The sequence below is a fragment of the Urocitellus parryii genome, chromosome 2 (assembly GCF_045843805.1).
Source record: "Urocitellus parryii isolate mUroPar1 chromosome 2, mUroPar1.hap1, whole genome shotgun sequence".
Classification (NCBI taxonomy): domain Eukaryota; kingdom Metazoa; phylum Chordata; class Mammalia; order Rodentia; family Sciuridae; genus Urocitellus; species Urocitellus parryii.
Genome location: NC_135532.1, coordinates 153,609,868 through 153,681,956, shown reverse-complemented (window position 1 = coordinate 153,681,956; position 72,089 = coordinate 153,609,868).

Here is a 72,089-nt window from a genome sequence, read left to right as displayed (position 1 = left end):
GATTTGTGCAGAATCTCCAGACAAAATAAAAGAGTATGTACTACCTGGAACAATGGGTTTCAGACTTTTTGGCCTTATGACCCATTTACTTAAAAATTATTAAAGATAGCAAAGAGTTTTTTTTTTGTATGGGATATAGTCCTTGACATGTTAGAAATTAACACTGAAAAATTAAATATTAACTTATTTGAAACAGCAACAGTTAATCCTTTTAATACATAAATATTTTTATTTAAAAACCTATATTTCTCAAAGCAAAAAACCAAAATGAGCCAATTGACATTATTTTACACATTTTGAAATTTCTATAATGTCTAGTGTATTAGAAGAAAGGTGAATTCACACCTCTACTTCTGCAGTCTGTTTTAATGTGTTGTTTTGATCAAAGTAAATAAATAAATGTCAATGTTATTAAGTATATGTAGATGGAGAAAGAAGTATTTTAATAGCTTTTTGAAGCAGTTTTAGGTATTCTTTTTCATACTACACCAAAAATCTACAAGTGTCCATTTCTTAAAGGGTTAGTTGCAATGAGAAAGGTGAAACCATAATCAATGAACTTTTCAACTCCATTAAAACTTCATTAAAATCATTAGACTATACTTGCATATTATACCATGCTTGATTTTATAACATCATACATTTGTCATTTGGAAAATGTTGGTTTACTGAATTATGCAGCTTTTTCAAATGTTAAAATATTTTATGATACATTATTAAGTAGTAACATTTGTTAATCTCATTAGAAAAGTCTGTCTTGAGGAGCTGTCAAACTTGTGACAGATAAAAGTTTCCCAAACTCCTGGCTTCCAGTTGACAGCTCAAATTTTATCCTTGCCAACAAATACTGTCACTTGTTTCCTTAAAGTGTCAGGTTCACTATATTCATTTTTGAGAAAATGTCTACCAAATGCTCAAGTCCAAATAACAATCATTTATGTGTCCATAGTTCTTTCAAGTAAACTTAATGCTCCATGAACAAAGCAGCTAGTTCAGCTTGCAACTCAAATAATTGCACAAGAAGTTTTTCTTATAATAACCTTCATATGTGCTGTGTTTTGCTAACTATAGCAACAATGATTTGTATTAAACAGTCCCACAGTGAAGATTGGGATCAAATTAAATTAATAATCTTTACTGAAGCATTAAGGACATTCTAAAGTGAAACTGTAATTTTTATTGCAAATGTGTAGCAGTGAGGGATATAATGTCTGTTAACTTAAATCAGAGTAAACTTTTTTACACCCACATTTATAATTTCTTTTGGTGAAAACATTGAAAATTCTTTCTTCTAGTTCTTTGAAATATATGGTACATTATTATTATCTATCTTCACAATAGGTAGATAGCAATAGAAAAACCAGAAATTCTTCCTCTATCTAACTCTAACTTAGTACCCATTGACCAACTTTTGTATATCCCTCCCTTCCCCTTACCCCCTCCTCCAGAATCTGGGAACCACCGTTCCACTAACTTCAATGAGATAACATAGAATGCACATATCAGTGAGATCATGCAGTACTAGTCTTTCTGTTCCTGGCTTATTTCAATTAACAGAATAATCTCTAGTTCCATCCACATTGTTGCAAGTGGCAGAATTTCATTCTTTTTATGATTAAAAGTACTTAATTATATATATATATATATATATATATATATATATATATATATATATGCCATATTTTGTTTATCTCTTCATTAGTTGATGGACAGTCTAGTTGTTTTCATTTCTTAATAGTATTGGGATAAACCTAGGAGTGAAGTTCTCTTTGAGATAATGATTTCCTTTCCTTCAAATATTTACCCAGTAGTGGGCTCATATGGCAGGTATTTTACTTACTTTGAGGGGACTCCATTACTGTTTTCCATAATAGATGTACTAATTTGCTTTCTCACCAATGGTAAATAAGGTTTTCCTTTCTCCATATTCTTGTCAGCCCTAGTTACCATTATTCTTTTTGAGAATAGCCATTCTTTTTGGGGTGAGATGATATCTCATTATGTTTTTGATTTGCATTCCTTTGGTGATGAGTGATATTGAACATTTCTTCATATATCAACTGGCGTACACTTTTTGAGAAATGCCCATTTAGATTTATTGATCAATATTTAATTGGGTTATTTGGTCTTGATTTTTTCTTTCCTTCTCTTTCTTTCCTTTTTCTTTTTTGGTTATTGAGTTTTTTGAGTCCTTATATATTCTGAGAATTAATACCCATATGTATAGTTAGAAAATAATTTCTCCCATTGTGAAGGTTGTTCCTTCTCTCTTGATGTTTTCCTTTGCTGTACAGAGACATTTTTAATTTTAGTAAATAAAAACCTCACCAACACTAAAAAGAATACAACTGCTCCAACAGATCATAGACCTGACAGTTTTCAGCTGACAGTGTATAATATTCTAAAGCCTTGTTATTCAAACTGTGTTCACAGACCAGCAGTATCAACATCACCCAAGAATTTGTTAGAAATGAAAGCTTGGGGTCCACCCTACACCTAATGAATTAGCATCCAAATTAAAAAAAAATTTCCATGTGATCCATATGTACAGTAAAGTTTGAGAAGCCGTCCTTTAAAAATATACTTAGGGATTTATTTTCTTTTATTGAATTCAAATGATCTATGAAAATAGGCAAGGCTTGGAATTTCTTGAAATAATGTGCAATGTGTGGGAATTTTCCAGACCACATGCAGCACACTTGTTTTTGAAATCATTTTTACAATATTTCAGTCACCAGGGTGACAGTATATTTTGCTTGACATATGACTTCTCTTTTCTAGGAACAGCCAGGACATGTGGTGGTCCTGCAGGAAGCAATGACATTTCTCTTTTTGTGTCAATACTTGATGGGGAAAAAGCATTTATTACTGAAGTAGCCAAAAAGAATGAGAACCTCTTATGTGCATTTTCAACAATGGAGAAGGTTTCCTTGCACCTGCTGTCTTTATTTTATCTTTTAAAGTATTTGGTGAGTATTTTCCTGATTCTGCTACACATATAAGTTTTGAGAACATATTTCTTGTCTAATCATTATGAGGTTGTATGCCTGTATTGAGCTGGCTCACAAATTAGTTTGTTGAACATAGGCTGCTGTCCAGCTATGCACCACAAAGTGGTAAACAGCTGAGTATCTTAGAGTTTTTTTTCTATTCCCTTTGTAGATCAGAATTAAATGTATTTCCCCAAGAATTGTACTGTGAGACTATGGAGTCTGTTGGAAATCTCCTCTGTTAGCATAGTGTTCAATCTTGACATGTATATTTACTTAGTGAAAGCTCTTGTCTGATGGTAACACCAACAACCTGTCAAATGGATAAAAAGTGTTTTTATCTTCATAAATTGCTGTGATCAAAAACATCCTGAAGAAGTTTTCAGCAGTATCACTTCATTTCTAGATTCTAAAGTAAAATAGACTGGAATAATCACTATGACTGGTATTTAGGCCTGACATTTATTATTTTATATTTTAATGACAATCCCAGTTTGGTGCAGTAATTTCCACATGGGGGATTTACATGATTTATCTGCAGTATTGTGTCGTTTGTATACTATGAGAATGAATTTAAATTTCATCATACAGTGGTATTCTTTTTTAATGTATGTATGTATGTACATGTGTGTATATGTATGTATGTGAATATTGCAGTGATGTTCAATGATAGAGATATTCCCTACTAATTCCACATAGCCTGACATCCATAATTCAAAAATAACAATCATTCCTATACCCATATGCTGATATTTGGCAAGCCAGCTGGTCTAGCTTGTTTTTGGAAACCTATATCATCTTTTGTGTCCTTCCAGATGTCCCTGGCTGCTTTTTGCCAAATCTAGCCCAAATAAAAATGGAAGAATAAGAGAGGCTTTTGAGATATTTCCTAGAATTTTAGTATAAGCCTTCTTTTATACTTTCAATATAATCCTTTCTGCAACGACATAGCCATTAAACCTTTGAACAATTTCAACATGATATCAGTTAAAGACCTTGGCATCTTTCAAATTAAACAATGATCATTCAGATGAACGGGTGGGCTTCAGGATATATAATGTAGTTGTAGAGGAGTACAATGGTTTTACAATGGATACATATATGTAGTAGCTTAAAGATAATACAAACATGTGGCAGCAGGTTAAAATTTATTTCCCATTTTCTTTTAACAAAACACCATGAACTTGGCAAATGTCATTAATTTTACAAAAGTTACCAAACTCCTCCTCAATAATATTTTCTATGGAAAAATTCTAAATGATGATAGTATATTTTATGATTTCATTAGAAATTTGCATCAATATGAATTTAAAAATTTTATATTATTACAAAAGTAAAAGAAGTATAATAAATATCAATTTTTATTTTTAAAATAAAAATAATAAAAATAATAACTCAGTAATATGGATTACTGAGTTATTAGTTATTTGTATTATATTTGTATACAATAAAACTACCCTTGTAGGAGTAAAATTTGATGAGTTGTGACAAATATATATAGTTATGTAACTACCACTACAGTGGTTACATGGTAAATTGTGTCCTTCCAAAATTCATGTTGGGAGTTCTAATCTCAGTTCTTTGGTTCCTTGGAACATGACTGTGATTGGAGATAAAGTTTTCAAAGAGGTGAAGTTGAATGAGGTTTTGTGGATTGATCCTGAGAAAACCTGATTTGGATCCTTTTAAGAGTACAAAGACTGAATACCAGGGATGAGCCTTCACAGAAGACCACAGGAAGAGGCAGCAAAGTGGAGCCATCTGCAGTACTAGGAGAGCTGCCTCAGAGAAAACCAACTCTGCCAGCACCTTGATCTTGGTCTGGATTTTACATTCTTGATATTGATCTTTATCTGTTCTGAACTTGTGGGGAAATAAGTTTCAGTTGTTTAAACTACCTGGTCTGTGGCATTTTATTATGGAAATCCTAGTAGATGAACATAATAGTTGTGGTCTAGGATATTTTTGTTATCCTTCCCCCAAATCTCTTCTGCGTATTTGTCCTTAGTCCCTAGTTACCACTGATCTGATACGTCTCTATAGTTTTGTCTTCTCCAGGCATTAATGGAATGCCTTCTGAGTTTGTCTTATTTCACTTAGAATGAAGGTTTTTATTCACTCATGTTTTTGCATCTGTTAGTAGTTTACTCCTTTTTGTTGTTGGGTATCATGTCACTTTTCATATATATCACAATTTGTTTATATAGTCAGTAGTTGGGTTGTTTCTACATGTCCAATATTATGAATAGACAATACAAATATCCTAATATAGATCTTTCGGTGGGCATATGTTTGTATTTCTTTTCATGAAAACCTGGGAATGAAATGCTGGTTTGTGTGGTAAGTCTACTTGTTATTTCTTAAGAAACTGATGAAATCTTATCCAAAGACACTAGACTGTTTTGCATTTTCTAGCAATATCTGAGAGTCCAGTTGCTTTCCATCTTCACTAGGGTTTATTCTTTTAGTTTTTTAAGATTTGCTCAATCTTAAAATACATGGGTAGTACAGCATCACTTAGTTTTAATTTTCATTTCTGTAAAACTAAGGATTTTGAACATTTTTATATGCATTTATTTGCCATCTCTGTATGTATTCTTTGAAAAAATTTGTTCAAACATTCTATCCATTTTTAACTATAATTTTTCTTCTAGTGAAAGATTTTCATAAATTCTGAACAAAAGTTATTTTATTGTATTATTAAAGGTGTACAACATGATGTTTTGATATACAAATACTTAGTGAAATGATTACAAGTCAAGAAGATCACCCTATTCTTCATACTTACTGTGTGTGTGTGGGAGGAAGGACAAAAACCATATTCTCTTGGAAAACTTTGGAGTACAAAAATACTTTAACTATAGTCCAGATGCTGTATATTAGCTCTGTAGATTTATCCAGCCTACTTGACTGCAAGTTTGCACTCTTTGATTTCTTTCTGTCTATTTATCCCTTTCCTTAACCCTGATAACCACCATTCTACTCTCCACATTTTACTTTTAAAAGATTTTACCTATAAGTGATATTAATAGTATTGTTTTCTCTCTGTATCTGGCTTATTTCACATAATATCTTCCAGATTCTGCCAGGTTGACAAAAATAACAGTCTCTTCTTTTACACATTGAATGATATTCTAATGTGTGTGTGTGTGTGTGTGTGTGTGTGTGTGTGTTGATGGTTTGCTTTTCTGTGCCAAACCTATATGGTTTTTCTGTTTTTGTTTTTTTTTTAAGAAAATATACCATTTTATTTGTGTCAGTTAAAATCTGGACACAAATTATTAAGTGTATTTAAGAATAAAACTTTCTTCAATTTGTTTAACAAGGATGTTATTCAAAAGCTTACTATTACTAAATGTCATATGTGTGTCGTGTGTGTGTGTGTGTGTGTGTGTGTGTGTGTGAATTTGTTTATCTGTTGATGGACACTTACTTTGTTTTTGCATCTTGACTATCATGAATGATACTGCAAAGAATATGAGAGTGCCAATACTAGATTATATTTCAATTCTTGTGGATAATTGCCCCAAAGTGGGATCGATGGATCATTTGGTAGTTCTCTCTCTCTATTTTTTTAATAAGTTCTCTGAAGAATCTCCATACCATTTTTATTAATGATTGTATCAAGTTACATTCCCACTAACAATTTATAAATGTTGCCTTTATTTATATCCTTAACACTTGCTGTCTCTGCTCTCTTTGATGTAGTTATTTTGACCAGTGTGAGGTGATATCTCATTGTGTTTTGGATGTGCATTTCCTTGATTCTTAGTGATGTTGAACTTCTTTCCATACACATGTTGGCAATTTTTATGGTTTCTTTGGAAAAAAATCTATTCAGGTCCTTTGTCCAATTTTTATTTAGATTATCTGTTTTCTGTTTTGCTTTGGAGTTATAAGATTTCTTTATATATTTGGGATAGTAACCATTTATCAGATATATTAATATAATCTATCTGTAGTCTGCCTTACCATTTAGTTGATGGCTTAGTTTGCTGTGCCAAACCAATATGATTTTTTATGTTTTTTCTTTGTCTTTCTTTTTCTTTTTTTTTTAGAAAATATATCACTTTATTTATGACAGTTAAAATCTGGACACAAATTATTAAGTGTATTTAAGAATAAAATTTTCTTTACTTCAATTTGTTTAAAACTAGGATGTTATTCAAAAGCTTCCTGTTACTAAATGTCATATTGTGCCAAAGTCCTAATCTAAATAAAAGAAACATGATAAACTTATTAGATGTGTGAAGGATAAAAGCTGTGCAATTATTCAAATTTGAGATGTAAGTAATTAAAAAATTTGCTTTACAATTTGCTGAGATAAATTTCCATTGGTTTGTGGCTGAATTTGTAGCTCAGTGGTAGAGCGCTTGCTTCTTATGTGTGAAGCACTGGGTTTGATTTTTAGCACTGTATATAAATAAGTAAATAAAATAAAGGTCCATCAACAACTAAAACCTATTAACATTTTTTCCATTGGTTTTCCTAAAGAAAAAGAAGTTAAAAAAAATAAGAGGCATAAAAGGAATGCAAGGAAGAAAAATTGTCTAGTGATTTAAGTTTCTTTTCAAGCTAAAATACTTTGTCATAGCGACCTATAGATCAAAACGCCAAGTTAAACTTTATCTTTTATTTTTAAAAATTAAAAAAATAATAGTGTTTTTTTTCCACTCCTTGGTATTTATCCAAAAGAACTGAAACTAGCATACTGTAGTGATATATCAATTCCTACAACATTTATAGCAATGTATCAATGTTTATAGCAGCGTAATTCACAATAACAAAACTATGGAACCAGCCCACATGCCTATAAACAGATGAATGAATAAAAAAAATAGTATATATACACTCTGGAATTTTTTTTCAGCCATAAAGAAGAATCAAATGATGACATATTCTGGTAAATGAACGAAACTGGGGAACATCATGGTAAATTAAATAAGTCAGACTCAGAAAGTCAAGGGTTCAATGTTTCCTTCATATGCTGAAGGTAGACTAAAATAATAAGAAAATTAAAGTATGTGTGTAAGTTTTCCACGAAAATAGAAGAAAGATCAGTTGGGCAGAGGAAAAGGATAGAGGGGGCAGGAGGAAGGATGGGTAAAAGGAGGAACTTCAGAATGAAATTGACCCAATTATGCTATGTACATATATGAATATACCAGTAAATTTCACCTTTATGTGATATTTATAAAGCACTAATGTAAAACTATAAATAGAAGGAAGACCAGTAGAATAGAGGATGGAACACAGCAAAGGAGGAGGAAAGGGGAGGGGGAAGTGCTGGAGATTGAAGTGGAGCAAATTGCATTTCATGTGTCTATGATGATGTCAAAGTGAACACCACTATTATGGATTGCTACAATGCACCAAGGAGCTGTACAGTTTGATGTAGTCTCACTTAATTTTTGTTTTTCATGCCTGACATTTTGTAATGATAGACAAAATATCACTGACAAAGCCAGATACCAAGAAAGATACCAAGAATCTTTCTCCTTAAATTTCCTTCATGAATTTTATAATTTCAGACCCTAAATTTGTGTTTTTGAAAGAATCCAGTTTCATCTCTGTCATATGAGTATCTGAAATTAATGAAATTAATGGATAGATACAATAATGGTCTGGGTAGGTCTTAAGACCAAACAGGTCATATGGAAATTAAAATTAAGGCAATTTCCTGTCACATAGGTGAAAATGCCAGAGATGGAAAAAAAAATGAGAGTGGGATGAGATGGTATTGAGGATGACTCCATAGGGCCAATAACTTTATTGTAAGAAATCCAAAGTCAGAGAGCAGAGATGATGTAGGGCAGAACACATTTTTTTTTGTAAGCAGAAGAATATTCCTCATTGATAATCAAATTTTTGTCTATAAAATTATTGCTTAAAGAATATTCTAGAAAAATGAAAAATAAATGCAAGATTAAATCTGACATCAGAATCAGGCAACTCACAGCTGGTTAGGACTTGGAAAAAAACAAAGAAAACTGAAACCACAGAATTAACCTATCAACAATGGAAAGTAATTGGAAATGGCAGAGGTTTATAAAATGACAGATACGCAAGACAAAAGAGCGGGAGAAGATAAAGCAGATAGAAAGGTTAAATCACTGGAAAAATGGCAAATTAAGAGGAGGGGCTAGGATTATACTATAGGACTATGGGCATCATTTTTCATTACTTCTTTCATAGTCTTCTCAAAGTTTTTCTAATTGGCCAATTCTTTGTTCTTATTCAAAAATGTCACAGTAAATCTTGAAAAGAAAATATATATTATTTTGTAAAAATGTGGTGCACCTTTCTTAAAGTTACTTATATAGTAAATTATAATCCCTGCCATAAATAGATAGCCACTGATAACTGTTTATGGTGATTTTCTTTCTTTATAAATTGCCTTTATTGATGCCACATGTCCTACTCCCCACCCCCCACAACTACATTTTCTCATATTATTAAAAAGCTTTTGCTGACATAATGTATAATGTCTGCACAATATTTCATTTTATATTCATCTTATAATTGGGAATTTGATTCCTGTTTAACTCCTGGCTGGGTAAGAAAGTGATGAACAACCTATAGAAATGGACAAAATCTTTGACAAACAAGGGATTAATATCATGGATATACAAAAAACTTAACACCAAAGAAACAAATAAAACAATCAATAAATGTGCAAAAAACTCAACCATCTATCAAAAACGGAATACAAATGGCAAACAAACATATGTAAAAAATATTCAATATTCCCAGCAATCATGGAAATGCAAATCAAAACTGTAGTAAAGTTTCATTTCAATCCTGTTAGAAAAACAATAATCAAGATTACAAATAATAATAAATGCTTATGAGTATAGGCAGAAAAAAAAAACCATTCCTATACTATTGGGACTGAAAATTAGAAGAAACACTTTCGAAAGCAACATAGAGATTCCTCAAAAGAATAGGAATAAAAACACCATATGACCCAGTTATTCCACTCTTTGGTGCATATCCAGAACTAAAATCATTATACGATCATGATACAGGCACCTTAATGTTTATAGCAGCACAATTCACAATAACTAAGTTATGGAACCAGCCCAAGTGCCCATTAACAGATGAATAGATGAAGAAAATGTGGTCTGTATACACAATGGAGTTTTACTCAGCCATAAAGAATGAAATTATAGCATTTGCTGATAAATGGATGGAAAAGTGAAATAAGACAGACTCGGAAAGTCAAGGGTCAAATATTTGCTCTCATGTGTGGAAACTAGACAAAAACAGGGGGAAAAAAATGAAAGGATATCCCATGAAATAGAAGAGTGATCAAGGAAGATAAATGGAGTAAAAAAAAAAAAAAGAGGATTGAAGGGTAGGAGGAGCGATAGGAAAAGGGAGGAACCACAGAATGAAGTTGACCAAATTATGTTAATGTACATATATGAAGATAGCACATGAACTTCATCTTAATACTAAATACTATACTATAAAGCACAATTAAAACACAATAATAAATAAACAGAATGAAGACCAGTAGAATAGAGGAAGGGGAACAGTAGGAGGGAGGAGGGGAGGGAAAGAGGAAGTACTGGAGAGTGAAATGGGGCAAATCATATTTCATTCATATGTGATTGCATCAAAAGGAATCCAATATTGTGTATAACTATAATGCACTAATAAAAACATTTTAAAAATTGATGAAAAGTCCTTATTGGCAAAAAATGCTGTTGATAAATTAGTAATTCATTATTGAGACAATACAAATCAGAATGTGAGAGTTTTGAGAAAAAGTTGATATTCTCTAGTTGTCCTTTACAGATGAGAGCAATGATATCTGAACGCAGCAAAGCATATGTAAAAAGATCTTCATATATGTCAAAATATTTAACTGTTTCAGAGTAGTTTGAACCATGGATTTTTCTTTCCAGTTTTTATATCCTCTGCTTTTGGCAACAAAGAAATTTGAAAATGATTGAGTTAATTCTTTCCTCACCAAACTCAAATCCCAACTCTTTAATTACCTGAAAATACACAGCAATTTATTTAATATTTATTTGGTTGTTTCCAGTTGTTTGATAATATATATAAAATTACTGCAAATAACTGTGTGTATAAATCCTTTTAAAGCCACTATTTCATAAAAAGAGATTGATAAAGAGAATTTTATCAAAACTTATTATATATTTCCTGATCACATATGTATACATATATATATCAACAGTTTTGTAGCGTTTATTTGATTTTAAATCCACTAGAATTGGTTATTCATATTTAAATAGATTTTGCTGATGTGGTAGTATTAATGATTCTATGTCTAATTTTTATTTTGCAAATATTCTAGTAATTTTTCATATATTATTTACTAATTGGATTTTCTTTTTTAAAAAACTGCCCATTCTTATTCATTTTCTATTAATTAATTTGTATAATGATTTTTTTCTCAGAAACTTGTATAAGCTTTATTTTAATTACTGATATTGAACAGTTGATGTATTTTCTGCCAAGTTTTATATTTCTTCTTCACTTAACTATTATTTTTAAAATATTTACTTTTCACTGTTGTCAAATCTAACAATAATTTCAAATAATTTTCAATGATTTTTAATATTATCAAGTTTTATAGATTACATAAATTTGTACAAATATTCTTCTTCCAAATATTTGAAATTATTTAGTTGTCTTCCCATTAATTAATCAGTCCATTTGACACTCATTTTGATTAGGTATGAATTAAGGCTCTAAAAGATATTTTTGCAAATAGCTAAATTGCTGTAGGACCATAGCTAAATAACTTCTCATGTATTTTTTTTATATTATTAGTAGTAATGATAATAATATTTACAAACAGGTAATATTGACACAGATCTTAAAATTAAAAGAATTAATTGAATATATTTTGAAAAGTCACTTAACTTTTCATTTTCTTCAATTTTCAAGTTTTCTTTGAACAAGCAAGCATTATTACCATTTTCATTTGCATCTTCTCATGGAATTAAATAGAATTTATGCATTGCATATATTCTTTTACAAATTTTTTTTTCTGCAATGCTAGGGATCAAATACAGGAACTTATGCATGCTAGACAAGAGCTCTACCACTGAGCTAAGTGGTAATATACTATAAAAGCTGTTATGGATGTGAAATTTTTCACTTAAAAATCTATATCTTTGCAATCATTCTATATCAGAATGAGCTGATCTGCATGTTTTATTATTCCTGCTTCATACTGGCCCATCTTTTATTGATGAGCGTGTATTTTATTTATATTTTTATCATTACAAATAATTCTTTCATGAGTAACTTTCTAAATGTATTACTTAACTCTTGTCAGTGATAGCTGTAGAAATAATTCCCAGATGTTGAAATGCTGAGTGAAAAGATATATGGATAGGTATATGAAATAATATATGGAAAAGGTAATTTTGATAGATACTTTCAAGTACCCTACTGTAAGCCTATACCATTTACTTTTCTACTTTATCTTATATTCATTGCTTTATCTGACAGAACAAAATTAATATCTTCTTTTCTTTTCCCTTAATTTGAGATTCTTAGGGAAAGAGGAAACAGGCCTGTGAACACTTGTATGTCAGCCATCCCTGGAGATTTTCTTGATCATTGAATACAGGAACACATTCAACAATCAGTATTTTTCCTTTATGTGCTTCATAAAAGTAAGGAGTGGTTTTTAAAAATTTATGAATGAGATTTTATCAACTTTAGATATATTTAAGAACAATTCCCCCCCCATGGGAATTTTATTTTCTATATAGTTTTTTTTCTTTTAACATTATTTATGCTGTATGTCAAGCAGAATTTTTGTTCAATAATGTAGTTTATTTCATTTTTTTCTTTAATGACTTCTGATTTTATTGTCATATATTATTTTATTTTTTCCAATCAAATAATAAAACATTTCTTTCAGATTTTCCTAATACATATAGCTTTTTATTATTAATTAACTTTGATCATCTGAGTGTGTTATATGTAATGCATGATGGAGTATAGCTAATATATTTTTTTTCACCAATTTATCCAGTTGTACAAACATTGCTTGGACATGACCAATGCATGGTTTTCTACATATGTGGTGTGCCACCTTTACTTAATAAATACTAGTCTTGTTTTGAACTATATTTTCTGTTGTTCTCTCTGCCTATCAGGATCAATCTTTACATTGACTTGTTTAGCTTCATAACTTTTTACTATGTGATGGGACTTACTGATTTATGATTTATCCTTTATCATTTAATTCTCACGGATTTAATTTTAGTAGTTTTGAATTTTTGTAAAACTGTTACTTTTGTTTAGAAAAGTTTTTCTTTATTCTTTAATCCTGCTTGTATTACTAAATACACTCAAATATTAGCTTTTCCAATGAAAATAAGTTATAGAATATTAGTAGAAAATTTGCTAATACAAGGGAATTATTTGAGAAAAGTTTGTATCTTTTCATACTAGCACTATCTTATAAGAAGAGCATGTCTATTCCTTGAGGCTTAACTTTCATAAATCAATCTGAATGTATCAGAGAGATCTTACAGGCCCTTGGTACTGTAAAGACCCAAGGAAACAGAGGCCTGTGAATACTTGTATGTCAGCCATCCCTGGAGCTTTTTCTTGATCATTGACTCCAGGAATACATTTAAAAATCAATATTTTTCCTTTATGAGCTTCATAAAAATAAGGAGTGTTTTTTTAAAATTTTTTTATTGTTGTTGTTGCTGTTCTTTCTTTTATGTGATGGAATATTTACAATTTTGTCTTTAATCTGTTGTCAATAATTACTTCTGGCTTAGTGAGGAGAAAAAAAAAAGAGCCAAGCAGTTAAAAATAGAAGATATCTGAGACTGTTCTATCATAATATTCTTATTATTAGTCTTCATTGGTGTTATGGTTTGAATATGAGGGGTGTCCCAAAAAACCATAGAATCCAATGTGGTAATGATCAGAGGTGAAATGTTTAGATTATGAGAGTTGTAACCTAACCAGTAGACTAATCCACTTGATGGATGAATAGTTTGAAAATACTACTACATTGGATGATAACTATATGCAGGTAAGGTGTGGCTGGAGGCTGTAAATCACTGTGAATGTTCCTTTGGGGTTTATATTTAGTCCCCCTTGCCTCACTTGTCCTTTCTGCTTCATGGCTGATTTGAGGTGAGCAACTCTCCTCCTCCAGTTCCTTCCACCATGATGTTTTTTGTCTCATACCCAAAACATTGAAGCGGTCTGACTCTGGACTGCACCTCTGGAACTGTGAGTCCATGTTAACTTTTCTTCCTCAAAGTTATTCTTACAAGTTATTTTGGTAATAGTAACACAAAGCTGGCTAAGACAATAGATTTCAAAGAAAATTATCCACAAGAAGCACATATGAGTACTTATCCAGGTAGGATGGCATGTCCTTGAAATCCCAGACACTCAGAAGTCTGAGGAAGAAGGATCTTAAGTTTGGGCTAAACCTGGGAAACATTAGCAAAATCCTATCTCACAAAAGAAAAAAAAATCAGTACTTATTTCCATGTGCAAACCACCTTAAATCTTAAAACCCACAGCCATTTATTTATTTATTTATGAGCCCATAATTTTATGGTTTCACTATTATAGTTAGAATTTAGCCAGGCAGTTTTGATGTTCTTACCTCCATTTACTCAGTTGTCAGTTAACTAAGTACTCTGTTTCTGATAGTTGTCTGGTTATTGACCAGGGCAACAGTGGGCCACATGTCACTTGTCATTCCTGCAGCCTCATCTGAACTTCAAATGGTGCTAGAATTTCATAGAGCATCAAGAAAAGTTGTTGCTAGGCTTCTTGAGGCTTTGATTTGTAATTATCCCAATGCTAATGCCAGTGCAACCTATGATTCAAAATGTATCACCTGCCTAGCTCAGAGTCTAGAAGTGAGGAAATAGATCACACCCCTCATAGTATGTACTACAAGAATAGTGGCTAATTTCGCAAACTATTACAAGCACCCAAGAACTAGCTGTACTTGATGACAAAGGCCTAACACAAAGGCTATTAAACTAAGCATAGATCATGGAGGCTTCGTGGGTCTGTGTTATGTGCCCTCTAATAATGACAGATTATACTCCATGGGTGTGTAATTTCACTTTGTGATGTTGCTTGATGAAGGACTCTGTAAATTTAGGTGGGACCCAAGATTTTGCATTTATAACAAAGTGTGAACTGATGGTTTTGTTGCAGTCTGCAGAGCACACTTTTGGAGCAAGCTACTTGAGGAGTGGTTGATGCATTGAAAGTGTCAGTATCACCAGTGGTGAATGCACATTCTTGATCCTCATCTTTCACCTAGTAACTGTTGGGATAAACCCAACAGTTTTTTTTTTAATTTTGTTTTGTTTTTAAAAAGTTTTCTAAGGATTATGATGTACACTTAGGCTTCATAAGTACTGTGCTAGAGGCTTTTACACAGAAAATGAACGAATGTAGTACAGGAGAAAGGGAAACAGGAAATCTAAACCACTGGACCTATGCAGTACCTGTGAGATTTGTTTCACTAAACATGAATCCTGGTCTTTTGAAAAACATATATAAGCTACAAAGAATATTACCAAATACCAAGAAGAGGACATAAATGTAATTCTTGCCCTGGAAAAAAAAGATGACTAATGGTTGTTGGCAAAACCTGTAGAAGAATTACCTATGTTTTCTTTATAGTTTGGCAGCAGCCTAGAGCTGACCATTCCTGTGTTATGTTTTTTATTAATGCCTTCATAGTGAACATTGAAGGAAAGCCTCTCCAGTGTATGACTGTGAGTCCAATCAATCAAAGCTCAGGCATGGTTTACTACTGTCAGCTGTGATTTGTTTTTTTCATTTTCTTGCCACAGAATTCTGATAAATTCATTTAAAGTAGTTCAAAGCAGATCAAATATACAGCAGCACCATCATAGCTTAAATATTGTCCAATACGCCAGTAACTAGCAGAAAACCTGGTACATAGAAGGTATCTTTTGTATACTTAAGGAATTACATAGAATCTGTGGAATTTCTATGATATTCATTCATGCAATTTAATCCCAAATCAAACTATTTATTGAGTTTAAAGTATTCAGTTAAAACACTTACCCCATTGTGATGCAGGTGTGAAGTAACATGGGGAAAAAATGAGGAAATATTTCAATTACACGCCAGTTTTCTTTTCCCTCATATCTTGATACTTTGTGTCCACATCCCTTCAACTCATTAAGATAAAACTTGTCTTCAAATTACTTAAAAGTTTCTCTTTTTAAAATTAAACCACTGGGCCATACAAAACAAACAGGCTGTATTTGCTGTTATCTATCTTGTAGATAGATATCTACATTGGAACTATCTATCTGTAGTTATCTTCAGAGATTATAAAAGTAGTGATCTTCAATTAATCTTGTGTAATTTTTATCCTATTCACTGACAACTATGTGATATTTGAATCTTGATAAATTATTAAGAAACTGTCTATACTTAAACAGCAGCAATAAAGACTGTATGGTAAAAATTTTAACTGGCTGTGTGCCTTTATGCAAATTACTTATCCTCTTAAATTTCTAGGTATGGATAAGAATGCCTAGAAGATACTACTGTCTGTCCTGAATACCTTCAAAATATGCTTTTCTGAGTAATCATTGTTGTATCCCATGGACATGGTGGAGACAGCAATTAACTAAGGAGGTTGGCTGGGTAGAGCCAAATCTCGCTGTTACCAATCTTATAGCACTGCTGTCATGCTATTTCTTTTTGAAGGTGTTCAGTGTTGTGTTAATATAAGGCTCTTTCCAATACAACAGTGAAATATGATGTTGTTTTCAAACTTTATAATTTAGTGAAATTAAGGAAATTTTTGGAATTTTTGTTTCCATCTTTATACTGGTCATTTTTTTTTTTTTTTTTTTTTGCTATTTCAAAGCATCTAAGGACCAACATTTTTTAAAAAAAGATTATATTGTATTTGACATTATGCAGACATTTCCTCAATTACTTTCCATTTAACGCCATCTCCTTGGAAACTGCAAGAGCATAGTGTGTATCACATCATTGATGATTGTTTTGGGGAGTCTCAGCCAATGTCATTGCTTATTTAAAATCAGTAATTGGACTTATTCTCAACTCTTTCATATGCTTCTTATTTTCTGTACTGAACTAGTTGAGAAACTAAAGAGAGTATGCCATGAAGTCAAGATATCTTAAACTTCTCAAATAGTTTCAGTATTTTTTTGCTCTTTATATTCATTTCTTGGAATTTTTTCTGTTTATTTAAAAAGAGTTAAGAAGGAACACTAACACATTTTCTCCCCAAATACATATATATCATCCATTCTCACTAGAGAATTTCTCATCTCAGGAACCTTAGTCATTAATTTTCAGTATTTACAACAAAAAAATCTAATACATTAAAATTATATCTCATCATATTAGTACATGGTTGGATATTAAAAAGTACCTAGAAAAATAGTGGAAAAAATCTATTCCATAAAAATTACCAAAGTGAATCAATAATTACATCTTAATTCTAGAAAATTTATTTCCATGCAACAAATCTATCAGAAATTGCTAGAATATTTGTTTAAAATATACATGTTGCTAGTAGGCATGCAGTCACAGAAATTTCTCTTACGCATCTCATGAGTTTTTCCTTTCTTTTATTAAAAAGTCAGAATAGAGAACAAAGTTATGATAAAATTAGCATATAATAGCAAGAGATAACTCGACATGATCTTGAAACTCATGTATGCTTTCCACAATTACAGCATGTATCAGTAAAGCCCATTTTCATTTCTACCTCAGGTGAGTTGGGTAGGACTATTAAATTCTCATTCTGAAATTCCAACCTTTGAATTTTTGTGTGAAGCTTCTTCTTCTTCTTCTTCTTCTTCTTCTTCTTCTTCTTCTTCTTCTTCTTCTTCTTCTTCTTCTTTTTATACTTTACTAGAAATAAAATGAAAGCAAAGCAAGCCCGTCGGAGGAGAGAGGAGAGGGAAAAGGAATGAAGGAGAGGAGGGAAAGGGAAAAATTGGAGGATGAGATTGATCAATTATGTGATATGCATGTATGAATATGGTAGAATGAATCCCACTAGTGTAAATAATTATAATGTGCCAATAAAAAATGGAGGACAGAATAGATAGATAGACAGATAGACAGATAGATAGGGAGGAGAGTGGCTGAGACCAGAAGTTTTGGTACACATTATGCTCCATGTCATGCATACATGTCTGCTGTAAACAAGAACAGTGGAAATTAGTAAGGTGGAACTCTTACACTTTTACTCTGGTAACCTGTCTCTTATAACAATTAAGAATTCAATATGGCATAAACTAGAGAAAGTAAAATGTATTTTTCTCCTGGATATTTTTTTCTTGAAATAGAATTCCATACTGATAACATGGTTGTTTTAAAAATAATCAATTTAAATTGAAATTTATTCCATCCTTTGTGCACATAGTTTGTTCCATGCCTCATCTACTCTTGACACTTTAAAAAAGACCTCATATACGGGGATTTCCATATTTCCACATCTTAAGAGATATAAGTTATCTGTAAGTTTTGGTTTCTGCTAGACTCTGTTTGAGCCTTGGAAAATAAGATTAAATTAATCATACATTCTGTTTTCCATCTGATTATCTAAGATATGAATATTTATTCTTGCTGTTTATTCCTTGATTTGTGTCAGAAATGCCTTGACACGGCAATACTTAGTGCATGCTTCTGTAGGTTTGAATGCACAAAAATCTCTGATTTCGAGCAGATAATGAAAATCCTCAGGTTTTTCCTGCTGTTTTAGTTTTGGAAGGTAGGAAGGGCCAGTTGGGCACTCACTAAGATCAAGACAGTCCTGTATTTAGAAAGAAGATGTATTATTTAAAATATTTAGCACATTTCTAGAGAGACCACCTTATTTGGTTTCCTGGTGTCCTCTGTGCTGACAGCTGTCTGCCAGCCATTGCAGGGCAAGCGGTGGCACAGGAGGTCCCACTTGGTGCACTGCACCACAGCGTGGATAGTCCACCTGGCAGTTTTTTTAGAATAGACTGCCATTCTGGAATTAATTTTCTCTGCAAGGATTTTTAAATTAGCCTGAAATTCTTAGCAGTTTAAAAACTTTCTCTGGTCATATGCTATCAACTTAAGTTGCTACTTATTTTATAACTTTTTTTTGTTTTATTTTAGATTATAATATGTGCATTTTGAATATGTGGCTGCTTCTAAATTACATATTCAAACTTTTCATCTTTTTAATTTATTACTATCAATCTAGGATCCCCTTTCACTTGAACATCTTTCATTTTTAATTGCCATACTTTTGGCTTTGCTTTCTGGTCTTTAAATCATAGCTAATTTGAGAGGGGTAGAGAGCCGTTTAAGCCCCGATGTGGTAATAATACTACCTGTGTTCACTTTCCATCTTGCAAAACTAGTCAGACTTCAAAATATTAAGTCAGGAATTAACTATATTCATGTAACTACAGCAACTGCAAATGTGGGCATAGGGAATAACAGGTGGTAGTTTAAGAAGCTAAGCCTTCTTAGAATGCAGTAGGTCACCTCTTGGAATGAGATACCTCCTCAGAAACAGATGGCATCCTCAAAATTGTGACTGAAGAGAGTTTAATGAAAGCATTATTTACATTCCTGGGCAGGGTTAAGGAAAATAAGAAGGATAGTGAAGAATTCTAGGCTAGCAACAGCAGGAAGAAATTATCACTCTTGAGCCCAAGGATGAAGGAGGGAGTGGTTATCAGAACTGAGGGGGGACTCTGTGACACCATCTGTGACTTGTGATACAGAAACTCTGTGGATGCCTTTCTTCCACCTTCTGATCTCCCTGCAAATCCTCTTATCAACCGAACTCCAACAGAAGCCAGGGACAAAGAGATCCTCAGAGCAAAGAGAAGTGAAAAATAATACAGTGGATCCAATAGACAGATGACCATCAAAAACTGACCCCCTTTTTTTCCCACAGCACCCATTCTTGCTATTTCTTCTGAATGGAAAGCTGTGTCCATTCTGTAGGGAATACAGAGAAATTTTGATCAGCTACTATCTCATTATGGAATGATTATCAGTTCAGTCACACTCATCCCAGAAGAATAAAAAGAATAAACTATTAACCATTGCTAGTGCTTCACAGAAAGTAACATGATCCCTCTACTATCTAGCAATACCTTGCCTGAGGTTTCTACCACAATGTGTGACATAAGCTCTACAATGTATGTGTGTGTATGGGGGGTTGCTAGAGATTGAACCAGTATCTCAAACATGCTAGACAAGTGCTTTACTACTTAGTGATAAACCCAACCAATAATATGATTTTTTTAGTGGTTCTATCTTCATTAGATTGTTTTCTATTCACCAGAACTCTGGCAAAGGAACATTAAGAGGTACTCTGGTGATTTCCCAGTTTTCAAACATAGTTCTACTGAATGAATGATTGATCTCACTTACCAAATGCAAATTTATTTGTTGCCCCACGATGAGAGCAAGAAGACAACAGACTAATTTCCACTTGGTAATTAAGATTGATCACTCCTCAGGTATGCTGATCTCTTTCTCTTCCTATTGGTTCAAGGATGAGTACAAAATGGCTATTTTTTTAGTCTCAGCATCTATTTAATTCAATTACTAGTGGAACCATGTCTCTCTTTAGTACAGAATCATCAAATTGATCAAGATCTGTGTTTCTGGGACAAGAAGCATACATTCCTTAAGGGAATTACTTGATATAATTATGATAAATGATCACTAAATCTCCATCTTTTAGTTTAGGTTCTACTAATTTGGATTATGATTATGAGAACTCCCTAAACAGGCTACAGATTAAACATTCATGCCATGTCTTAAAGAAGTATAAACCTCAGAGGCCTCACAGGATGGTGTTCCAAACAAACAGCCAGTGAGACTATGACAATCGTTCACTGTTCTTAAAAGCCACCACTGTTCTTAAAAGTCACATGTTTCTAGCAAGGCACATGGAAACATAGATGTGAGCCCATTGTCACATTTTGTAATTAGCTTTGTTTGTCAGCAGCAATATTGTGTGGAATCTGATGGTGAAGAAGAAGATACTTTGTACATCCACAGATGCTTTCAAAGAAAAATAATCATTCAATAATCATTTATACATTTCAGAATATCAGTGAAAAAGCTGAAGAATAAGTACTCCAGCCACATTTTCTCTTACCTTTGCATCTTCTTCTGGCCATTTTCAACCAGAAACAAGAGGACAAGGGAGCCTCTTTGCTGTAGTTTATAAAGCAGTTTCCCGAATGTAGGATATAGTTGGGTAGAGAAGGGTGGAGAGTGGATCTGAAAATACAAATTGAAAATGTTCCCTTATTGCCAAGTATTCCACAGAATAAGAAACATCAAAGTCAAAAGTCGCCACAATTGCTGAAAGCAGTCTTAAAACTTTCAAGGTCAATAAACTACACTGAGATCCTTTGGAACAATCTTCATGTCAGAGAACTTGACTTAAACTCTTTTTTTCTCCCTCATATTAATTGAGTAACCCTGGGCAAAGTTCTTAAACATCATTTTTCTAATTCTTAAAATGCGTACTATCTGTACTCAGTAATAAGTATTCACATTTTTCCTCCCAGGGATTCACTGGTCCAGGAATCAAGGGTAGAACTGTGGCACCACCCAGCTGTAGTGGCCCATTGGCGATATATTTGCTTTCTCTTCTTGCCACCTTGGCTCTGTATGTCTAGAGGTCTTAGTTTTAAAGAGAATACTGCTTCCACTGGGATGCACAAAATGATCCCTTAAAGTGGCAGATAAGCTGCCATCTGGCAAGTTTGGACTCCTCATGCCTCTGAATCAAAGGGTGAAGAAGAATTGCTCTCCTGGCTGGGGTAATTGGTCCTCATTACCAAGGGAAAGTTGGACTGTTGCTATTCCATGTGATTAAGTATGAGTACATGTGGAACACAGGAAATCCCTCAGGGTTTCTCTTAGTAGTACCATGCTTTGTGATTAAAGTTAATGGGAAACTACATGACCCAATTTAGAAATGGCTACTAAAGTCCCAGACTCTCCAGGAATAAAGATTTGGGATATACCAATAGGTAAAGCACTATGATCAGCTGATGTGCTTGCTTGGGGATTAAGGAAAAATGAAACAAGAATTAGAAGAAGGTAGTTGTAAATAATGCTTAAGACCACGTGACTGACTGTAAAAATGGAAACTAATTTTTATGAGCATCTTATTTTGTTATGGAAATGTTTGTATGCTTGAAGTAACTGTATTTGTTTCCTTCCTTCACTTATCCCCTTATCACATAGTATGTATCAACTTTGTATCATAGTATTTAAATATTTTTAAACATTTTATTATAGTATTTAAATTATAAGGTGTCAAGGAGAAGAATAAATAACAGCTAAAGAGTTTGCATTCACTTTTTAGAATGGGTGTTTTTAGTTGTATGCAGAATAGTTCCTTCATGTTAGCTGGAAGTATGATTTTGTTGTTGTCTTTATTTTAAGATAAAGTGTGGTTTTGGTCATGTGCATGGGTGCCAAGCAGATACTAGGTTTACTTTTGTTGGCTTGGTTAGTCTGTGGTGCCCAGCTGTTTGGTAAAATACTAGTCTATATTATAGCATGAAGACAGTTTTAGATATGACTAATATTTACAATAAAACAGATTACTGTTGATATTATAAATGAATCTCATCCTTAAAAAAAAAACTAAAGTTTCCAAGAAAGGAAGGAATTCTGCCTTATTGCTGTAACATAGAAATTCTTTCTGAGTATCCAGCTTACTGAAATATCACTCTTGTCTGAGTTTCCAGTCTGTTGTCCTAATCTATGGATTTTGTACTTGCCAACTGTCACAATTGTATGAGCCAATTTCTTAAAAATCTATCTATCTATCTATTATCTTATTATTTAATTAATTTGATTTCTTGGGGGAACCCTGACACATGTACTAAAAGTATATATTCTTTTAGTGTGCATATTAAATGAAATTATATATATATCTGATGTAAGTGCATTTTAATTGCAAGCAACAAATAATCTAATGTGAATTTGCTTAGATAATAAATATATATCAATGCTTTCTGTTGTAGATTTGTTCCATCAAAGATCACTAATATAATATTCCATATTAAATACTATTCTATGATGTGATAGTGATATTCTTCATACAGAGGTGAAAGTTTATGTTACCTTTCCTTAAAGAAGTCAAAGTAGGCAAACCTCTTTAAGAATCTCAACCAATCAAAAGAAGCAGAGGCAATCTGTGTGAATTTGGTTAGATCATAAAAGACACACTATTTACCTATCTATCTATCATCTATTTCTATTGCTCTTTCTCTCTGCATGACATGTTTTGAAATCTAGTTATCATGTTGGGAGAAAGCTTATCTTACATGGAGAGGCCATTTGTAGGTGTCTTAGCCAAGAGCCTTAATTTATTCCCCACTGACAACCAGCATTAGTCTCCAAATGCATGTGTGAATGAACTTCAAGTGACTCCATCTCATAGAAAGTATTTTAGTTTCAAGTATGAAGCAGAGGTAAGCCATTCCACACAGTATGCTCTCTGAATTTTTGACCTATTAGATAACCTAGGAGATGTAGTCTGGGTTTGTGGCATAATGGTGGAGCACTTGACTAGCATGTGCAACACACTGGGTTTGATTCTCACATCTCATATAAACAAACAAATAAAATAAAGGTCCATCAACAACCAAAAAATAAATATTTAAAAAACAAAAACTAAGAGATAATAAATGCTTATCACCATTTTAAGTGAATAAATTTTAGGACAGTTGGGTAGGTAATAATATCTAATGAATACAACTTAGTTCACTAAAGAAAAAAGAGAAGATGGTGTAAGTTTAAGAATGATTTGATCAAGGATTGGTTGTCATTCTCTGTGATTTTGAAAACCAACTTCAGCTTTCTTTGCATATTGGATTTATACAGTCATAAAAGAAAAATAGTTACATTTGTTCCATGGTTTCACATACATATTTTATATAGTTAAAAGCAAAGAGGGGGGCTGGGATTGTAGAGCGCTCGCCTAGCATGTGCAAGGCTCTGGGTTAGATCCTTAGCACCACATAAAAATAAAATAAAGATATTTAAAAAAAGCAAAGAGGTCAGTTTTGTTCAACTATTCCCACAAGGAATCTTGACATTCATTATGATTGATCTATCTTAAACTCCATGGCCACCTCTAAAATAATATTGGTGTACAGTGATAGAGAATGTAATCATTGGATTGCCTTGATATATTTATCCAATCCTTGGAATTATAGAAATTCCAAAGCCTATATCAGGAATCCTCAGGCAAAGGAGAATGGATAGTAAAGGAGAAACCACAGAGTTTTACTTATAAGCACTTTGCATAATATGCCATATACAGAGCTCCTTACTACCTACTTGTCCTTGGTTTTAAATTCCTTTTTCATGTATTACAATGGTAATCACAAGTCACCTAATGTTTTCATTACAATATTATTCAAGAACCCAAAAACAATGAAATTGTGCTCCAATCTTTGCCCTTTTAATTTCAAAACTATTTTTTGTAAAGCATATTCTATCTAAATTAGCATATTTCTAAAGCATATTTCTATCTAAATTAGCTACAGAATTCATAGATTATCTTTAATTAAGCCATTCTATACATTTGTTTCAGAAATTTTCTTCAGAATACTTTGGAACATTAGGTGACAGCATATGTTTAATGTTGTTAAAAGCAGTTATTTTAGTAAAGGTCTGGAATAGCTCTTTAAAGCTACAAAGAGTACACCCTACAGAGGTCCCAGAATTGAATCTAATAAGATAGAAGAAAGAAAAGTTGGGGTGAATAACATGAATAATAAAATATATGAAATGTTAATGATAATAATTATAATAATTTGTTAGTTGTATCTTGAATGATTTTAGTTTTGTGGGGAAAAATTTAGAAATAAACAATATTTAGGAAATTCAATGTACTGTATTGACCTGGAAATTAAAAATGAAGATTAACATGTTAAAGTTCCTGAGAAATTCTATAGAAAAGAAATTGTTTTATTTTGCTAGTTTTCCCTAAAATGGTTTGTGAAATTGATGGATTGCTTCTTTTTAAGAGATATTCATCATTAAAGATAGAAATAATAGTGTGATGTATGTGAGGGAGTCAGGTGATAAAATACGATTCAATAGTAATTAAATGAGCCACAAAGCAAGTAACTGATAATTTTAAAACTTAGTGAAATGTAAGAAGAGGAAAAAATGCAGGCCATGTGAATGTCCTCTTAAAATAACAATTTTTAGATTGAACTTAAAAAAAATAAACCCACTTTGCCATATTTATCCTGCTCATAACAGCTGAAATTCTTGGATAGGATACACAGAGCAACTATTTGATACCTCTGAAAAGCAATTAATAATCAGCAGATCTAAGAAATTGGAATAGAAAAAGTGACCAAAGCAGTGGTCAATTTTCTTGTTTTTGTTTTCCTTTTTATTCCATTTCTCCTTGTTAGATTCCAGGCAGCCTATGAAATTTCACAATGTACGTTCACAGAAAAAGCTATAGGAAAAAATTCTTCTTTTGGGCTGGAGAACCAGGAAGTGGGGATCTGTGGAATGGAAATTGGTGTGTGAGGGGAAATTCCAATATGGTTTCCTTTTCAAACTTGCTGGACCCACCCCAGGCAAGCCCCATTCCTGAGGCTACACTCCTGGGGTGACAGTGATTGTGGCAGCAGAGTAGCAGCTGTGCAAGAGCATAAAACCCTGAGACGAAAACCTTCTCGCTCACCAGAAGAACGTGGAGAACAGATGTATGTGACCTACAGAACATGAAGACACGAAAGGCATCCCCATTTACTTTTATTCTTTTCATCCATATTTTGTTCATGTGTGTGTGTGTGTGTGTAGGTAAGAATATGTGTATGTATGTGTGTGTGTATTTCTTTACATGTGTGCCTATAAATGTTGATATATAAATGTTGATGCCCTCATTCTTTGAACCAGAGCCACTTTCTTTCACCTTCAAAGCTAAAAATAGTGAGTCATATCCATTTTATATTTCTAATCTCTCCATTTCTTCTTCCATCATATTCTAATAGCAGCGAGGAAAAGTTCTCCACTTTTAATGATTCATGTAATTAGACTTGAGAACATCCAGATAATCCAGGGAAAGATTAAGGTCTTTGTCTTAGTTCTTTTGGGCTGCAATAACTAAATACCCTTGAATGGGTAGTTTATAAATAGTGAAAAATTATTTCTTTCAGTTTATTTCTTGGAAGCTCAAAGTCCAAGATTATATTGCTGGTATATTGACATCTAGTAAGGGTTTGCTCTTTGCTTCCAATATGGCCCTTACTTCTGCATCCTCCAGAGTGGACAATGCTGTGTTTTTATGTGGTTGAAAAAATGCACATCCCAGCCAGGCAGCTCTCAGTAGCCACTTTCATTATGGCATTGATTCCATTCATGAGAGTGGTGCACCATGGTCTATTCACTTTCCAATAACCCCATATTTTAGTATCATTACATTTGGATTTAAGTTCTTACATGTGATTTTTTTAATACAGCTTTGCTTATTTATTTATTTATTAGTTGTAGATGGGCAATACCTTATTTTATTGTACACATACATACATACAAAAAATGTACTAAATCCTGATAGATGAATTAAAATGAAATATGTATCAGCTGTCAATTGCTTTATAACAAATGACCTTTGAATTCAGTGACTTAGGACAACACACATGTAATATCTCACAGTCAAGGTGTTTACCAAGTTGGGGGGTCTCATGAAAATGTTCAATTGGGGAAGCTCACACAGTTATTGCCAGCATTTAGTTACTCTTACTCATGGGCTATTAGTCTGAAGGCCTTAATTATTCACTGACTGGTAACCAGAAGCTGCCCTCAGATCCTCAATCCATGGACCTCAATATCATGACAGCTTGCTTCTTTAATACATGCAACACTGAGACAATGCCTGTCATTGGAAGTTAGAGATTTTCCTTTTAAACATGCTGAACCTACCCCAGGCAAGCCCCATTCAAGCCCCAGAAGGTGGAAGTCAGAGATTTTTGCAACCTAATCATGGATATCTTTTAATTTTTACTGTTTTCTATTTGTTGGAAGCAAATCAGTATGTCCAACTTACACACTAGAACTCTGGGTTACAGATTTTCCATCATAACTTAGCAAAAGCAACACACATGTTACCTGAAAGCAACACAGACTTATTCACTCACCAAATTATTGGTCAGAATTCTGACATTCTGTTACTCTGCTTAGATTCTTAGAAGACCAAAAGCAAGGCGTAGTCTGGGTTAATCTTTACCTGGAAGAAGAATCTAGTTTCAAGCTCATTCATGATGTCAGTAAACTATATTTCCTATAAATTTTAGTCTGAGGTTACCATTTCCCTGCTGGTTTTCAGCTGTGGACTGAAAACCAGGTCTTTCATACCAATTCACATTCCTTATCATATGCCATCAAATAAATAAATAGAAACACAATGATTGTAGTTTGAAAGACTCAATTTCCAAATTAGATTTAATTTTATCCACATTGACCTATGAGTTGAAAGCAATCCAATCAAAATTCCAGTGGGTATTTTATAGATCTTGAAAATCTGATATAACATTTAGTTGTAGGAAAAGAGATCAGAAGGACCAAAACTATTTTGAAAAATAACAAAGTTGGTGGTCTAGATTATCTGATTTTAAGACTTAATGTATATCTACAGCACCCAAAACAATACGGTATTGATAAAAGAATGGACACATATCAATAGGATAGAACAGAAAAAAATAGACTTATACAAACAAGATTCACTACTTTTTCTGACAAATCTACAAAGGTAATTCAGAAAAGAAAACTTGATATTTTGAAAGATGGTGCCAATACATTTGAAAATCCATAAACAAAAAATAAATTTCAATAATATCTAGTAACTTATGCAAAATTAACAAAAATGAATGCTATGCCTAAATGTAAAATGTAGAACTGTAAAGCTTTAACAATAAAATATAGAAAACATTTTTGACATTTGGTTAGCCAATGTGTCTTTGGACGTTCTCTCTTGTGTATCTACGAGAGAGAAAGGGATAAATTCATCTTTATCAAAACTGATACCTTTTTCTTTGTTAAGAGATTGAGAAGGTTGAGAAGCCTGGAGAACATATTTACAAATAACTGATCTGAAAATTACTTTTATCTAAAATGTTTAAAGAGAACCTAAAAACCTCGCAATAGGAAAAATACTACTAAATGGACAAAAGATATGAAGAGATACTTCATCAAAGGCTAGACAAATTAGTTCATAAAAGAGAGTCAAGAACATTAATCATTAGAGATAGGTAAATTCAAAGCACAATGAGAATACTACATAATCATCAAACTAGTTAAATACAAAACCTGAGCATACTAAGTCCTGAGGAGGAGGTTGAGAAAAATGGGACATTACATCATTACCTGTGTGATTGAAAAGCAGTTGGTATGAAAAATGATTTGTCAGTTTCTTGAAAAAAATAAGACCTCCATTTACCCTATGACCTAACAATCTCATTCCTGGATATTTACCCAAAGAAGTGCCATGTATGCAAACAAAATCCAGCATATGAATGTTTATAGAAGTAATGTAATGCCCATTATTTCTCAAGCCTGGAAAATTGAAATGGCCTTCACAGGGTGAATGGGTAAACAAACTGAGTACCTTCACACAATGGAATACTACATGCTACTAAAAAGGAATAAAACTATTGAATCTCAAATACATTATGCTAAGTAAAAAAGATATCAGAAGTTACATGCTAGGCTTATTCCATTTTTTTTGATAGTGTGAAAAATGACAGGCTAGGGACATAGATAAATTTTAATGAAGAATTAGGCATGGGAGAAGTGTGATTACAAAGGGATGACATAAGAGCATTTTCGTGTAGGGGGTTTCTGTTTTATAATACGATTGTTGCTATACAATGTTATACATTTTCAGATCTCACTGTACACTAAAAAAGTAAATTTTGCTGTATGTCTATTAGGAAATAAATGCAAATAAAACAAAATCAGTTTTAAAATAGCATTACATATGATTAAGTTAAAAACAAAGTCTGATACAGATGTTATGTGTGTGTGTGTGTGTGTGTGTGTGTGTGTGTGTGTATGAAAATATGGTAGTAAGATTTACATATGGAAAATGTCTATGGATCCTTTGTCCAGACTGCATCTGACATTTTTGGATATACTTATATACAAACATACTGGAAGTTCCACCTTTGGGATGTTCTCTGATGGCCTAAGATTGATTTTTATACAACTGGATGGTCCATGGGCCATAGATTAGAATTTTTGCTCAATAAGAACAATCAGGATTCTGTCTGGGCTCATGATCCTGTAGTATTCATATCTCATAGTGGTCTATAGATTTTTGTTCTCTAATAACATTTCTCATTAGCTTATTGACAACTGCTATTCCTTTAACAATTGAAAAAATTTCATTACTTTTATTTAAAATTCACAAGTCATTAAAAATATGATAGCCAAGGAGGTTGGTGGTTGGCTTTTTTCTTCTTTAACCTAGGAAAAGCAAAATACAAGAAGCTTTAAGAGGGATTTTCATTAAAAATTTCTTGGGATAAATTAAAGCAAATGAGAAGAAAAATGGTGAAGTTTCCATCAATCGTATTAGAACGAGTCCTATTTAAAATTTCCTAGATTAGTTTAACAATGCTTTGAATACACACCCACGGTGTATACATATATCTTCAAACGTATTCTAATGAAGGACAAATTCGTTTTCATGTGTTATGTGAAGAGTTTAAACAAACCCTTGGTGATATAGCTGACATTATTTTCATACAAAAAAAAGATATACTACAGGGATTTGCACATCAGGTATCAGTGAAGATATTTTTATACCCTGAGAATCATAAGAAGATTTCAAGTTTTATTTTGGGAACTCAAAATCTTACATTTTTCTCTCTCATTATAACTGAAGGATTTCTTTGATAACCATAGAGAGTTTACAAATGAAGGTAAAGAAATAATCCCCAAATATGTCACTTAATTGCATCTCAAGTTCCTATAATTGTTTAATCACTAAGAATCATTGTTTTATTTTATAATTCTTTTGACTCTCAGAATTCTAAAATGAAACTGATGTGTGTTCTAGCTACACACTCATAATTTATGCACATGCATGCATTTATTTTTTTCATGCATGCATTTTTTTAATGAAAGTTTAGTAACTATAGAAACACACTAGCTTGACATTTGATTTGCAGGTAGATATATTGTGTGATCTTTTAACATTTTTGAAACTGCTGCAGTCCTGAGGGGGTGAACATGTTTCATAATATTGGGCATCTATTGTACATTCAGTTGACAAGAAAGACAAAAAATTATCCTAGGTTTCTAGAGGAAAGGTAAGATGGATGGAGTTGAATGATCAGGGCACATTTTGGTGGTTTGCAATGTACAAGACAACATAAGCTCTGAGATCATGTTTGGTGAACAAGAAATAAAGTAAAATGTCTTGTCATAAATCTAAGAGCTAAAAAAATTAAAAGCACCAAAGCAAAATTGTACCTTAATGATTAAATTTCTTGCTGGTCTTGTTTCTTTTTAACATTATTTTTTTCTTTTAAAACATTACATATTTTTTGTTTTTTGCAAATGAGAGGTTTCATTTACATACATACTATGCTTTTAAACGGGGATAAATTTTGCATATTTTCATTACAATACATGTATTTTTTTCAAATTTGTATTATATCTAGGAGTTTTCCTTTGAAAAATGTGATTCCTTTATTTCATAATTTTAAATAATATTTATTGAAGTCTGTCCAGTATGTGCAAATAAAACATAGTCATTATATTTAAGGGTTTAATAATTTAAAAGGGAAAATAATTGTCATTCCTTTGAAACAACTCTTTCTCCCTCCCCCAAATATGATTTTTTTCCCTAAAGTTACCAAAAAATCCAATGTCTTTAGATAAAGGTATTTTTTCCCTCAAATATTTAGAGGGCAGTAATTTCAATATTTTTTTCCAGTGCCTGGTGTGAAATAGAGATTGTATGCATGTTATTATCATTTCAAGAGTACAACACTAAAACACACTGTCTGATCACAATCAAGGTAGGTAGAAGAATCATTTAAAGATATGCTGTCTTTTGACCTAAAATGATGCTGTGGAATTGTGGACAACCAGGAGCAATAAGGAAAAATCTAAATAGAGTAGTGTGCTGACACTTATCTTTAGGAGCAAAGGAGCTGGAAAGAGAATGGCTCTGAGCAAAGATTAAATATTTCTGTTTTGATTGATTGGTTTACTTGTTCATTCGATCAAAACTTTTGAGTACCTCTTATTGTGTGTCTGTCTAATCCTGTCTACTCATTAAAATTATTTGGTGCCTTTAAAACTTTACAAATGCTTTGGACCTACATCTGTCATAGGAGAATCTCAGGACGAGTGCAGTGGTGGTAAAGTTTGGGAATTTAATCTCATAAAGTTCTCTAGGTGATTCTAATATACAGCTGGGTTGAGAATTACTGAGTAAGGTATTGGGAAGCCAAGACTGATGATACTTTTTGAATACTAGTAGAACAGAATAAGTATCTGCTCCATTTAAATTTCTTTATATAAATTATTTTGTTTTAGAAGCCATGTTTTTCTGAGTAACATTCTGTAAAGAAGGTTATGTATTGAAACTATTGCTGTGTTCACTGAATTCTGAGGAAGAAATAATCTTACTTTTAGTTACATACACTCTTTTTGCCCAATCTTTACCTCTTTCAGAACACTAGAGGAATTTGGGTCGACACAGACAGCACTGTAAGACTTATTCTCCCTTTGGGTGAAATGGTGTTCACACTTGTGCAGAAGTTTCCTCACGTATATAGATTGAATGAGATTTTAAATACTATGCTTTCTGAACTTTTTGAAGACGTTGAATTTGACAATTTTACCCTCTTCTGCTTTGTCAATTAACCATTTATCTTGTGTGATTAAAATGGAGGAATTCCAAAATCTAGTTCTACATTTGGTTTTAGAGACTCAATGTTTCTTTTTTTTCTTCTTTTAAATCTGAAAATCTCTACTACATGTTTAAAAATGCCATTAGGTCACAGAGGAAGATTTTGTGATCAGAACGAATTTTTAATCAAGTTGACTTCTGCTCACTGATTTCTCTAGCATCAATTCTGAGAAGGTGGCAGCTTTCCATAATTCCTTCCTGAGGAAGCTCATCCATTCAGATGCCTGAGTTGGCAGCATTTGACTACTTCTTCCAAAATGAAAAATGCTTTAGAATCTGTCAATAAAGAATGAGCTGCATTTTGGATAGAAATTCAAGCCAATGTATAGTCCTTGTTATTAATTGCCTGAAAATTGAAAAATCCTTTACTTTTGGAATTCTTGACCACAAATGTTCATGAATTTCTTTACATATATTGACTTGTTGAATTTAGAGAAGTATATTTTGTTTGTTTCTATTGTTTTGTTATTAATGATAGGTATTTCCAGTCACAATTTTAGCTTATTCTAATTTTGATATTTTGGAGTTTCATTTTTTTTAATGAAGCAAACAAATGATCAGTGTTATGGTTTTCATAGGGCTTGTAGCAAAGATAGAAAGTTATGATGATTCACTTTCTCAGTTTAAAACACCAATGTTGCAGCCATCCATCACTACTCATGTGTGTCTCATTTTCTCAGACATGTAAGTAAAGCTTTTCTACTCCTTTTATTTGTCTGCGATGACTCAGTGCTGAATCTAACAGAATAAACCAACAAATTTATAAACATAGACTGTGCTCTAATCCCTCATGATCTATCTTATAAATATGTGCCACCTCTTGGAAGATAAAAGGGACTACACTAGGTTTTATATATAATCTCTTCTTCTCAATTCAGCCTACACAATGCAAAGAATTCATTTTATGTAAAGGGCATACTGCACTGAAGTATTAATCAAGACTTTGAATTAAAGGTAATAGAAACTAAACTCAAAATAGCTTAAGCAAAAGAGCATCTCCATCAATAGGTTTGGTTCAGCAATCCTGAGGTGATTAGCTGAGTGCATATACCAATCCTTGAAATAAATGGTCAAGGGAGATGAAATGTTCCAAATAAACTCATGACACCATCATATTTCAGAGATGGGTAGGTGGACAAAGATAACTGTTATGGTTTAGATATGAGGTGTCCCCCTAAAGCTCATGTGTGAGACAATGCAAGGAAGTTTAGAGATGAAATGTTTGGTTCTGAGACTTAAACCAATCAGTGAATTAATCTTCTGACATGGATTAGCTCAGTGGTAACTGCAAACTGGTAGGGTGTGGCTTGAGGAGGTATTTATTGGGAGTGTGCCTTTGGGGTATATATTTGGTTAGCTGAGATTAGGCTCTCTCTTTGCTTCTTGGTGACCATGTCCTGACCTACTTTCCTCCACCACAGTCTTCCACCGTGATGTTCTGCCTCACCTCAAGCCCTGAGGAATGGAGACAGCTGTCTCTGGATTGAGACCTCTGAAACCATGAGTCCTAAATAAACTTTTACTCCTAAAATTGTTCGTAGCATGTCTTTTAATCACATCAGAAAAAAAAAACAGATTGAAACATCAATTTTCTTTAAAAATATATGAACTGCATTTCCCTAAGAAAGAAGTTGGGAGACATTTATTATTTAAGTTATAGTAAGCAATTTTTATGAAAAGAAAGCAACCACTCTCCATCTCAATAGAGCTGTGAAAAATAATGAAGGCAACAACAAAATCCATAAGCCTTTTAGCACTAGAATACGAACTTTACAAATTAAATTTAACATTTAATTTTTACCCTAAACTATCATAAATTTTCTGAGAAATTACTAACATTTTAATTATAGGTTATGGAAAGATTTTAAAAATTTCTGAATAATATAATATAGACGTTCCTAAGTTTCAAAGGGATCACATCAAAATACTAATGTTACTTTTAAAAAAACTCATGAATAGAGAGGTATAACATTAGTGTACTTGATAAAATGTAATGATATAGTGATGCTTTATGTTTTTCCAACTATTTTATATTCCTCAATTTATCTCCCATTTCTGTTATTTATCACTCTTTTTTTCTTCCTATAAATATTATTTGTTCTGTTATATTTGGAAAGAATCATTGGGTAGAAAATGTAAGCTGTACTTTTAAAAATAGAGGGTAACAATACGTGAGTTGTAAATTACCCTTTTATGTTCCCTATGATTTTTCTAGATAATTATTATAAGGATAGTCTATGTTAGTGCTATGAACCTATGACAGCATGGATTTAATTTTAAATGATTTGAGAATAATGGTGTGCATGTAAAGAATTATCTAAATAAACTGACTTTAATTAAATTATTTAGGTCAATGGAATATTAGCTAGATGTAGGGGGACATATCTAACTATAGAAAATCTGAAGGAATTTTTAACTTATTTAAATGATGATGACAAAAATATTTACTGAAATTAGTGAAACTATTCTTTAATGGGAACAATATAAAGTGTGCGATGTGCATATAACAAATAGCATGACATATCATATCTAATGTGTTCTGAAGGATATCAGTGTTTTATTCAGAGAGGATTATTTTTTGAAAAGCGTGGTTATCAGACAGTAACTGTGTTGGTCTTCTCTATATTTTCTTCAGGCTGATTCTTTTCTCATGATATCTTGCCTATTATAAAATTTTCTACCATCTGTAGAAACATTATTGCTGAAACCAATATTTTAGTCTTTAATTGTTATCTTCAGTAACATTAATTGACATTAGAACTCCGTCACTTAAATCTGAATGTTCTTTATCTAAATGCTTTGGGGGGACTTCATTTACTTTCCAGAATTGGAAAGTTTCTGCTAAATACTGATTTGTGTATATATGTGTATATTGTAAAGAGAAAGGGTTATGATTCACTTTGTAGTAACAAGTATAAGAGGAAAGCATTTTTCCATTTGCCTAGTACCTGGGCATTGTGTCACACCATTAAACCTCCCCCAGGCAACAGTATCTTGTAATGTTACTATTTAATTATTTAATATTTTAAATTCTCATGTGCTGGTAACTTTTTATGTTTTATTAATCTTTATGCCTTTACATTGCCTTCCTCATCCAGGCCTTTTTTTGAGATATTCTTCACTAATTATGTGTTAAGAGAAAGGTTGGAGAAAAGAACTGAAAAACTCAAGCATTCACATGAAGATCTGGATTTCTAGGGGGTCTTCCAACAGACTCCACTAGGTATCACGAACACCTCAAAACAATACATACAAGTTAATAATTATATACATTAGCATTCCATCTATATATCCTTAATTTGGTCTGTGACTCATAAAAGATTAGACACTCCTTAAAAAAGTCTTTATTCCTAAAATTTAATGCTTTTGAATTTATTATACATTGTTAACTGGAAAGTGCCTTGAACTAAGGAATCAATTCCCTGAGCTCATTCTTTGGCTTAATGTTTTATGTATTGATGATAATTATGATTTTTTTTCCTTTCTAGCCAAGAACTTCCTGGTATATATTTTGAAAGTCACCATTTCTCCCTTTTGTGTTTTAATAAAAAGAATTTCATTACTTTGGAGACATATCTTGCCACATTTCAATCCTGATATTGTTATAATTTTCCTTTTTTTAACCTTATTAATTTGAATATATATATATATATATATATATATATACTAGTAATGATATACTAGCTTTGTGATTTTAATTATTTTGTGATTTAATTATTTTTGACTAACATACACTACAGTTAACACTGTAGCATGAGTCTGTCTTGACCTGAATCAAAAACTATCCCATTAAAAAACAGTCAGACTGTTCTTTTCACTCACACAGAACCACCACATGGTGTTAAAAGAAATCATATTCAATTCCCTTAAGAATGTTTTTCTTCCTCTTAAAAATATTACTTACATAGCACTCAGTTAAGTGCCTTACTTCTCATTTATTATTCATAATGCTCCCATTTGTTAAGTGGATATGAGATGCTTGTTTTTCACCTTGGGGGAAATGGTCCCATGGTAAAATGAAACCCAGAGTTCCAAACAAATGAACTTAATAACCAGTTGGCATGACCATATAGACTTATCCTTGGGTCTTGGATAACTCCAAATTTTCTATCTTTTCTATCCATGCAAGTATAGTGTGTAGCTTAAAGTTTATTTGCGATTTGAATTTTCTGCAGTTTTAACAAAACTAATTTAACCAAATAAAAAGAAAAAAACAACTTCTTTTGTTTAAGTTCAACATGACAATTCCATTACATTTACTGGAAATCTAGGAGTGGTGATTCAGGCTGTCCCCATAAATATAGAGAAATTTCCAATTTGGGACAAAATTTAAAACTCAGTTCAAATAATGAACTTGATGACCTTTTCTAAATAACTGTGCTGTCTCTTGTATAAAATGATTGATGTATTCTTATATTCATAAATATTTCTTATAAAAACTAAATTTTAAAACAAGATATAATTTTCTCATGCTGTTAGCTGAATTCTACTTTTTTCTATAAAAATATTTCATTGATAAAATTTTATATTCACAGTGCACAACCTGATGATTTGGTACATACAGACATTATGCATGTAATGATTACCAAAATCAAATTAATTAAAACATCCATCACCACCCAAAGTTACCATTGCATATTTTGTGTGTGTCTGTGTGTGTGCGGTGAGAAGACTTATAACTGTTCTCATCAAATTTCAAGAAAATACTATACCATAGTCACTATATTGTGTTCAGTTCCTCAGAAATTATTCATCTGATAACTGAAAGTTTGGACCCTTTGACTTATATTTCCCCAAGTCTTTTGCCATCACCCTGAACCCTTTGGCAACCTCAATTTTACTTTCTGCTTCTAGGATTACAGTTCTTTCAGATAAAACGTACAGTTGAGATCGTGTTGTATTTGTTTTCTGTGTCTGGTTTATTTTACTTAGCTTAATGTCCTCCAGATTCATCTATGTTGTCACAAGTGGCAAGGTTTACCTCTTCTTTTATGGCTAAATTATATTCCACTGTATGTTTCACATTTTCCTTCCCATTTATTTGTCAACAGATATTAGGTGGTTTGCACATCTCAATTATGTGAACAATAGTGCAGTGAACATGGATGAAGAGATATCTTCTTGAGATACTGATTTCATTAAAGGAAATGAAAGTAATCTGTTCTTTGGAATGAAAATTACTGGAATGGAATCATGAATAGAACCAGCAACATAGCTGTGTGACCTCAGAAAAATTATATTATCTTACCATTTCCTTATCTATGGTTTCAGGATAAAAGCGTAACCCATATGATAATCAAAAAAACACTGATGAAGTGCTTTACAAAATGAGGTACAGATTTTAGTCATTATTATTTTCCTTTCAAGTAATACTTTTTTTTTTCTGTAGAAACTTAGTTGTATTCATCAGATGCTCTGTCACTTACCAGAGTCTTAGCAATGATATACTAGTAAAGAAGTGTGAAAGGAGATAATGTTTGTATATTTCTCTTATTTACAAAAGTCCTGTTCTGTTATTTTCTAATGGTGCAGCCCTTGGAATTAGAGACTTGTGTAAATTTCAGGGATGCTGATTTGTCCTTAGATGTCAGGAACAATATTGCATTATTTGGACTGAGATCTCATGTAAGTGAAATAATTTAATAATTATATTGATAGTAATAACAAACAGAAAGATGCTCTCTGATATTCCTGGCACATTTTCCAGTTTAATTGCTTTGATTTAACTGATTATACATGCAAACACACACACACAGACACACACACACTTGTGCTCCCATACATATATACATATATTGAGCATATATATACATATACATACACACACACACACACACGTGAGGTTAGTGCAAAAGAGCAACATTCCCTATTCTAAATACTTTAGTAGTGATTGTAATTCATCAAGATTGGAAATCCTGCTTTAGCTGTAGAATAGCTGGCAGAATGAAATTCTTCAGGTTTTTTTTTTTTTTTAGAAAAGAAAGTTCATTTCACAGTTGAGGTGGCTGGAAAGGAAAACCTGAACGATTCATTTCTCTTCCCCTTCCATCTCTGGACCTAGCTGTATGGCAAAGGTTATCCTTGGAAACCACTTTCCTGAACAGAAGTGAACAATGTCCAAAATTAAGGAAGCCATGCTTTGACTTTACGCTATATGAGAAACAGCTTTATGAGAGGAACATTGTTTTGTGGTACCCTACTTTCTCTACCCTTTCTTGTGGCATTCTCATGAATGGGAAAAAAAACATGTAGTTCAACTTGGTTTTCTTAGTTTTAAGTACTAAAATTTCCTGGGAATAGATTAAGTATTTTATTTTTTCAAATCTTCTTACATATATTTTGTATAATGATGACCATCACATTCCCCCAAGTATTTTGAATGATTGTTGATCTCCTAGCTTTATTACGGACTTCCTAATCACTCTTTTTGATTCAAACACTGCAATTTTGGTAGAGCTCAAAACCTAAGAGGTGATAGTGTGTTTTGAATTTAGAGAAGTCCATGTAAATATCATTTTTCATTTCTTAAAAAGAAAAGAGTATGTTATTGACTCAATCCATTGAAATGTAGATGAAAGGTGCAATTTTAATTTTTATAGAAATTATAGGGTAGGATATGAGAGTTATAGTGGCTCAAAAGTAGTGAGATAACCTTTTAATAGCCTAATCTAGAATCTTGGGCATGTTCAGCATCTTTTTTTCCCTCAGTGAATAATATTACCTCAGTACTCTGACTCTCATGTATGCTTCCCACCACTGTTTGAGTGTGTGTGTGTGTGTTTATAGAAAATATATTTTCTATTTGTGAATCTAGTGTTCTGAAGAATATATTTTTTCTTATAATTTGCAACCAATTTGAATAAAAATAAAACAAACATAAGCTCTTTGATCCTGCTCCAAATGAGCAAGAAAAAATCTAAAATTATATTTATTGATCAGATTATAAATTATAAGTATAAATACACACCTTGAATTTTAATGTATTGTAAAATTTCTCTTAATTGTAATAAGAATGAAGCTGTAATTCTCAAGATGTTTTCATCTTTGTTCTTCAACCTCTACAAAGTACATGTTATATTGTTTTTTCTCTGATTCAGATAATTCATTTTTTTTTTTTTGGTCTGGAAAAAGACACAACTGTTGGGATATAAAGCAAAAACCCATGATGCTTACAGCATTCTATAAACAGAATGCACAAAATTTGTAGAAATAGCTACTTGGTCTAACAAAGATGCATGCTGATCCAGATCAGCATATACACCTGGAATAGTAAATGAAATGATGTCTATTTCCTAATGATCTATAGCATATCTAAATCCCCACCATCAGCTAAGAGTGAATGTTAGAAAATCCTTCCTGTATCCTCAAATGATAAATGTAGCTACACAAGAATTTTAATGTGCAGGACTTTTTTCCCTTTCTTTTCAGGTGGTGATAATTGGGGAAGAAAAAAGAAATGTAAGTCTATTTAGTAATAGGAACCACATTCCTTTGCAAAGTAATTGCATGTAATTATCCCTTTCTTTCAGTATCCAAATTTGATTTTATGTAAATCAGGTGATTGTCAAACAATGATTCTCATGGTAATAGTGAAAGAATCTTTCTTAATTTTCCTTCTAGAACAGCATACACACACACACACACACACACACACACACACACACCCATACACACACATACATGTATCTATGTATTATATATATTCCTCTTTGGCTAAATTCTGTGGTTTGGACAACTTTTATTTAATATTTCTATATCTCAATTGATACATGTAAATGAAACAAATAATTATCATTTCCAATGGGACATTTCAAATAATAAGTAATTTAGGACTGATCTGAAGTAAACTTCTTATTACTAACTTATAACATAAGGTTTGCTTTCAGAAATATCTCTATGTGTTGAAGCCTCACTTCTCAGCTTCCCAGAACAAACCTGCTTTCCAGCATTCTGACTATAAGTCTGATGATAAATGTACTTGTACCAGTTATGTCAGGTTTTCAAGTATGCTTCAGAAGGCATAATAACAACAAACACATTGCTAAAAATGCCCTTAAAATACTAAAGGAATGTCTGGGATCCTGGAATGTAGGTTGACTTCTTCTGTACCCAAAGCCATTACTACTTTTCTCTCAGGGTCAGTCTAAGCCCAACTGGGCCAAGATTTCCAAGTTGTTCTTAGTCGTATTTATAGGCAAAAATATTTGTTTTTTTAAGTGGAAATTTCATGTGAGCATATGTAGATTATAATTATAGCTAAATTGAGGTATAATTCATACATAGTAAATTTTTCTTTTTAACGTTAATAATGAAGTTGCTTTTAGTACATTTGCAGTTATGTGACCATTACTGTTATCTAATTCCTGAACAACTTTATGACTCTATCACCTCCAAAAGCAGCCTTATACTTATCATGAATCTCTCCTTTCAATCCATGCTTTTGTTTACTTTATCTTTGGATTTATCTATTCAGAACTTTACATATAAATAGAAACATACACATATGTATTCTTTTATGTCTGGCTTCTTTTATTTGCATAATGTTTTTTAGGTTCTTCCATGTTGTATCATGTATCGACATTTTATTACTTTTTAGTGGCTAAGTCATATTTTATTATATTCATATATTGAATTTTGTATATCTATCCATTTATCAATTCATGGACATTTGGGTTATTTGAACCTTTGGGCTATTATAAATAATTCTATCATGAACATTTGTGTACATTCTTTAGTATGACACGTGTTTTTAATTTTATTTGATATACTCTTAAGGGTGGAGTTGCTGGGTCATATGTAACCCAGTGTTTACATTTTCTGAGAAACTGCTAAATTCCAATGCTGACATTCCATTAGGCATATATGAGAAATCAAGTATATTTTAATAGTATTTTAAAATATATTAAAATATGAAATTTAATTTATACTAAAATATAATAAATCATAAACTTGTTTTTATTTTTGATATGAATGACAATTATTAGTATATTATTTTTTAAATAAACACATCAAAAAGTTGTTATAATTAGTCTGAAAAAATTTCTCCTATATGTTCAGATTATAGTAAAGATTTAATATATCATTTCTGCACAATGATATTACATTTCCAAAGAACAGATCTCAACTAGATCAAATTAATGCAAATAATCATATTCAACATACACTTTTTGACTAAGAAATGAGGAATCTCTTTGGAACTATTCTCAGAATGAATGAGAGAGAGAGAGAATTTTTCTCTCTCTATGAGAGAGTCCAGAGATGATATATTTCCAAAATAATTAAAGAATCAGCTTAAGTGAATATACTTGCCAAAGTTAACAGAGGTTTATATCTAAGGATACTCTATGTGTGATATCAAAATAAATCAATCATGACAACAAAAAGCAAAAGTAAAGTTGCTTTCATTAAAGAACAATTTTTTTTTTAAAGAGAGAGTGAGAGAGGAGAGAGAGAGAGAGAGAGAGAGAATTTTTAATATTTATTTTTTAGTTCTCGGCGGACACAACATCTTTGTTGGTATGTGGTGCTGAGGATCGAACCCGGGCCGCACGCATGCCAGGCGAGCGCGCTACCGCTGAGCCACATCTCCAGCCCAAGAACAAATTAATGTTACCTCTCCTCACAGTTTCCTACAGATCCAAAAAAGACTAAATAAGGTCACAATATGAACAGATGGAATAATCTCTTAACAGATTTTATGAGAAGTATAGAAGAGGATGTTTACTACAAAATCTTTAGATGTAAAATCATAATTGACTATATAAGTGCAGTCAGTTATGGCAATCCTTTTGGACAGAGTCACTAGACACTGTAAGGAATGATTGCCTTTGAGGAGAAGGAAGGGAGAGTGAGGAGAAAGAGAGGTTCACTTTTCATTTTGTACTGTGTGGGTAGAGTTTGAGCTTTCTAATCATGTGTGTGTTTCTCATATTCCCCCCCCCCCCCCCCCCCCGCAACCAATATAAATACGGTTATCTTGTACTTAAATTCGTCTTCTCCACACTAAAAAGTGCTTTACTTAAAAGACATCTATATACAGAAAAACAAAAACAGAAACAAAGTAAAGAACACAAACCACGGGGTAAAGGCTAACACAAAGCTGGTGTCCTAATCAAGGTAGTGACTTATGGAAAGATAATGTAATGGTGTCATGCTGGCTGTGCCTTGCCATGGAGCTATTCAAATAAAACAGCAAAACTAAAGGACCTGTCTATGGTAAAGTTCAATGGGTGTTTTGGGAGTTGGTGTTCCTTTTTTGGAGTCGGCTTATATCCTCAGAACCTGGCTTGCATCCTGCTTTGCTTTGTGTCTCGATTGCCTGTGGCTAATATCCAGGGGGGTAATATAGAGATTGTGCAACCTAATTCAACTCAGGCAAAGCTAGGTGCCTGCTATGCAAGGGTTTTAATGTTCCCTGAGGGCTTTCAAATAGAAGGCCTGAGAGGAAAATGGTACTCTAATGGAGGATTCTGTGCCAGAAAATCATGCTCCCTGCTGTCCCATAGTTAATCCAACTCTTAAGCATTTGTTATTCAGTATACCTGTTGGCCTATTTGATGCAGTGGCCAGTATCCTAAATCCTCAGTTGATAGGAAGGACCCAAATAACAGTCTTGGCTGCAGATTGGTGCTCTGGTGACTAGCCCCAAACTCTAGGTAGACCAGAAGTCCCAGGCTGGCCTAGAAGTGGGACATAATGGGATTATGATGGTGGGTGAGGGGAAACTGGAACTGAATTATAATTTCAATAAGCTTTATTTCTGTGCAGTATGGCACCTTACCTAGAAAATATTTCCTACCCTTTGCTGCCTGACTATAGAAATTCAATGATGCCAATACATAGGAACAGTGGTGCTCCACAGAATGATTTTGCACCACCTCTCACTCCCTGGGGACATTTGGCAATGTCTGGTGTGGTTTTGGATTGCACTATAGGCAGGTGCTACTGGCATCTGGTCTACAGAGGCCAGGAATTCAGCTAACTAAAATCCTACAATACACGGACAACCCTGCCACAAGAAAGAATTATCCTGTTTGAAATGTCAACAGTGCTGCTGTTGAGAAATATGAAGTAGAGATTTGCACATTCAAAGAGTCTTATAAAAACCTTGCTTGAATCATTTGTAGGAAATCTCTCAGTCAAATCCAGATCTTACCTATTTTTCTTTTCATGGAGTACCCTCTAGGGAGTAATCCCACTAGTCCTACCTGGGCAACTCTGAGAAAATGTTTCTTTTTACAGGGCTAGTGTAGCTACAAACTCACAGGGGACCCTCTGGACTATGACCAGAGCTCACTCAGGACTTCAAAGAGGACTGATTATGTTTTCTAAACCCACCCTGCAAAAGAGCAGTGGCAATTTATTTCTGCCTAATGCTTCAGAATCAAAAACGCTTTTCTCTGTTGCCTCTATCTTGGTCAGTCTCAGTTTCCATCTCTCTCCTTCCCTGTCTCACTTTCTCCATTCTGTCTGCCTCTAATTTAGTCTTTCCCATTGCCCTTTTCTCTCTTCTGAATTTCTTGCATATTATTTCCCCCTTATTTTGTCTTCTGTGTCAACCTCAGTCCATGTACATCCCTCCTCAGGTTTCTCTTCTCCCTCCACCTTCTCACTCTTTCTCTCTACCCTCCTTTTCTTTGTTAGTTTTTGATTTTCTTTCATACACCTAGAGAGCTAAAACAAGAATTGAATATTTATTGTGCCTATGGAATTTAAATTTCAACTCTCACTCATGTTTCTCTTATTTAAAAAAATATTATTTTCTGTTCCTTTACATTTTAAGATCTTTAAAATGTCTCATGAATGTCACTGTGCCTCACTGCCTCCACTATGAAACATGGTATCTTGAATAGGACATACAGGGGTACATGTGGCTATATAAACATTTATTAAATTTAATCACATGTAATTGTTGGAATACTAATTCCCAGTCCCTGACCAAATCTACCTCTTAACTTAAACACAGTGATACCTGCCTCACACACACACACAGACATACACATCACACGCACACACTGAAATACTAATAGGGCATATTAATGGTGGTGCAGCTTGGGCCCTAATCAGACTAGATGATGTAATCGCTATGTGCAGAAAATATTTATATTGCTTCAAATTATTGCAGAAACCAGTCACCCTCCTCCCGTGTGTTGGGCCACAATGACTGCAGATGTCTTCAGTTTGCTTCAGGTGTGATCCCAAGTGGATTCAGAGGCTTAAGCCTCTCGACCCTGATCCTCCTCAAACAGGTTCTGAGTGCTTATAAGCCTCCAAAACTTAGAATGTGCTTAACGCTACAGTCTGCTTTACTTTCACCCTAGTGGGAAAGGCAAAAGTTGACTTGCAAGGTGACTTTGGGTAGGCGTGCAGGTCCCAGAGAAACTGCAGTTATACTAAAGTAGGAAGGAAATTGTGCAGATTGTACTGTGAAGTGCTCTGGGGCTGTTCCTATGTTCATGCATCAAGAGTTAGTGTTGACCTTTTATTGGTTGAAAATGCATAACAGGTCCTGCTTTGACCAAGAGTTTAAAATCAAATAATGGTGCACTCTTTAATTATCCTGATGCCATGTAAACCAAGTACCTTGGATGTAGACGAATTTTGAGTTGGCAGTGGCAGCTGCAGAGATGTCCTGTGGAAAGCATTCATGAAGGTGTAGGTTTAATTCAACCCAAGCTTTAGCAGCACATAAAATATGTGTGACTCTCAGGCGGCTAGGTGGTTAAATTTACTAGGGTTAGAACATCTAAAAATAAATGGGGGAAAATGCCATGTAGGGATGACCTTTTGAAAGAAACGTTCCATGTCAGAGACCTAAAGTAACTGACAGAGCACATGAGCCATAGGGATCTGACAAGAAAGCATTAAAAGGCATCCCTGCTGGATGAGGAATGGCTTTCATTTTTTTTTTCATTGCTAATTGATGACTTTCACTATTGTTTTAAAAAGAAATCTTCTTATGGCCATAGAATTTAAAGGGTTGCTATTCATGTATAGGCAGAATCTGACAGAATATTCACAATACAAGGCACATTCTGAAGATAACAAGAACTGCTCTCTTTTGAATCTATATCTTAACTGCAAAATTTACTTTATGAAAATATGCAATCTATTTTTTGCTACGATTCTTTTTAAAAACTTCACTTCAGACGTTTTCGAGCCTGAACTAAATGTTCCACATTATAAAGCTTCTCGTCTCTCTACCCTCCCGCCCCAGCCCCCTTTGGAACACTAATGGCAGTTTTTGTTCCACTTTAGATAATGAGCAGGATGAGCTGCAGGTTTCAAGAGGATTTGTGCTATCAGTTGACAAAAACAATGAAAGGGAACCTGGACGCATTCCCTGTTTCCTTTTAACTGTTTCCTGGAAAGGGTTCCCAGTAGCCATTAACTTCCCTCAGACAGAGATGAACAGAAGTTCCTGGGCAGCGTGGCTAAGGCTTATTAAATGATAATATTTTAAAGGAAATGATATATGTCTCCTTTCAGGAATTAAAAAAAAAAAAAAAAAAAAAAAAAAAAACAGTAGTCTAGGTGTTAGTCTGGTTCAGTTCCAGTTCCAGCATATAGGATTCTGTGTGGAAACAATACAGACCACTTGGGAAGCAAGCTGTAATAACTACGTGCATTTCTTGGAGCAGGCCAGACAGACAGCAGTCTGGGCTCCCCGTGTGGATCTTCTGTCCATCACTACTCTGAAATGAGCAAGCATTTCTCAAAGGTTGAAACTTTGACCTTAGTGTTGAAAAAAGATGAAGAGAAGGTCCCTTACTGACTCTTCTTGGGTACTCCTGTTAGGTGTTCTCTGGAAGTCCATGTATGTCCCAGCCTGACAGCCTTTCCATTTATTAAAACATTATCATATGGAATGTCGCTTGGCATTTTACATTGCTTTTTAATTGAAATCTATTTATTTTTTGCAAATTAAAAATATAGGAAAATAAAAATAAATTAACCATCATTTGTACTCCTGCCATCTAGTAACAACTTTTTTTGTTGTTTTTAAAAGAAAAATTGCTATCCTGTCTTTTATCAAAAATAATGTAGGCTTGTTGTAGAGAATTAAAACACACACACACACACACAAATAAAATTAAAAATAAAACAGCAACTACCCCTGTTTAAGAATAAACCTCAATACTCTAGGCAGACATTGTCCCAGATATAATCCAGATAAAAAATACAAAGATAATTTTAATAAATATTGGGTAATATAGATGACTTAAAAATAAATGAATATAAATTTTACTTTTGGTTGAAATCAACAGGCAAAGAGACTGAAGTGAAATGAACTATTGAGTCTTAAATACCTTGAGTCTCTAAAAAACAATTTAAAAATTCCTTATAAAGAAAAAATTTATGAAAATGATTAAGACTTAAGTCACTGTGTTTTATAAAGCATTATATTTATAATTTTAAACAATGAAAATGCTGTCATGAATAAGAAGAATTTAAGGTTTTCAACACATTTCTCAGCTTTCTTATCCATATGTCTTTATACTTTTTGCTTATAAAATTGGCATGTAACTTTCTACAATTATGACATTTCCCATCAGTGTTTGCAACCATAATGCTCTTGGTTATTTGACAATTTTATGTCTAACTGGGTCAGACTCAGTCACACCAAGGTTTTTGTTTGTTTTCACTTTTCTATTTCATCCTTCAGAGTAATGCCTGGAAGATAATAGACACTTTGTATTTATTCAGTGAAATTTTATTTATCTCAATAGTATTTACTGAGTTGAATGAATACTTTTATAGAATGAATTCAGTATTCACTTCTGTTCCTTTTAATATAGTATCTTTATTTCTCAACTATATATATTAATTTAAACTGGATGGATTTTATTATTTTTTCCTAACAGGGGATATAGGTAGCATATTTGTGATTTTTTTTGTTGGCATCAACATCTGGATAATATCTTATTTGTTATAATGTGGGTATAATGTGTTACAGTTTCTGCTCTTAGGACTTTGTAAATACCAATCCATTTTTACTGTTTTTGAATGTTTACATGAGTTTGAGGCCTGGCTGATTCTATCTTTTGAATGAGTTTCTAAATTTACTGCTTTAGTATGTGTTTAAAAGTATACTCTATGTTGTCTACTTTTAAAATTAGCAAATTGTCTACTTTTTTAAAGTTAGGTTCTTTAACACATTATATAGTTATTTTAAATTCTCTGATAGTTTTGACAATGGTGCCAGATTTGTGTCTAGCTGTGTTGATTCTTTTGGCTTTTGGGATGTTTTGTTTTGTTTTTATTTCTTATGTTTAGGAATTATTTGTTGTTAGTAGTCATTCTTGTGTAGGACAGTAGATCATTTTTAGTCTGTAGTATGTTGGACTGGACATTTGTTGTATTAATCAACTTTTATTTGCTGTGACAAAATACCTGAGAAAATCAACCTAAAGGACAGTATCAGAGGTTTCAGTCAGTTGATTTCATTAGTTTGAGCCCAAGGCAAGGCAGAACATCATGGTGAAAGGACTTGATGGACGAAAGTTGCTCAGTTCATGGTAGTTAGGAAGGAGAGAGAGAGAGAGAGAGAGAGAGAGAGAGAGAGAGAGAGAGAGAGAGAGACAGAGAGAGGTGAAAGAGGGGGTAGAGGGAGGAGGAGAGGGGGAAATAAAGGGAGGGGCCTGGACCTGGGACAGGATATAGCTCCTAAAGTCATGCATGCCCCCAAGTAGTTATTGACTTCAACTATGTACCACTTCTGGCAGATTCCACCACCTCCCAACATGCCATTCTGCTATGAATCTATCAATGGTTTAATCCATTGGTGAGGTTACCCCCCTCATGATCCAATTACTTCCTGAAAATCCCACCTCTGAACAATGCTGCATTGGGGACCAAACCTTCAATGACTTTGGGGATTCCAGATCCAAACTATAACAATTGTTTATCCCCAGTGTAACACATGCAACAAATACCTGAGTGATACTTTGTGTTTAGAATGTGGGCTGATAAGCCAGAAGGATTCTGATAGCCACCTATCACCTCTCTCCATGCTCTTTGTGTGATATCACGTTCTTTTACCTTTTTTTTTTTTTTTTTTAGTGATTCTTGAATTAAATCCAGGGCCTTTGACATGTATGGTAGACAAGCACTTTATCACTGAGCTATGTTTCCAGCCATTTTATTTTTTTTAGTTTGAGTTAGGGTCTCCCTAAGTTGCATAGGCTAGCCTCCAACTTGCCATCCCCCTGCCTCTGTTTTCACAGTACTTTGGGATTATGGTTGTGTGTTACCATGATCAGGGTGATGTGGCACTCTTATTAGTCTGGTGCTGGAGGTGGTAGAAAGTTACATTTTTACTATTCTGATTAAGCTTTATTCTTAGGCAGGCTCTGTGGTCCTGGGTTTCAGTGTATAGCCTTTTTAGTGTTCATGTTTTTCCCTCAGCCATAATTATGGAGGCAGCATGAATTCCTGTAACTCCTTGATGGTAAAATTTTTTTCATCTCCCGTTCTGTACCTGCTGTGTTTTTACCAGTGTCGTATGCACTAAGATTGTTTTACCTTTCTCCTCCAAATTAAATCTTCTATTCTGTAGACGTGATGGGTGGAAGGCTCCCAATGGAGATTTTTATCCTCTCTGGAGCAGCTGCAGTTCCCTCTCCTGAAATGCTGCATGAAGGACACATCAGTGCTCTCAGTAAGTGGGGATCAATCATGGAGCAAAACAAAGTCAGTAAGCCAGTGCTAGCTCCCCTTGTATCTTTATCCCCATGGGCCCACATACTCTTCTAGCAGCCCACATTCATCTTTACTAATTTATTATCCATGCTAGTTGAATTGTTCTTAGTGGTTTTGGGCTGTGTCTGCCTCAGATCAGGAAGTGCTCCCATGTTGTCTATTCATGTAGGCCTGTCTCTGCAAGACCACACCACCCTTTTTCTGCCTTCCCAGACGAAACCACGAGCATGTCTTTATACTTGAAAAACTTATTATTTATCTTTGAAGTTCAACTGCTTAATACAGTATGTCTTGGAGTGATTGCTCTATGTTGATATTTCATGTATGCTCTTTTGAGCTGCAGTTTTTCTCTCTTCTTTTCCCAAGGAAATTTTCTTAAAGTGCATAGTTGAGTAAGTGTGTTATTCATTCATTTTATGGATGAGTTCCTTACTATAGCGAAAGCATTATAATGAAACATCTTTACTTGTTAAAATATCATTTGCTTCTCTCTAAATTCTTAGAATTCAGATACTTTACATCTGCATTCATTTTTTATAATGAGAATATTTCCTCTACCTCAGTTTTTCCAATTCTAAATATCTGTATTTGTTTTCTTATTTTGTTCTAACCTAGACATTCTCATTAGTTAAGATGATATCTTAGTTGGTTTAGACCACTTCAACAAAATACCATAAACTGGGTAGTTTGTTTACAAACATACTATTTTTTTTTTTTTTTTTTTTGCATTTCAAGGGACTGGGAAGCCCATATCAAGGTGCCACTTGATTTAGTGTGTGGTATGGATCTGCTTTCTGGTTCAATGGATAGCCAGCTTCTCCTTGTTTCCTCAAACTGTGAAAAGGGGTAAGGAAGCCCTTTGGGACCTCATTTAAATAGATGCTAATTTCATTCATGAGGGCGGTGCTTTTATGAGCTAATCGCCTCACACAGGCCCCACACAGGCCCCACCTTCTAATACTATCATGTGGGTGATGAGCTTTATTCTATGAATTTTGAGGAGACACAAACATTTTGACCACAGTAGATAGCTTTTGTCTGCAACTGTTTTCCTTAATGTACCTCTTTGTATCTTATTCTTTTATTTTATTATGTAACTTGAGATTTTATTTTCCTAATTCAATGTGTTAAATTTTTATCATATCATCATGGAGTAATTATGAGAAAGATTTCCTTTTCTATAGTATTGATTCATTTCTAGTTTAGATTCTTTATATTGTTTGGTACATTTCTTTCTCTCCTTTTAATGTACTGCACTTATATGGTGTATTGTCAAGTTCGGTCCAGAAGTCAGAGACCATCTATGTCTGCTTGTCTAGTGATCATAACCCACTTATGTATTCTACAGGACAGCAACACTTTCTATTAACTGAAATCATCTCTTTCCACTGCATTAGGGAAAACACAATCATCTCTTTCCAATGTACTAGGACACACACACACACCACATCCTATTAAATATATTCTGGTTAACAACATTACCAATATTATCCACTTTCCAAATGATGAAACTTAGAGCTGAATTTTGAATTTTCCCTTTTATTGATCTCCAAGAGGCTTTTGCTTTATTTTAGGCAATAGAAACTAGGGTTTGATTTTAGGCAGAGGTAGCCTGGATGTGTAAGAAACATTTGAAAAAGACTTATGATGTATTTGTTGTATATCTTGGCCAGAAAATTCAAATTCTCTAAGCTTTTTTTCCCTTATTTTAAAATGGAGCTACAAGTTTCCCATTTCTCATGTTATGGTGGAGTTTAAATTAGATGATAAGTCTTTTATGTCTCTGTCTTTATGACCTTTTCATAAAGGGTAAGACATAGTAAAGTGCCACATAAAACAGTCATTATTTTTATATATTTCAAATTGATTAAGATGCCAAAGGTGATATACAACTAATAAGGAGCAGATGCAGAATTTGAAACTAGGGCTCCTAGATTTGCACTTCAGACCTCCTTCTCTTACTGTGCTTATTGTTCCATAGGTAACCTGGAAGGAGCACCAGCACAGAGGTCAAGCAAATGCCAATCCAGCAAGGGCCAATGTATTTCCAGTTGGATGCACAGGGCTTTTATAGTTACCACAAAGCAAAGGAGGTTTTTATTACCTAAACTTTTAAATTTCTTCTGGTCAAGTTATCTGAGTTTTTCTTGTCTTCTCCTTGGTCTGTGCTATCCACTATAAGGCAGTTTGTTCAGAACTCATCCCTCTCACCTATCATATACTGATAAATCAGGGACATCAAGACTTGTGGTCACAAATTTTATTTGTCCCGCCTGGATTCTTGGGCAGACCATCAAATGCACAGTGATTTCATGCCCAGGAAGCCTCAAGAATCATAGATCAGTTGGCAGACAGACTGTGAAACATGCAATGTCTATGATGATCTATGTTGTGCAATCATATGAGATAGATTGCATATATAATGCTCATCAGTGTGGAGTCATCTGGGGAAGCATCTGTTGAATTTTGTTTGCCAGCTTGAGGAAAAGATATTACCAAAAGGTTGGCAAAGGCATTTATGTTCTTATTGTGTGAAGCAAATTTATACTTTTTTACTGTGACTCCTGGAGTGAAGTGAAGCTGTACCTTTCTCCCCATAGAAGTAACCATGGGTCATCCTCACCATTCTAAACTCCACTGAAGATGCACCATATGCCACGGCATCCTCAAGGGTTTTGATGGCAGAGAGTTTTATACTGATAGAGTCATTTCCTTTAACACAAAAGCACAGCTGGAAAATATTCTTCTTAAGCAATAAGAGCATCAAAGTGTGCATATTATACGTACTCCTAAAGACATGAGTCTACAGCTGTGGTACTTGTAGTGAGTTTTAGGGGACCACACAAATCTATGGATAAAGGAGAAAGAGCTTATGAGATAAAGCCTATGCCAGGCTTTTTTTTTTCCTTGCTCATTTCTCACATGAATTACATATCTACAAAATAAATTATTCATTGAGAAAGTATATCTTTGTAAATGAATTTTTAAAGACACTTATCAAAACATAAACTCTTAGTATCAGGTAGAAACTAACTCATTAGGAATTGCTGAATTACAGATTCAATTTCATCCACATGATTTGAAGAAAACCTCACATTTATGGTTTCCACTACAACATAGAACATATGATTGTCTACAATGAAAGTAGGTAGAAAATTTAATCAACATGCAATAAGGCAGAATCCAAGATTAGGAATCTCACCTTTTTGTTTGTATGTCAACCTTTTCTCCACTTGGGATGCACCATACAGTACAGGGAAATACTCTTTAAACCATGTGAGTGACCCAAGTGTTTTCCTTAGGGATGGTAATTTTTGTTCTATTATTTTGCCAGTGAATTTTAACAACATATTGAGACATTGACATGTCTTCTTCCTAACAATCTATATCCAGATCAGATAAACTGAAATTGATCTTCTATATTTATCTTAGAAAGTTGGTCTTTTTATTTATATAGGATCTTTTCAACTTCTCTGAGAAAATCCCCTCTGATAACCATTCCTGATTTCCCTTCCCAGGCAGAGGAATATGCTTTTGAGTCATTCAAGGCTTTCAGTAATACCTCTCTTCTTTCACTTAAAAGTTTACAGGAAACCTGTTTTACCTTTGTCCAGTCTTTCTGCTTCCTGGCTGCTGTGTCTTGAGTTGCATTCCTCTGCCATGTCCTTCCACCATGAAGTTCTGCCTTATCTAGGACCAGAGCTATGGAGTCTGCTGACCATGGACTGAACCTCTGAAACCATGAGCCAAAATAAACTTTTTGCTCTTGAAGTTGTTCTTGTCATGTTTTTGGGTCACAATAATACAAAGATGACTAAAATAATACTTGTCTTTTTAACAGAAAATAACAATTTTCCCATTTACTTTTCTATAGTTAATGATGCCTGAAAACAGATTTTTCATGAGAAAAATCCACAAAGTTTTTATTTCCCCTATTTTCAAACTTCTTAGTCACAGATGAATTAGGAGAATGTTTCTTCCTGATTTGTCTTTGTGTCATAAATTTCTTGTCATGAGCCAATTGCACATGGCATCATCAGGTCTGAATGGCTATTTCCGCACTATAATTGTATTGGTCTTTCCTATTGCCAGTATCTAAACATAATGCAGGGTGATGTCTTGTCCTAATTAGTTTCATCACCCTTGATTAAGCTTGGGCTTTATAGAATTTGACTTCATTTCTGAGAGTTTTAGAGAAAGGATCTTTGGCATAATGTCATAATGTAAACTTATTTGCATATATAATCTCATTCGATTCAGTTAATTTTTAATTATGCTTAGAATTTAGGAATTATAATATTAGCATAGAAATGTTAACAATTGACATGTGGATTACAGTGAATAAAAGATTTGGAAACATGTTTTGCATAGGATGTTATTGAAATGATTGGAATATACTGGATAAAAGATTATTTCCTTCATTCTCCAAGCAACTTAGCAGTTAAGATGTTATTAATTTCATATAAGTTCCAAACCTAAAACTGTATATTTTTGCACAGTGCCCAATCTGTATTGCCCCTTGAACCAGAGGAAGGAAAGGCAGAGAATGAACAGAGGGACAAGTTCTCAGACTGTTGTAGTTAATACTTTATGATATAGGATATAAATTCTGATGGATATTTGAAATGACAGGAAAGAAAAATGAAGAACAGAAGTCTAAGGACTTTTGAAATCTCCTTGAGTGTGTATTGCAGAAAACTGAGAACAGCTCATTTTAGAGGAGATTAAGGCACAAGAGTTGAGAAAATAAAACCATATTCAGAAAGTTTTTCTGTAAATAGCTGGAAAGAAATATGAGTGTAACTTGAGGGGCATAAGAGGCATAGGAAGACTTATTTCAAGATGAGGGATCCAGACAAGAGAATTTTTCAAGGCAGACTGAAGAAGTCACTGAAGTAAAAATGAGGAAATATTTTGGTAAGGGGAAAGCATAATCCAGGGTCTATAGGAGATCCTAAAAGAATTGGATGGGATTTAGAAACATGGAAGGAGGGATATATCAGACCTCTTTTGGTTACAAGTGAGTGAAACCCAATTTGAGCCATGACCAAAAAGAGGATAACTTTTTAAATCCATATGAGCAGACTGCCCTACTGTCTTTCTTTTTTTTTTTTTATTTTTTTTTTTATTGGTCGTTCATAACATTACATAGTTCTTAATACATCATATTACACGGTTTGATTCAAGTGGATTATGAACTCCCCCTTTTACCCCGTATACAAATTGCTGTATCACATCAGTTACCCTTCCATTGATTGACATATTGCCTTTCTAGTGTCTGATGTATTCTGCTGTCTGTCCTATTCTCTACTATCCCCCCTCCCCTCCCCTTCCCTCCCCTCCCCCCCTCCCCTTTTCTCTCTCTACCCCTTTTACTGTAAATCATTTCTTCCATTTGTATTATCTTGTCTTACCCCTCCATTCCTCTTATATGACATTTTGTATAACCCTGAGGATCGCCTTCCATTTCCATGCACTTTCCCTTCTCACTCCCTTTCCCTCCCACCTCTCATCCCTGTTTAATGTAAATATTCTTCTCAAGCTCTTCGTCCCCACCCTGTCCTTGTTAACTCCCCTTATATCAAAGGAGTCATTTGGTATTTGTTTTTTAAAGATTGACTAGCTTCACTTAGCATAATCTGCTCTAATGCCATCCATTTCCCTCCAAATTCTATGATTTTGTCATTTTTTAATGCAGAATAATACTCCATTGTATATAAATGCCACATTTTTTTTATCCATTCATCTATTGAAGGGCATCTAGGCTGGTTCCACAGTCTTGCTATCGTGAATTGAGCTGCTATGAACATCGATGTAGCAGTGTCCCTGTAGCATGCTCTTGTTAGGGCTTTAGGGAATAGACCGAGAAGGGGAATAGCTGGGTCAAATGGTGGTTCCAAATTGGCTGCACCAGTTTGCAGTCCCACCAGCAATGAACAAGAGTGCCCTTTTCCCCGCATCCTCTCCAGCACTTATTGTTGTTTGACTTCCTAATGGCTGCCAGACTTACTGGAGTGAGATGGTATCTTAGGGTAGTTTTGATTTGCATTTCTCTGACTGCTAGCGATGGTGAGCATTTTTTCATGTACTTGTTGATTGATTGTATGTCCTCCTCTGAGAAGTGTCTGTTCAGGTCCTTGGCCCATTTATTGATTGGGTTATTTGTTATCTTATTGTCTAATTTTTTGAGTTCTTTGTATATTCTGGTTATTAGGGCTCTATCTGAAGTGTGTGGAGTAAAGATTTGTTCCCAGGATGTAGGCTCCCTGTTTATCTCTCTTATTGTTTCTTTTGCTGAGAAAAAACTTTTTAGTTTGAGTAAGTCCCATTTGTTGATTCTATTTGTTAACTCTAGCGCTATGGGTGTCCTATTGAGGAATTTGGAGCCCGATCCCACAGCGTGTAGATCATAACCAACTTTTTCTTCTATCAGATGCCGTGTCTCTGATTTAATATCAAGCTCCTTGATCCATTTTGAGTTAACTTTTGTGCACGGCGAGAGATAGGGATTCAGATTCATTTTGGTGCAAATGGATTTCCAGTTTTCCCAGCACCATTTGTTGAAGATGCTATCCTTCCTCCATTGCATGCTTTTAGCCCCTTTATCAAATATAAGATAGTTGTAGTTTTGTGGATTGGTTACTGTGTCCTCTATTCTGTACCATTGGTCCACCCGCCTGTTTTGGTACCAGTACCATGCTGTTTTTGTTACTATTGCTCTGTAGTATAGTTTGAAGTCTGGTATCGCTATACCGCCTGATTCACACTTTCTGCTTAGTATTGTTTTTGCTATTCTGGGTCTTTTATTATTCCATATGAATTTCATGATTCTTTTATCTATTTCTACAAGATATGCTGTTGGGATTTTGATTGGCATTGCATTGAACTTATAGAGAACTTTTGGTAATATCGCCATTTTGATGATGTTAGTTCTGCCTATCCATGAGCAGGGTATATTTTTCCATCTTCTAAGGTCTTCTTCTATGTCTTTCTTTAGGGTTCTGTAATTTTCATTGTATAAATCTTTCACCTCTTTTGTTAGGTTGATTCCCAAGTATTTTATTTTTTGGGGGGATATTGTGAATGGAGTAGTTGTCCTCATTTCCGTTTCAGAGGATTTGTCGCTCATATACAGGAATGCCTTTGATTTATGCGTGTTGATCTTATATCCTGCCACTTTGCTGAATTCATTTATTAGCTCTAATAGCTTCTTTGTAGACCCTTTTGGGTCTGCTAGGTATAGAATCATATCATCTGCAAATAGTGATAATTTAAGTTCTTCTTTTCCTATTTTTATGCCTTTAATTTCTTTTGTCTGTCTAATTGCTCTAGCCAGTGTTTCGAGGACTATGTTGAACAGAAGTGGTGAGAGAGGGCATCCCTGTCTTGTACCAGATCTTAGAGGGAATGCCTTCAATTTTTCTCCATTCAGAATGATGCTGGCCTGTGGCTTATCATAGATTGCTTTTACAATGTTGAGGTATGATCCTGTTATCCCTAATTTTTCTAGCGTTTTGAACATAAAGGGATGCTGTACTTTGTCGAATGCTTTTTCTGCATCTATTGAGATGATCATATGGTTCTTATTTTTAAGTCTATTGATGTGGTGGATAACATTTATTGATTTCCGTATATTAAACCAGCCTTGCATCCCAGGGATGAATCCTACTTGATCATGATGTATAATTTTTTTGATATGTATTTGAATCCGATTCGCCAGAATTTTATTGAGGATTTTTGCGTCAAGGTTCATTAGAGATATTGGTCTGTAGTTTTCCTTCTTTGACGTGTCTTTGTCTGGTTTCGGAATCAGGGTGATGTTGGCCTCGTAGAATGAATTTGGAAGTTCTCCCTCTTTTTCTATTTCCTGAAATAGCTTGAAAAGTATTGGTGTTAGTTCCTCTTTAAAGGTTTTGTAAAACTCTGCTGTATACCCATCCGGTCCTGGGCTTTTCTTAGTTGGTAGTCTTTTGATGGTTTCTTCTATTTCCTCTATTGTTATTGGTCTGTTTAGGTTGTCTATATCCTCCTGGCTCAATCTGGGCAGATCATAGGACTCAAGGAATTTATCTATGCCTTCAGTATCTTCTATTTTATTGGAGTATAAGGATTCAAAGTAATTTCTGATTATCTTCTGTATTTCTGAAGTGTCTGTTGTGATATTGCCTTTTTCATCCCGTATGCTAGTAATTTGGGTTCTCTCTCTTCTTCTCTTCGTTAGCATGGCTAAGGGTCTGTCAATTTTATTTATTTTTTCAAAGAACCAGCTTTTAGTTTTGTCAATTTTTTCAATTGTTTCTTTTGTTTCAATTTCATTAATTTCAGCTCTGATTTTAATTATTTCTTGCCTTCTACTTCTTTTGCTGTTGTTTTGCTCTTCTTTTTCTAGGATTTTGAGATGAAGTATGAGATCATTTATTTGTTGGTTTTTTCTTTTTTTGAGGAATGAACTCCAAGCAATGAATTTTCCTCTTAGAACTGCTTTCAATGTGTCCCATAGATTCCGATATGTTGTGTCTGTGTTTTCATTTAACTCTAGGAATTTTTTAATTTCCTCCTTGATGTCTTCTAAAACCCATTGATCACTCAGCAACCTATTGTTCATTCTCCAGGTGATGCTTGATTTTTCCTTTCTTCTTTTATCATTGATTTTCAGTTTCATTCCATTATGATCAGATAAGATGCATGGTATTATCTCTACCCCTTTGTATTGTCTAAGAGTTGCCCTGTGACATAGTATATGGTCTATTTTTGAGAAGGTTCCATGTGCTGCTGAGAAAAAAGTGTAGCTACTTGATGTTGGGTGGTATAGTCTATATATGTCAATTAAGTCTAGGTTGTTAATTGTGTTATTGAGTTCTATAGTTTCCTTATTTAACTTTTGTTTGGAAGATCTGTCCAGTGGTGAGAGAGGTGTGTTGAAGTCTCCCATGATTATTGTATGTTGGTCTATTAGACTCTTGAACTTGAGAAGAGTTTGCTTGATGAACACAGCTGCACCATTATTTGGGGCATATATATTTATGATTGTTATGTCTTGTTGGTGTATGGTTCCCTTGAGCAGTATGAAGTGTCCTTCTATATCCCTTTTGATTAGCTTTGGCTTGAAATCTATTTTATTAGATATGAGTATGGACACTCCTGCTTGTTTCCGCGGTCCATATGAGTGATATGATTTTTCCCAACCTTTCACCTTCAGTCTATGTATATCTTTTCCTATCAAATGCGTCTCCTGTAGACAGCATATTGTTGGGTCTTGTTTTTTGATCCATTCTACTAGCCTGTGTCTCTTAATTGGTGAGTTTAAGCCATTAACATTTAGGGTTATTATTGAGATATGGTTTGTTCTTCTATCCATATTTGTTTATTGATGTTACTAAACCTGATTTGTTATCCTCTTTGACTACTTTCCCCCCTTTACTGTCCTACCTCCCATTGTTGGTTTTCAAAGTTATTTTCCATTTCCTCTTCCTGTAATGTTTTGCCAAGGATTTTTTGAAGAGATGGTTTTCTAGCTGCGAATTCTTTTAACTTTTGTTTATTGTGGAAGGTTTTAATTTCATCTTCTAATCTGAAGCTTAATTTCGCCGGATACACGATTCTTGGTTGGAACCCATTTTCTTTCAGTGTTTGAAATATGTTATTCCAGGATCTTCTAGCTTTCAGAGTCTGTGTTGAGAGATCAGCTGTTATCCTGATTGGTTTACCCCTAAATGTAATCTGCTTTCTTTCTCTTGCAGCTTTTAAAATTCTCTCCTTATTCTGTATGTTGGACATTTTCATTATAATGTGTCTAGGTGTGGATCTCTTAAGATTTTGCACATTCGGCGTCCTGTAGGCTTCTAGGATTTGGGATTCTGTCTCATTCTTCAAGTCTGGGAAGTTTTCTCGTATTATTTCACTGAAAAGACTTTTTATTCCTTTGGTTTGGAGCTCTGTGCCTTCCTGTATCCCAATGACTCTTAAATTTGGTCTTTTGATATTATCCCATAATTCTTGGATGTTCTGCTCATGGTTTCTTAGCAGACTTGCTGAGCTGTCTATGTTCTTTTCCAGTTGAAATACTTTGTCTTCATTGTCTGATGTTCTCTCTTCTAAGTGATCTACTCTGCTGGTAGTATTCTCAATTGAGTTTTTAAGTTGGTTTATAGCTTCCTGCATTTCTAGAATTTCTATTTGTTTGTTTTTTATTACCTCTATCTCCCTGTGAAATTGATCTTTTACTTCCTGGATTTGTTTGTCAATGTGATCTTTCATTGTCTGATTTTGCTGTCTCATGTCTTCCTTGAGACTCCAGATCATCTGAAGCATATAAATCCTGATGTCTTTATCTGACATTCCATCTGTTGCAGCTATTACCTCTTCTAAAGTTGAGTTGACCTGCATTGCTTGTGGTCCTTTCTTTCCTTGTCTTTTCATACTGCTGACGTTTCTTTCTGCTTGGTGCCACTGTTGTGTTTTTGAAATTTACCCCCTATTTATTAATGTTGCTCTTGTATAGTTGGGAAGTCTCCCTTGCAGGGCGGGTATTGGCTGTGCTCCTCCTCTAATTATTGTGGTCTGTCTACCCCGCTGATCGGTCGCAGGTCTGCCCCCGCTGCGGGCACGGGTGGTGGCTTTGCTCTGCCCCCACTCCAATTGTGGTAACTTAACTACCACGCCCTGGGATCCTTGGTCCTGATCTGGATGTGGGTGGCGGCTCAGCTGGGCCCCCCGCTCCAATTGGTGTGACGAGTCTACCGCGCTGGCAGACCTCTAGGCCGGTGGGTCGCAGTTCTGCACAGCCCCCACTCCCAATGGGGGTACCTAACTACCTCTCCAACGGGTCGCTGAGCCCCCTCCGGACCCGGGCGGCGACCCTGCTCCACCCCCACTCCAACCAGTGTGACGCGACTGCCTCGGTGTTACGTGTCCACCCCGCTGGCAAGCTACCTGGCCTGTCTTGCCAGTTGGCGGCAGGTCTGCCTGCCCTGCTTGCTCGGATGGCAGCTCCGCACAGCCCCTACTCCAAATGAGGTTACTTGGCTGCTGCGCCGCGGAATCGCTGGTCCTATTCTATGCGTGGGCGGCTGCTCTCTTCAGCCCCAGCTGCGTTTGGGGTGTCATGGCACCACGCCGGCGGGTCACTTGGACTGCTCTGGGCGCAGGAGGAAGATCCACTCTGTCCCTACAACACCCCGCCGGACCCTGATTGAGAAGCAGTCACCGCCGGTTCCCTAGCCTTGGGCCAAAGCAGCTTAGGTAGCCGGAACCCCGCCTCTCTGATCTGATACACTCTCCGCTGGGAGCTGGCTCCAGGGAGCGACGCCACGGGTTTCCCAGCCCCAGGCCAAAACTGTTCCGGGAGTCAGAACCCAGTCGCCCCAAGCTCAGCGCACGCTCCACTTGGAGCTGGCCTCCGCCGGCAGTCTCCGCAGTTTCCTCAGACCTGGGCCAGGTTAGCCCCGGGAACCCGAATCCAGCTGCTCAGTGCCCGGCGCACGCCTTGCCAGGCACGAGCCTCTAGGAGTATTCTCCACAAGAACCCCCGCCCCGAGCCTGAGCAGAAAATCTGTCTGCTAGAAGCAGGCAAATACCATCCTGTTATCACCTGTTGGTAGTTGAATGGGCTGAGATCAGTAGAACACGGGGATGATTACATCATCTCTCCGAAATGGCGGCTGCTGTTCTCCACTGTGGTCCGACCGGTGTCTGGAGCCAAACTGGGCCTCTTCTCTCCTCTGTTTCAAAGCCGGAACTCAGCGCTAAGGGCTCCGATGTACCACAGGCGGGAGCCCCCCCGGATCCGTATCGCTGTTCCCCCGCTCCGGCACCCTGCCGCTCCCCGGCGCGCGCCACAGACTCCAGCCGCGGGGCGATCGCCTGTCAGGTTATGCGACCCTCGGTGCGGGGAAATGGAGCTCTCAGAGCCGAACTTCGCACGATGGAAATCTGTCCACTAGATTCTGGAGCACCTCAATTTCACTTGAACTTCCCAAAGATATCCTTCAGCCGTTTTGCATCGTCTTTCTCCTACTTAGTGACGCGGCGCCCTGGGGTGATGCAGTCCCTTCGCCGCCATGTTAGCCTCTCCCCCCTACTGTCTTTCTTGCTTATTCTATCCTCATATTTTTGCTTGTATTGTGTTTGAGTCTTTGAAAATATACATATAAAGTAAGACACAGTCTTCCAGTTGCCCTGCACTCGTATCCTTACAAATTCTCATCCTGAGGAAAAATTCTATTTTGGAAAATTATAAGTTTGGCTCAGTGTGATTCACGTACCCAGGAACAAGCAATCCGAGTTTGTCCCCTGACTAGGGGGCTCTAGTGTCTTCTCAGTCTCTGCCTCAGTGGCTTGAGCACTCCTTACACTAAGCACAGTTGCCAAGGCAATGAGGGATAGTGATTGGCTCAGGTGAACCTGGTGTCCTCCTTTAGGTCTGTCACTAGCTGAACATGAAGCCCTGTTTTGAACAAAGGAAAAGGAGAGGAGCTGGCTAACATAGTCTTCTCTGCTGAGGAGGTTGGCATGACTCACAGCCTAGATGATCTGTGACTCTTACAATCAAGGCTGATGGTTGTGAGTATGTTCCTGTTTGGTTGGACTGACTGATTCTATCCTTTTTGATTGGCTGTGGTATCTGTGGTAATAGTTGAAACTTCTTTAAAAAAAACTTTAAATATTATCTCTATTGATAAGAGAACAATTTTAGAAATGAATTATGTCATCTCATAACTTATGATAGGGAAAGAGAAAAGAGTGACTATTGAGACTGGGTTTTAAAGCTGTTTGAAAAAGAACAAGAGAAATCTCCTCAGTTGGACTAAAAGAGTAAAGGTATTAGAAGGTTAACTTTATTTTAAAGATGAATGGCAACACTAAAATGAAGACAAGACTTTTAAGGTGGCAGTAGTTGTTTTAAGCACTTTACATTCATAATTCCACTTAGAACTCAAAAGAATGGTTGGGTGAGCATCACTTTTATTTTACAGATGGAGAACTGAGGTTTGGTAAGTGCTTGCAACAGATCAGCATGAATTGGTGGAGCCAGAACCAAACCTGTCCGCTTATGATTCTGTTTTTCTCCCTTCCCTAGAGTGAGAAAGAAAATGGGTTGAATATATCTCATTTCCTTTCTTCATCTATCTTTTTTATATTTTACAATAAACTTTTTATTTTTTGATACATTTAGATACACAGAGAAATTGCAGAGATAGTGCAGAGTTGTTATGTACTCTTCACTAACTTATCTTTAAGTTAATATCTTATAAAACCACACCATTTTTTTCTCAAAAAGAATAAGTTAGCATCACTACATTATTATTAATAAGAAATTTTATTTGGATTTGACAGTTTTTCCACTAATATCCTTTTTCCTCTTCTGAGCTCCAACCTAGGATACTAGGTTACATTTAGTTTCCCTTCATTTTCTCTCTTTCTTTTTTATATCTCTTTCTTTTACTCAAACTTTCCAATGCTCTGATCATATCTCATATCTTCTTTTTCCTCTCCCAGTTTTCCTTTCCTATCCTCTTCTTATCATTTCGTTCTGATTATTTCCTGCCAAACTGATGCAATGGAAAATAGGAAACATTTTGACAGGTACTGAAGTAGCTTCAGAAATTTTGTAAGAGTCTGGCAAACATGGATTTAACATGGATCTCTTTTGTTGTTGTTGTTTTCTTACTTTAAGAAATTGAGAAAACTTGGTTACAAATCCTATATCAATCCAACTCCCTTTAGAACCATGATCTGAAGGAGTATATTTGTTTTCCAGGTACTAGTTGAAATCCAATTCCCTAGGAAATAAAATATTTCTTTGAGAAAAGCAGATTTAGAAACCATGTTCCCAGGTTCTAGAACATAACAAGATTTTAACCTGGGGATTTTTGTCGTACTCCATACTCTTGAAGCTATTAATGTCTGTGAGCCATCAATACTTAGGTTTGTTTTGGGGCTGGTATGTTATTTCCGTAGTTTGCCTGAAGAATGAAGCAGAATGCTGCAGAAACAAGATTCAGTCTTAAGACCAAATCACTGGCATGGAGTTTAGATTCTGATAGCAGTAGATTCTGCTGGCAAACGCAGGAAACCTCAGGTGTCAGTAGACAAACACAAAAGTCACACATCTGCTCAGCCTGAAGACAAAAAGACACTTTTAACTTGGAATTTTTTGAGAAATTCAAGCAAAAGGAGGAGGCATAAAATGAAAGGGACTGTGGCAGAGATTTCGAGGAGTGGACAAAATTGTGAGGAGGGTGGCATGGATGTTAGGACATTGCAGTGAAAAAAGAACACAGCAAAAGTAAGAACCATTAGGTTAAGAAAAGGGAAATTTATATTCCACATTACAGAGACTTAAGAGTCTTTTTTTATTTTATTATGTGAAAATAGAAGAAAAGCAACCCTGTAGATTTTTAAATTAATATTGTAAAACGAGGAAGACTTTTAAAGCGATGTGATTTTCCCTTAAAAATGGTGGAGCAAATCAGTCAACATATTTAGGGTGACACACATAAGTGATGATGCAGGCCCCATGAGCCTCCAGGGACGTGCTATGCTGTAATTAGATTGGCACCCTTCACAGAGTCGCTTTCCCGCTTGCTCGCACTCTGAATCTTTTAATTCGGTTAGCTTATAAGTGGCTCTAAAAAAACCCCTACACACATTAAAAACTTTTCCATCCCATGAGCCCTGCAATTTAATATGCATGAAAATTACCACTCTCTTTTGCTTATTTTGTTTTATTTTTTTTCCAAGACACTGATTTTCCTTTGTTGAAACTGATAATGCTCACAAACTACCACTGATCCCAACATGTGGATTAATTATACTATTGGGTGTCTGCAGTGATGTGCATCCTGTTAGTTGTGGAAGGTAGTGCTCATGTGCACACTTCACTTGGTGTGATATTTTTCAAGTAATGTTAGTGCAGAACTGACAGAGAACATTTTAACCTACAAAGTGAGGTGTGGGCAACAATGAATGCCTGAAAGAGAAAAACAAAGAAGCTTTTGGGTATGATGAATGCTCATCATATAGAATCAAAGGGCAAGCAAGATTCTGAAGAAGAAGAAAAAACAAAAAGTAAAAGAATTTATGTGTCTGTACATAACTTTAATTGCTCTGTTTATATGCAAAGAAAGGATGTAGAATACCACATTGACTTCTAGGGAGCAACAGAAGCTTTTGCTTCTGATGTAGATGTTGTTTCATGGAATTGTCAGGAGTACCACTTGAGAATGTGAATGTGCAGTATCTGTTGGCAACATCAGAAAGAAGACAGCTTTCATGGTGTAAAAAAAGAGCTGCATGTGGGCATTCAGGCTTGAAGCTTTTATTTTAGTTAACTCTGTCCATCGGGTTGACAATCATTAATATTCTTTAGGTCAATATCTAGTGGGAAATGGCATGGTTAAGGTTAGGATCAAGACATGGGTAGCAGGAATTGATCCTTGGCACTTCCTTGAGCCATATTTAAAGAAAACTTCATAGAAGTTATAAAACCTCAATAGAAATGTATCAGTAATGAGCCCCCCGCCCACATACACACATAAGGACTACCACATGTGGAAACATAGCCAGTCCTTGCTACTCCGTGCAGCAGGATCAACTTCACTGGGGAGGGAGTTAGTTCATTCCACAGTGACAAAGTAAAATAGACTGGGTCTCATAAACTAAAGAAATTTATTTTTCACAGTTCAGTAGGTTGAGAGTCTGATATCAGATTTCCAGCAGGGTTGAATTCTGTTGAGCCTACTCTAGTGGCATACTCTCAGCTTCTCATTGTGTTCTCATAGTAGAAAGGCAGAATGGATAGAGAACTCTCTGGGGTCCCTTATTTGGATACCAATATCCTTCAAAAGGTCTCAAATTGCATGATTAAATACCATCATATTTGATGTCAGAATTTCAACTTATGCATTTGGAGGAAATGCAAGCATTCGATCCATGAACAGGATCTTGATAATAATGTAGAATCTCAGGTCCCACTCTGGACTTATTGCTTCACATTCAGCTTTTTAATAAGATCCTCAGATGATGCATCTGCACATTAAAGTTTGAGAATCACTTTGGGAGAAACTTCACAAAATTCATCTTAAGATTTACAATCCAATTTAAGAGCTCAAATTTATCTCTAGAATGAAGGCAAAGCAGGTATGTCTCTTAGAGATTCCATTGTAAAGTTGGATTTACTTGTCATACTTGTAGATTTTGGTGTACATCGTTATTACACAGAAAAGCATGAGCTGCTGAATTTGAAGATCAGAATCCTCAGTGTTCTAATCCAGTACTTAGTTCATATTCAGAGGTAGGGGGTAGCCTGGATTGGGGGATGCTCTTTCCTCTCACTTGTATGTGTTATACAAAAAAATCACGGGGAAACAATTATTATGGATGGAATCACAAAAGGAGAGACAGAAGGAAGGCAGCTGGAATGAGAGGAGAAAGGAGATACATTCTTTTGTTTTGGAGATGGAAAAATGTTTAAGAGCAGAGTATGTACAGCTGGGCCTACAGACACATTGTAGCATTAGCAGGCAGAGCCACTGCCCCCTTAGTGACGGTTTCCATGAGTCACTGGTGAGAGAGAGTGCGTGGGTGGGAGAGGGAAGGTGCTCCACCAGAGTAAAGAACCCGAGTGACTTCCTTTTGTTGCTGTCTTGTGTGAAGCACCATAAGCCTTTTTATTCTTCATCCAAGTTGAACATCTTTAGTTTTACAAGAAACAGATTGCTTACAGTCTTCATCGTTTTTGAAATAAAAATTCACTATTTCTTCCTCAAAGTTCTTCTGTTTCTACAGATTGAATATTTTTCATTTCCAAAGTCTTTTCCCATGGCATCTTTTTCCCAGGATTAAAAGGCCATTTCAAGGCAGCCAAAGCAAACCTCGCTCTTCTTCGGGTGTCAGTACTGGGGGAGGCAGTGGAAGAAAATCCTATGAGAGAAAGACAAGATGAAATTAGAAAGAAACTAAGGTGATTGGAAAAGCAATGAAAAGAAGAATATTTAGTGTCAACTAACTAAGGGGGTTCTACGAAATTTGGTGTTTCCAAAATATTAATTTTGTCATATCTGAATGTAAACGTTTGCGAGGCTATTCTTGTTTCTACTTGTGCCAATCAACAGATCACAGAGAGACCCTAAATTGTAGCAGGTATAGCACAATGCCCCAGGGTTACTTCAGGCCTGCTGCATCACCTGCTTCTTCCATCTAGAATGAGCTGGTCACCACCAAAGAGGGCTTTCCTGGGAAAGGTTTATCACAGGTTTATGTTTTAACTGGGCTCAAGCCTGTAATTTGGTCCTGTTTCATTCTGCCATCAAATAATGCAGGAAAATAGGACCAAACTGAATAAGAATTCAAGTAGTCAGCAAATCATGTTATGTTCAGTTCCTCACATTTATGAAATGAAACCATTTTCTGCATCCCATCTGCCCTGGTATAGTGTCATAAATTTGGATTATATGTCAGTTATCCAAATTTACTTCTTGAGCTTTCTCCTTTGAATATGAATGTGATTTTTAATTTAAAGCTTTCTTATGCACAAAACTTCCCTTAACAGCTATGTTTTAACCACCATTGTGGGCTATTTTGCACTCACCCAACATCTTCTCTTTCCAAGGTCATCTGTTTCACTACATCTCTGGAAATGAAGTGGGACGTATGGTTCTATTTAATCAAATTTCATGCTCTGCTGCCTCCATCTTATGGCCTCTTTGCTAATTGATCAAGTTTTCAATTAAAGTCTTCCGTCTTTGTTCTAATTTTTTGTTCAGGATTTCATTCCATTAGATGATTTCATGAGATCTGAGCTGCTATGAATCCTTGTTATCACCCCACTTGATCGGGGCTATGTGGAGTTGTTTTGAATTGAAGGAATACTGTTTTCTCTTTCTCTTTGACTTTATCCTGTTTCTCACCGTGAAATTTCTCCTTGGGCTGGCTTTGTCTATTACATTTAGGATCTTTAATTTTGACTTATTAGTTCAGGAGGGGAATTAGTTTACTTTGTGTGTTGTCAGGATTTTTTAAAACCCTCATTGTGCACCTTTCAGTTGTCTTATTTAGTAGCAATTAAGAAAATTGGAAGTACTGTCTCCCAAGCAGCAACTAAAAAATGGCTATAGTTAATAAACGGAAAGCATGTGACATTGCCTTTCAGGTAGGGCACTTCTCTGTGAGGTCTATCTAACGAGCTGTAATGTTACTTGATTACTAACCCATTTTATAGTTTCTACAGATCAGTTAAGTGCTAACACATCAAATATATGTAGCAGCACATCTCTCTGGTTACACTGATTATTTGCTTTTATACTTAATAAGGAAAAGTTTCATCCAAAGCTTCAGTAAATGAAATCTGCCTTAAAATTCACTAATGGATAGTGTAAAAAAAATATAATAGTCATTAAAATCAATACATGTTTTTAAAAAGCAAGGAAATGTGTTGACAGGATCAATGTAAACAAGTTTTTTTCTAGTAGGACTTTTCTCATTGCAAAATAGTTCTTAATTGTAAAATTTGGATTGTAACTTTAAGTCTGATACTTTCAACCCTGTGGGAGAAATTCAAAGAACATTGTTTCATGGAATATTTTGCAATGCATTGCAGGCTATATTAAGGGTTTACTGTTTAGAAGTTTTACAATATGAAATTCTCAGTTTATGATAATCTTCAAATAAAGTGTGAAACCCATAAAATATATTTCTTTTGCTTACTTAAGATGCAAAGAGCAGATATCAATTCTCACCTTGGTTACCTGCACCTTAAAGTAGAGCTAGGGCTGAGATTGGGCTTGTGGCTTCTGGCACTTGTTTTAAGGCATGCTATTGATCCTTCAGGCAGTGCACTTGGGAATGCATGATATTTGGAGTACACAGATATGTGGTAAAGATTCAGAATCTCATGATAATTTTAGTAAGATTTGTTTATAATTTTATAGATTCTTTAGTTTCCACATGCTACCTGATAAAGACATAACTTGTTGCATGGATCAAAAATGTGAAAGGGCAATTTTTTTTTCAGTTTTGGGCAATGATCCCAGGGATGCTCTATCACTGAACTACTTACCCAGTCCTCTGCCTTTTTTTTTTTTTTAATATTGAGACAGGTTCTCACTAAATACTTGGGCTGGCCTTGAATTCATGATCCTCCTGACAGTGTAACTTTTTTAAAAAAAATACATGTTTTATCTGTTCCAATTAATTATACATGATAGTAGAATGTATTTTGACATATTATACGTGTATGGAGTATAACTTCTCATTCTGCCAGTTGTACAGGATGTAGAATTACATTGGTCCTGTAATCATATATGCACATAGGATAGTAATGTCTGATTCATTCTACTATCCTCACCAATGCCCACTCCCTTCCTTTCATTCCCCATTGTCTAATCTAAAGTACTTCTTCTCCAATCCCCCACCCTCCTTATTGTGAATTAACATCTGAATATCACAGAAAACATTCAACCTTTGGTTTTGGGGAATTGGCTTATTTCTAAATATCATGTTTAATACATGATATTCTCCAGTTCCATCCATTTTCCATAAAAAGCCATAATTTCATTCTTCTTTATGGTTTATGGCTTAGTAATATTCTGTTGTGTATATATATTACATTTTCTTTATCCATTTGTCTGTTGAAGGACGAGTAGGTTGATTCCATAGCTTAGCAATTGTGAATTGAGTTGCTATAGACATCTGGCCGCATCACTGTAGTATGCTGATTTTAAGTCCTTAGGGTATAAACTGAGGAGTGGGATAACTGTCAAATGGTGGTTCCTTCCAAGTTTTCTGAGGAGTCTCCATACTGATTTTCATAATGGTTTCACCAATTTGCAGTTCTAAAACCAATTGTATGTGTGTACCTTTCCCCCCACATCCTCGCCAACATTTATTATTGCTTGTACTCTTCATAATTGCCATTCTGACTGGAGTGAGAGTTTATATATATATATATAAGCAGAATTCTTATTAAAATTCTTATTACACATATAGAAGCACAATTTTTCATATCTCTGGTTGTATACAAAGTATATTCACACCAATTTGTGTCTTCATACCTGTACTTTGGATAATAATGATCATCACATTACACCATAATTAATAACCCCATGACCCCTCCTTTCCCCTCCCACCCCAGCCCTATCTAGAGTTTATCTAATTCTCCCATGCACTTCATCCCTACCCCACTATGAGTCATTCACCTTATATCAGAGAAAACATTCGGCATTTGTTTTTTGGGGACTGGCTAACTTAGCATTATTTTCTCTAATTCCATCTACTTAATCATTTCATTCTCTTTTGTTACTGAGTAATGTTCCATTGTGTATATATATGCCACATTTTTTAATCCATTCATCTATTGAAGGACATCTAGGTTGATTCCACAGTTTAGCTATTGTGAATTGTGCTGCTATAAACATTGATGTGGCTGTGTCCCTGTACTATGCTGTTTTTAAGTCCTTTGGGTATAGACCGAGGAGAGGGATAGCTGGATCAAATAGTGGTTCCATTCCCAGTTTTCCAAGAAATCTCCACACTGCTTTCCATATTGGCTTCACAAATTTGCAGTCCTACCGGCAGTGTATGAGTATACCTTTCCCCCCACATCTTCGCCAACAGTTATTGTTGTTTGTCTTCATAATAGCTGTCACTCTGACTGGAGTGAGATGAAATCTTAGAGTGGTTTTGATTTGCATTTCTCTAATTGCTAGTGATGATGAACACTTTTTCATATATTTGTTGATTGATTGTATATCATCTTCTGAGAAGTGTCTGTTCTGGTCCTTGGCCCATTTATTGATTGGGTTATTTGGTTTTTTTGGTGCTTAGCTTTTTGAGTTTTTTATATACCCTAGTGATTAGTGCTCTATCTGGTATGTGAGGGGTAAAGATTTGCTCCTAAGATGTAGGCTCTCTATTAACCTCACAGATTGTTTCTTTTGCTGAGAAGAAACTTTTTAGTTTAATCCATCTCATTTATTGATTCTTAGTTTTAATTCTTGTACCACAGGAGTCTTATTAAGGAAGTTGGGGCCTAATCTCATAATGGAGATTTCTTCTATTAGACGCAGGGTCTCTGGTTTTATTCCTAAGTCCTTGATCCATTTTGAGTTGAGTTTTGTGCATAGTGAGAGCTAGGGGTTTAATCTCATTTTGTTGCATATGGATTTCCAGTTTTCCCAGCACCATTTGTTGAAGAGGCGATCTGTTCTCCAATGCATGTTCTTGGCACCTTTGTCTAATATAAGATAATTGTAGTTTTGTTGGTTAGTCTCTGTGTCCTCTACTCTGTACCACTGGTCTACAAGTCTGTTTTGGTGTGAGTTTTAATTACTTTTCTCTAATTGCTAGCAATGTTGAACATTTTTTCATATATTTGTTGACTGTTCATATTTTTTCTTCTGTGAAGTGTCTGTTCAATTCCTTTGCCTAATCATTGATTAGGTTATTTGTTTTTTGTAATGTTAAGTACTTTTAGTTCTTTTGTAATGTTAAGTACTTTTAGTTTTTGTACTGTTAAGTGCTTTAGTTCTTTGTATAGAGATTAATGCTGTATCTGAGGTGCAGGAGGCAAAGACTTTCTGCCTTCTATAGGCTCCCCATGTTATTGTTTCTTTTGCTCAGAAAAAAACTTTTTTGTTTGATTCCATCCAATTTATTGACTCTATTTTACTTTTTGAGCTTTAGGAGTCTTGTTAAGGAAATCAGTTCCTAAGCCAGTATTGTGCAGAGTTGGGCCTACTTTTTCTTCTATTAGACACAGGTTCCCTGTACTAATGCCCAAGTATTTGATCCACTTTGAGTTGAGTTTTGTACAGGGTGAGAGATAAGAGGTTTAACTTCATTTTCCTATGTATGAATTTCCAGTTTTCTAAGCACCATTTGTTTAAGAGACTATCTTTTCTCCAAGATATGTTTTTTCACCTTTCTCTAGTATGAGATGACTGTATTTATGTGGGTTTGTCTCTTTATTCTTCTATTCTGTACCATTGATTTATGTGTCTGTTTTGTTTCCAATCCCATGCAGTTTTTGTTACTATAGCTCTGTAGTATAATTTAATGTCTGGTATTGTGACGCCTCCTGCTTTGCTTTTCTAAGTATTGCTTTGGTTATTCTGGGTATGTTATTTTTCCAAATGAATTTCATGACTGCTTTTTCTTTTTCTATGAAGAATATCACAGGGACTTTAATAAAAATGCATTAAGTCTATATAATGCTTTTGGCAGTATGGCTATTTTTACAAAGTTAATTCTACCTATCCAAAAGCATGGGAGATCTTTCCATTTTTTAAGGTCTTCTAAAATTACTTTAGTGTTCTGTAGTTTTTTTTTTTAAAATGAGAGAGAGAGAGAGAGAGAGAGAGAGAGAGAGAGAATTTTTAATATTTATTTATTTTTTAGTTTTCGGCAGACACAACATCTTTGTTTGTATGTGGTAGTGAGGATCGAACCCGGGCCTCACACATGCCAGGCAAGCGTGCTACCGCTTGAGCCACATCCCCAGCCCTAGTGTTCTGTAGTTTTCATTGTAGAGGTCTTTCACCTCTTGTGTTATATTGATTCCCAAATATTTTATTATCTTTTGGGGGCTATTGTGGATGGGGTAGTTTTCCCAATTTCTCTTTCAGTAGATTCATCACTGATGTATAGAGACTGCAACTGATTTATAGATATTAATTTTACACTTTGCTATTTTGCTGAATTCATTTCTTAGTTCTAGAAGTTTTCTGGTGTAATGTTTTGGGTTTTCTAAATACAGAATTATGTCATTGGTATATAGGAATGGTTTGAATTCTTATTTTACTATTTGTATCCCTTTAATTTTCTTCTATTTTTTTCTGGCTAGAGTTTCAAGGATTATGTCAAATAAAAGTGGTGAAAGAGGGCATCCTTGTCTTGATCCTGTTTTTAGCGGAAATACTTTCACTTTTTCTCCATTTATAATGATGTTGGCCTTAGGCTTAGCATAGATAGCTTTTACAATGTTGTGGTTATGTTCCTACTATGTGTAGTTTTTTTTAGTGTTTTGAGCATGAGAGGGTGCTGCATCTTTTGAGATGATTATATAATTCTTGCTTTAAGTCTTTTTATGTAATGAATAATGTTTATTGATTTCAAATATGTTGAACCAAACTTGCATCCCTGGGATGCACCCCACTTGATTGTGGTGCACTTTTTAATATGTTTTTGTATGAGATATGCCAGAATTTTATTGAAAATTTTTGCATCTATGTGCATCAGGGATATTGGTCTGATGTTTCCTTTCCTTGATGTATCTTTGTCTGGTTTTGTTATCAGGGTGATGCTAGCTTCATAGAAAAAAATTGGAAAAGTTCTCTCTTTTTCTATTTCATGGCATAATTTGGAGAGTATTGGTGTTAGTTCTTATTTGAGGATCTTGTCAAACTCGA